The sequence below is a fragment of the Lissotriton vulgaris genome, chromosome 5 (assembly GCF_964263255.1).
Source record: "Lissotriton vulgaris chromosome 5, aLisVul1.2, whole genome shotgun sequence".
NCBI classification, from domain to species: Eukaryota; Metazoa; Chordata; class Amphibia; order Caudata; family Salamandridae; genus Lissotriton; species Lissotriton vulgaris.
In genome coordinates, this window is record NC_141693.1 from 1023614765 (window position 1) to 1023686853 (window position 72089).

The window sequence follows — 72089 nt, forward strand, 5'->3', positions numbered from 1 at the left end:
TTGTATATATGAAATTTCTCCCCACTGTACATTTTTTCACTCATTGAGCACTACTCACTAATGTCACGGAATTGCACCTTCACACTAATTCTGATGGTCTTGCCATGCATTGTATGCTATCATTGAATGAAAGAATTCTGATATAAACTGCATAGTATAATCACTTGATCTCATGACCTTTTATTTGAGCATTTATTTCTCAATTAATGTGTGTATTAGAGAGTGCTTACTCTTGATTGCATTAATAGCAGCTTCAAAGTAATGTGTCTTACCACACAGAACCAACTTTTGTGTTTAACCATTAATTACCCAGGTTCTGAGGGACACAGGGTTACTTACCCCTTTTCTTTAATTGTTGTTCACAATGGTTCGTTCAAATGCGACCTCGTGCCAAAAGTTGACATGAGAACACATTTAATGCTAAAAAGTAGTGCATAATGATGGATTTGCATTCCGCATAACTTTGCATAATTTAGCTCAAAATTCTTGTAATTAGTCAACGGCAAATTACTCAAATTTCGCACACCCCTTTAGTCGTTTTCTTACTTAAGACATGTTATTTGTGGCTCAAATTCCTAAATTGTTAGTGGCACAGCTATTGGAACTTGGTGATGCATTCAATTGTCATTTCAACATGAGTACAAAGGATAAGAAAGGAAAGGACACATTAATTCTGTAAATAAAACACATTGTTTTGCTAGAAAAGGAAGAAACGTGGAACTCATGTTTTTGCCATGCATCTGCTATGAATAAAAAATGAGTTTTCTGCCATCTCCACAGAACTGCAAAAGGACATTTTGCTGCGCCATGAGATCAGGTTTGAGATTAGCTGCCTGCTGAGGAAGCGGAATAGACAGTCAACTTTGCCACTCAGTGAAGGGCACGCAAACGCTGAATCTGCAGTGACAGTATGTATCTAGTATAAGCATTGACAGAGTCAATAATTCATTTCTCTGACCCCCAAACTAAACTATCCTGCCATTTTTTTGGCATCTTAGCCAGCCACAATGAGCCTAGAAGAGGTTGTCTAAGTGAATCAATTTTATTTGCAAGCAGAGTATGGTCAGGTATTGCTGAAGGCCAGCCCCAGTAATGACAACCTCCCTTCCAACCCCTCCCCCCTCCTTGTTAAGGCACGAACGAACACTTCTATACATTTTTGGGTTAGGGGACGTAAACCCTGGCTGTATTTATTAGGTAAGACTTAAAAGCAAAATTGGGCAACTACATAACAAACGGTTATATGCAGAAGCCCATAAACAATTTTGTATATAATTATTTACATATTGTTTGACGCCTCACTTTAACATATATGCTAATACATTGCAATTCCTAACCTATATCTAGTATGAATTCCTCTGTATTTAACATTGGTCCTTCGAGTGAGATCATGACTGGTCCCGGCAGCATCCCTCTCCACTTAAAATTTCCTTCACTGTCAAAGGAACCTGAGTAGGTCCTTCCTTATCAGAGGATCCTTACCAACCTACAACCCCCACCCCCAGGGATAAGCTTGTGGAGGAGGCTCATCTGCCCACCAGGATACCGACCTCGGGCACCTCATATACCCTTCATTATCCCCCACAAGTGCCAGCTTGGTGCCCTTTGCACCCATGCAGGGTTTGACCAGAAGGGCCTGTTGGAAGCGAGCAATCCCACATCCCCGCACCCTGCACTACCTGAAGCCTCCAGCTGACTAGCTGCAAGAACCCCCTGAAGGGCCCTGCGTATCACAATGAAAAAGGATGCATTCTACGGACCCAAACTGACCCACCATCATGACCTCACCTGCAAAAACCATTGAAAATAATAAATCCGATGTTGCACCCCATGTGCAAGAGAAAGTTACTAGACAAAGCAGAGAATAGAACATCACAAAGAGTTGCTTTCGACGGGTATGGTTGTTCGGAAAATAAACTCCGTGTTCCCCGACGGGGTAGTGACTGCGGTGTTCTTCCAGGGATGTCAGAGCGGAGAGCAGGGAATAGCGACCCACTCCCCACACCGCAGCCTGTTTAATGGGCAGGGCTAAGGTGCAAATTCTGAGTCCCAACCATGAAGGCAATACAACCGCTTCTGGGTCGTGCACCTATCATATCCAACAGCTGCACATCATATTGGGAGGTAGCGGTGGCAACGACACACACCGCTTTCCCCTCCCAACCCCCACGTTGTCCCCGGGTAGATCACCATACGTACGGCTCCCCCGAGTTGGGAGAGTCTTTGGCACATGGCCATGTATCGCTGAGGGCCAGTCCCAGTAATGCCAGCCTCCCTTCTAACATCCCCCCTTTGTTAGAGCACAAGCAAACAATTCTATCCATTTGTGGCTAAGGGGTTGTGAATCCCCAGCCGTATTTATTCAGAAAGACAAACAACACTTGAAAGTAAAATTACACAACTACATATTAAAAAATTATATGCAGAAACCCATAAACAATTTTTTATATAATTAATTACATATTGTTTGATGCCTCACCTTAACATAGATGCTAATACATTGAAATTCCTAACCTATATCTAGTTTTCATTCCTCTGTATTTAATAATTAGGCCTTTGAGTGACTTCATGATTGGTCCCGGCAGCATCCCTCTCCACTCTCCTTCACTGTCAAAGGAACCTGAGTGGGTCCTTTCTTATCAGAGGATCCTTACCAGTCTGCAACACAGGATAAGCTTGTGCAGAGGGCCAGTAGGGCCTATTGGCAGTGAGCAGTGAGAACTCCCACATCCCCTGCTCCCTTCACTACCTGCAGCCTCCAGCTGACTAGCTGCAAGCCCCCTGTTAGAACTGGCTATTTCTGGTAGGCTAAGGCTGACGCCAAAGCCAGGCAGAAACCACCAATCTAGTCAGGGCAAGGAAGTCACACGCCAAGATAACCCCTGCTCACCCCCTTGGTAGCTTGGCACGAGCAGTCTAGGCTAAACTCGGAGGCAATGTGTAAAGCATTTGCGTCAGCGCACAACAGCAACAACATACTAGGCACACCACAAAAGAGACTCCACACAAGGTTATTATAAAAATACCTTTTGTATTGTAAAAGCACATCAGATAAGATCACACATATACATGGTGCCAATTGGCACGGGCAATATTCACATGGGATTATTCACAAGACAGGGCCACAAGGGCCACTGTCACAATCAGCACTTTAGTAGTAATGAAATACTATCAGAACTTAGACTAAAAGAGTATAAAATCACTGTAGCACAAAATAACAGTTATGAATCACATCCAGTAACTACTGGGAACAGGTAAGTACACCCTACGCAACCCTAAACACCTTAGGAGCATGTCACGCAGGGAACCAGGACCTCACTAGGACCCCCTGTATTAGAAAGGACCACCACCCAAGGATAAAATCCACTTAGGGGTATAAATCAGAACACATTACCCATGATGCATGAATATACATTCAGAGGAGTAGCAAAGAAAGAAAACACATGATGTATAGACCTACACATTCAGCGGTGTTTAAGAACAGAGCACATGATGTAATCATAATACATTCAGGGGTGCAGCGCAAGAAGACACATGATGACTAAACATTCAGAGGTGCAGCGCATGAAAAGAAAGACACATAATGCATCAAACATTCAGAGGTGTCAAGAGTAAAGCAATAGCGCAAAAATCACATGAGGCCTAAAAACCTTCAGAGGTGCAGGAATAACACATGATGCAAAAGATCACATTCAGAGGTGCAATAACCATACCATTGCGCAAACTCACATAAGCCACCACCTGTGGCAGTCCCTAGGCCAATGGCCTTGTTGGGGCTCAGACGCCCTGAGTCTCAGTGTCAGGGTGCCAGTCTCAAAGTTCAAAAAGCCTAAACGTGGCAGATGCCCACTAAGTGCTGGGCACCTGGAGAACAATACAATAAACTGCGACAGGGTCCTCACTGACCCTTGGGCGCAAACTGCGCCATGCTGGAGCCACACCGGCTCTAAAACAGACACTGTGGCCAAACGTTGGAGCCCTCAGGCTCTGCAAACCTGCCCCCTCGAGCCTTCTCCTGGCTCTGGACAACGTTGGGGCGACCCGCTGCCAACTGGGGCCGCCCTTGAAGCCCTCGTGGCTTCGGACACAACTGGGCCCCTTTAGCGACGGGCAACGACAATATGCCCCGATATGCCCCCTTTGTTGGAGTCCCACTCGGGGAACTCAAAGACATAAAATGCCCCCTGCCCCTCTTGGGGCTCTCAACCGTTGGGGCGACCTTCTGCCAATCGGGGCCGCCCTGACTCTGTGCCTCAATCGGCAGCATCAGAGGCTGGACGGAGCCCCCCCAGCCCTTCCTACTCACCGGGCTCTGGGGCGGGGCTCCTCCGGGCGGCAGCTCACTCTCGCCGGCTGCGGTAGGGGCAGGCACCAGCCAGGGCCTCGCGCCCCCTCCGCTCTGCACTGACCGGCTTTCCTGTGCGACGGGGGCGGGCTCGGCAGCCACGGAGGAGCTCCGGCTCCTCCCAGACTCTCCTCGCTTGGCCCGGTCCCCCGTCTCGGGACCGGGACGCAGATTGGAGCCAGCCAGGCTCCCGGGGCAATCTCTTCTCGCGCTGCAGGGCTCCCTCGGCACACGGGAGCCCTGTTAACCGGCCGCCATGCGTCTAGGCGCCTTCTTCTTCCTCTCGCTGCCGGTCACGAGCGATGGGCCAATCCCATTGCGGCTCCTTCGGCGAGCCCCCAATGACGCCAGAGCCTCTGCAGGCGTCTCGACCAACCGGAGCGCGACTCTCCGGGCCAGCGGCCAATCAGGGCGCTCCTCTCCTCGGGTCTCGGCCAATCCGGTCGCGGCCCCTTCGTGGTTGGTTTCTCTCCGCGGCAGATCGAGGTGGGCACTCGGAAATAATTACATAAATCCAGGCAGGAATCCTCAGCGCATCCAGCGCTCTAAATGAACATGAAAAGCGCTCCTAAGCGCTAGAAAGTCCTGAGAAAGCGCTCTCAAGCGCTTGGGGAAAATGAAGCGCTCCAAAGCGCTAGACAGCAGGCAGAGCGCTCCCAGGCACTCAGAGGGAAGCACAGCGCCTCCAGGCGCTAGAAATCACTCCAGCGCTCTCCCCAGGAAAAGGCAGCTTCTCCATGCTGCCAAGGTCCCAGAGCTTCCCCAGGGGCAAAGCCAAGTCCCCCCTTCAGCCCAGGCAGGGCAGAAGGGTCCCCCAGGAGTCCAGGAATCCAGGCACCCAGGGGCTGGGCAGCGCCCACCCCTGGTAGATCCAAGTCAGCCACAAGAGCTAGAACAAGAACAACTTGGAAGGAGACTCATCCCCTTCTTATAGCCAGAAATGCCTTTGAAGTACTTCGTGCAAGGGACCCTGAGTGCTGGAATGTTTCTGGTTTTCGTCTTCCTGACAGCTTCAGGGCCAGAGGTGACAGTGGGCCGTCAGGAAGTAGAGCTAGCAGGGTGGGTGACAGGCACGGCCCGGCACCACCAGACGCTCTTTCCTCCCATCCCTGACAGCCGAGGGGCCTTTCATCCACGGCTGACTCAGACCCCCTCCTTTGGGGCCTTGCAGACCCTGCAGACCCTGTCCTACTCAAACCGGACAGTCCATCCACCAGCAGGTCCAGGCACTCCTGGGCAGACTCACCAGCCAATCACACGCTAGCACCAACTTACACAATTATGCCAACTTCCAAAAGTGGTACTTCTAGACTAGACACAGTCATGCTGCATACATCATTTTGCAGCATTCATTCTCACGAGTTCACACATATCAAACTCGACCCCTGCACTCCCCACACAACAGGAACTACCATGGGCATACATATTCCCCATTCATTCCTATGGGAGGGCAGGTCACTCACTCTTCATACAGAGAGCTCAAGCACTTTACACTGTACCACAGTGAAAAAAGTGCGCAGAGGCCTAGAATCACCAACACCAGGTTCCAGAAACAGGCTAGGAAAAAGCAAAAAGTCTAGGGGTGAACCTGCCCAAAGGGCCGGGTCCAACACAGCCCCCTTCCAGCCAAAACGCAGGGTAGACCAATCACTCCACTGATGGGCTTCACTGCTTTGGGCGACAAAAACCACGGACACGGACCTGCACGGCAGGGACACCCTCCGGTTTTTCGCCACTCTGAACCTACCTGGTTATCTCTAAACAATAACTCTCTGACACAACTAGGATACCCCACTGGTACTCCCTAGTCATCCACAGCCAAGACCATCCAAATCACAGGTCCTAACCAATCCACAGAGCGGGGGGCAATAACCCCTGGCACACAATAGCCATTCTCCACTCTCTCTCTCAGTGTAGCTACAACTACCACTGATCCAACAACCTAGGGTCCACACCCCCAAGCTGACCAGAGGTCTCGGGCGAGAAAGCCCCACCCTACCTCTACTTCTGGGTTTCCGCACCCTCACAGAGAAGCATTCACCAGAACACAAGTCTCCTACCAGATCAGGACCTCACTCCATCACTGGTCTACCACCTGGAAACTATTTCACTTCTGAGGTACAAAGCACACAGCACAGTTCCTCTCCAAGCAGGTGGGGGGACACAGCACACCGCAAAGCCCCCTTTCCTCTACCTTAGTGGAAACAACAAACTGCAGGTGAGCCCCAGGACACACAGCAAGGGCAGCCCACTCAGTCTCTTCAGCTGATCCACTTCGGCAGAGATTCCTCTTGACCTAGAAGTTTCCTAATCTCCCAACCTAAGATCTAAACCCTCAGGTTGCACCGGGGTCAGAAGTAAGGACACAGTCCCTCTGCGCCCCCTTCCAGTTCCATTACTACAGGCCCAGTATGTCTCAGGCTAGACAGAGCACACGCCAGCGGCGTATCAGCGACACACCCTCCTCTAGTACTCCCTATCACAGGGTAATTCTCAGTATGTCCCAGGCTAGACAGAGCACACGCCAGCGGCGTATCAGTGACACACTTTCCTTCAGTACTCCCTATCACAGGGTGATTCTCAGTATGTCCAAGGCTAGACAGAGCACACGCCAGCGGCGTATCAGTGACACACTTTCCTCCAGTACTCCTCCCAGGTCAGGCCACAACCCCAACCCGGCTTTCACCCCTCCTCGGGGAACAACCTCCAGAGGCCCCACAAAGGGTCAAGCACTCTAGATGGTCAAATGCTCAGCGAGCCAGGACTTCTGCACCCTCCACTTAGGAGCGGTACTGCCCAACACTAGGACCGCCGGAGTTCTGGTTACAGACACTCCCCGTCCTCTAGACACAGGAAGATCCTCCTCAACTGACCTGTATGTACAGCCTAGGCCCCTGACCTGGCGCTCCCTTAGGGAACCCTCCGGGCCCTGAGATAAGGTTTCAGGCCAACGTGGGACACACCGTCCCACACTCACTCCGCCTCCACTGAGACAGGACGTGAGCCCCTACACCCCTACCATGCTACTGGGATCTAGCTGGGCTACAAATGAACCTCTTCACCTACACAGGATCATCAGATGCACAAGCCACTGCTTTTGAAATCACTTCCTAATGCCTCAGCCAGACATCTAGCACACCACCAGACATCCACCTTCTTGTCCAGTTCCTTTGCAGGACCTCGTGCACACCACCAGAGGTACACCTCTCATGCAAGCTCTTTAACAAAAAGAAAACTCACACCAACTCCTCCAGTTAAGCACATCACTCCTTCGCACACTCCCCCCCCTCGGACTGGTAAGGCAGTCTCTACCACCCCTGATTCCTCAACCTGACCACACGTGACACAGGTACCAAACTCTGGGAGCGGGGCATGGGATTTCACACGCACTGGACAAATTTAAGCTGCCACCACTGGATCCTACCACACTGGGGAATCCAGAAACACACACTACACTCAGGGAACAACCACCCCCTGAGCTAGTCTTTTCTCCTCACACTCCCTCTCTCTCCTATCTACCCACACATGGGGATAGGATTTGGGATTGGACACTGGACCCAGCAAGGGATTCCTAATCTATGGGAACCTCCCCCTCTACTGGCGTCCCGCCCTGTCACTTTCTCTCATCTGCCACTAAACATAAAGCGCAGGAACACATTTGAAAATGCCACTCTTGAGGAAAAAAGTAATCAAAAACAAAAATCCCATACATGTGACTATCTGAAAAAACAATTGCAGAGTTTTGTAATGTAGCCAGTTGTCGCTATGGCACTTCGCAAACACAAGTCCAAATCCGCACCGCTGACCCACCAATGTTAGAACTGGCTATTTCTGGTAGGCTAAGGCTGACGCCAAAGCCAGGCAGAAACCACCAATCTAGTCAGGGCAAGGAAGTCACACGCCAAGATAACCCCTGCTCACCCCCTTGGTAGCTTGGCACGAGCAGTCTAGGCTAAACTCGGAGGCAATGTGTAAAGCATTTGCGTCAGCGCACAACAGCAACAACATACTAGGCACACCACAAAAGAGACTTCACACAAGGTTATTATAAAAATACCTTTTGTATTGTAAAAGCACATCAGATAAGATCACACATATACATGGTGCCAATTGGCACGGGCAATATTCACATGGGATTATTCACAAGACAGGGCCACAAGGGCCACTGTCACAATCAGCACTTTAGTAGTAATGAAATACTATCAGAACTTAGACTAAAAGAGTATAAAATCACTGTAGCACAAAATAACAGTTATGAATCACATCCAGTAACTACTGGGAACAGGTAAGTACACCCTACGCAACCCTAAACACCTTAGGAGCATGTCATGCAGGGAACCAGGACCTCACTAGGACCCCCTGTATTAGAAAGGACCACCACCCAAGGATAAAATCCACTTAGGGGTATAAATCAGAACACATTACCCATGATGCATGAATATACATTCAGAGGAGTAGCAAAGAAAGAAAACACATGATGTATAGACCTACACATTTAGCGGTGTTTAAGAACAGAGCACATGATGTAATCATAATACATTCAGGGGTGCAGCGCAAGAAGACACATGATGACTAAACATTCAGAGGTGCAGCGCATGAAAAGAAAGACACATAATGCATCAAACATTCAGAGGTGTCAAGAGTAAAGCAATAGCGCAAAAATCACATGAGGCCTAAAAACCTTCAGAGGTGCAGGAATAACACATGATGCAAAAGATCACATTCAGAGGTGCAATAACCATACCATTGCGCAAACTCACATAAGCCACCACCTGTGGCAGTCCCTAGGCCAATGGCCTTGTTGGGGCTCAGACGCCCTGAGTCTCAGTGTCAGGGTGCCAGTCTCAAAGTTCAAAAAGCCTAAACGTGGCAGATGCCCACTAAGTGCTGGGCACCTGGAGAACAATACAATAAACTGCGACAGGGTCCTCACTGACCCTTGGGCGCAAACTGCGCCATGCTGGAGCCACACCGGCTCTAAAACAGACACTGTGGCCAAACGTTGGAGCCCTCGGGCTCTGCAAACCTGCCCCCTCGAGCCTTCTCCTGGCTCTGGACAACGTTGGGGCGACCCGCTGCCAACTGGGGCCGCCCTTGAAGCCCTCGTGGCTTCGGACACAACTGGGCCCCTTTAGCGACGGGCAACGACAATATGCCCCGATATGCCCCCTTCGTTGGAGTCCCACTCGGGGAACTCAAAGACATAAAATGCCCCCTGCCCCTCTTGGGGCTCTCAACCGTTGGGGCGACCCGCTGCCAATCGGGGCCGCCCTGACTCTGTGCCTCAATCGGCAGCATCAGAGGCTGGACGGAGCCCCCCCAGCCCTTCCTACTCACCGGGCTCTGGGGCGGGGCTCCTCCGGGCGGCGGCTCACTCTCGCCGGCTGCGGTAGGGGCAGGCACCAGCCAGGGCCTCGCGCCCCCTCCGCTTTGCACTCACCGGCTTTCCTGTGCGACGGGGGCGGGCTCGGCGGCCACGGAGGAGCTCCGGCTCCTCCCAGACTCTCCTCGCTTGGCCCGGTCCCCCGTCTCGGGACCGGGACGCAGATTGGAGCCAGCCAGGCTCCCGGGGCAATCTCTTCTCGCGCTGCAGGGCTCCCTCGGCACACGGGAGCCCTGTTAACCGGCCGCCATGCGTCTCGGCGCCTTCTTCTTCCTCTCGCTGCCGGTCACGAGCGATGGGCCAATCCCATTGCGGCTCCTTCGGCGAGCCCCCAATGACGCCAGAGCCTCTGCAGGCGTCTCGACCAACCGGAGCGCGACTCTCCGGGCCAGCGGCCAATCAGGGCGCTCCTCTCCTCGGGTCTCGGCCAATCCGGTCGCGGCCCCTTCGTGGTTGGTTTCTCTCCGCGGCAGATCGAGGTGGGCACTCGGAAATAATTACATAAATCCAGGCAGGAATCCTCAGCGCATCCAGCGCTCTAAATGAACATGAAAAGCGCTCCTAAGCGCTAGAAAGTCCTGAGAAAGCGCTCTCAAGCGCTTGGGGAAAATGAAGCGCTCCAAAGCGCTAGACAGCAGGCAGAGCGCTCCCAGGCGCTCAGGGGGAAGCACAGCGCCTCCAGGCGCTAGAAATCACTCCAGCGCTCTCCCCAGGAAAAGGCAGCTTCTCCATGCTGCCAAGGTCCCAGAGCTTCCCCAGGGGCAAAGCCAAGTCCCCCCTTCAGCCCAGGCAGGGCAGAAGGGTCCCCCAGGAGTCCAGGAATCCAGGCACCCAGGGGCTGGGCAGCGCCCACCCCTGGTAGATCCAAGTCAGCCACAAGAGCTAGAACAAGAACAACTTGGAAGGAGACTCATCCCCTTATTATAGCCAGAAATGCCTTTGAAGTACTTCGTGCAAGGGACCCTGAGTGCTGGAATGTTTCTGGTTTTCGTCTTCCTGACAGCTTCAGGGCCAGAGGTGACAGTGGGCCGTCAGGAAGGAGAGCTAGCAGGGTGGGTGACAGGCACGGCCCGGCACCACCAGACGCTCTTTCCTCCCATCCCTGACAGCCGAGGGGCCTTTCATCCACGGCTGACTCAGACCCCCTCCTCTGGGGCCTTGCAGACCCTGCAGACCCTGTCCTACTCAAACCGGACAGTCCATCCACCAGCAGGTCCAGGCACTCCTTGGCAGACTCACCAGCCAATCACACGCTAGCACCAACTTACACAATTATGCCAACTTCCAAAAGTGGTACTTCTAGACTAGACACAGTCATGCTGCATACATCATTTTGCAGCATTCATTCTCACGAGTTCACACATATCAAACTCGACCCCTGCACTCCCCACACAACAGGAACTACCATGGGCATACATATTCCCCATTCATTCCTATGGGAGGGCAGGTCACTCACTCTTCATACAGAGAGCTCAAGCACTTTACACTGTACCACAGTGAAAAAAGTGCGCAGAGGCCTAGAATCACCAACACCAGGTTCCAGAAACAGGCTAGGAAAAAGCAAAAAGTCTAGGGGTGAACCTGCCCAAAGGGCCGGGTCCAACACCCCCCCTTAGAGGGCCCTTTGGGACCACTGTCCCGCTTATCGCAAGGAAAAAGGATGCCTTCTACAGACTTAAACTGACTCACAAATCATGACCTCACCCGCCACAGGCCAGCATAGTCCATCTACTATCTGGCCTCCCCCCAAAACGGTCACGTCAACACGATCAATGCATTATCCACACCAGATATTTTTCCAATAGATCTCATTGCAAAGTTTGGACATGTGAATGCATGAAAGAAACCTTCCCCTTTGATGCAGCCATGCAGGATGACTTGCAGCTTCGGTGACCTGAACAGCTTATTCCCCTTATTGTTTATCCACTAGACGGAGTGATTGAGGGTCCTGACCGACTCATTCTCTCACCATTGAAACCTCGGGATGATGTGAGACCAAGCTATGACCGCCTGAGGGAGCCTCTTTGCCAAGCAGACTATCTCAGTCATCAACAGCTCGAAGAGCTCCGTCCTGGCACTGTGCATCAGATCATTGTGATTCACTCTTCGCTTTTGAGCTGAGTGGTCGCTCCGCAGCGGTATCGTTCAGCAGCGCTTTGCTTGCATTTAAAAGTGCCTCGTTTTGCTTGAATATTGTTTGCCTTTGCTGACGCTTTATTTACATGCTCTTAGGAATTGCCTGTGTCAATTTCAGGCTGGTCGTTCAGCAGCGCTTTGCTTGCATTTAAAAGTGCCTCGTTTTGCTTGAATATTGTGTGCCTTTGCTGACGCTTTATTTACATGCTCTTAGGATTAACCTGTGTCAGTTTCAGGCTGTTTGCACGCTTTCCCCCTAGCGCTCCGCTCTGCTCACCCCCCCGCCTCCATTTTGTGTGTTGTTGTGCTCCTCTGCAGCCCGCCCCGCCTCCCAGCTGAGACGCCCTCCCACTGATTACTAACAGCGCTCCACTCCGTGGAAACGCTGTGATTCACTCTTCGCTTTTGAGCTGAGTGGTCGCTTCCCAGCGGTATCGTTCAGCAGCGCTTTGCTTGCATTTAAAAGTGCCTCGTTTTGCTTGAATATTGTTTGCCTTTGCTGACGCTTTATTTACATGCTCTTAGGAATTGCCTGTGTCAATTTCAGGCTGGTCGTTCAGCAGCGCTTTGCTTGCATTTAAAAGTGCCTCGTTTTGCTTGAATATTGTGTGCCTTTGCTGACGCTTTATTTACATGCTCTTAGGATTAACCTGTGTCAGTTTCAGGCTGTTTGCACGCTTTCCCCCTAGCGCTCCGCTATGCTCACCCCCCCGCCTCCATTTTGTGTGTTGTTGTGCTCCTCTGCAGCCCGCCCCGCCTCCCAGCTGAGACGCCCTCCCACTGATTACTAACAGCGCTCCACTCCGTGGAAACGCTGTGATTCACTCTTCGCTTTTGAGCTGAGTGGTCGCTCCCCAGCGGTATCGTTCAGCAGCGCTTTGCTTGCATTTAAAAGTGCCTCGTTTTGCTTGAATATTGTTTGCCTTTGCTGACGCTTTATTTACATGCTCTTAGGAATTGCCTGTGTCAATTTCAGGCTGGTCGTTCAGCAGCGCTTTGCTTGCATTTAAAAGTGCCTCGTTTTGCTTGAATATTGTGTGCCTTTGCTGACGCTTTATTTACATGCTCTTAGGATTAACCTGTGTCAGTTTCAGGCTGTTTGCACGCTTTCCCCCTAGCGCTCCGCTCTGCTCAACCCCCCGCCTCCATTTTGTGTGTTGTTGTGCTCCTCTGCAGCTCGCCCCGCCTCCCAGCTGAGACGCCCTCGCCCCTCCCCCTCTACTATCCATATATGACAGTTCTTCCCGCGTGCAGCGTTCACGCGCAGCGACCGTGCCCCATCCGCGCCGAAGGTGCGCCAAAGGTAAGCCCGTCTACGCCCGTCCGCGCCTGGACCGCGCCCAGCGCCAGACCCCCTGCCCCTCTCGTTGCCCAGCCCTCCCGCATTACCTACGATGCCTCCACCCTCCTAGCCCTTAACCCCGGCCGTTCCCCCAACTGCGTCCAAGCCGCTCCTGGGCACACCCATGGACCTTTCTCTTGCTACTCCTGCAAATTCGGCGGCACCGACAACATCTCCGCTACCACCACAGCACAGATCCCCGATCCCAATCACCTTCAGTGCATCCTTCTCAACACCCGCTCCGTCCACAGACATGCCATTGACCTTTGGCATCTACTAGACACCATTTCCCCGGACATCGCCTTCCTGACAGAAACATGGATGAATGCTTCCTCCGCACCCGACATCACCATTGCCATCCCTGAAGACTATAAGATCACTCGCAAAGACCGTACCAGCCACACAGGAGGAGGAATCGCGATCGTCCATAAGAAATCAATCCGCATCTCTACCAGCTCTGACGCCAACCTCGCCAACTCCGAACACCTCCACTTCCAGATCCACATCGACCCCAAGACAACACTTAGAGGCACCCTCCTCTACAGACCACCAGGACCCCGCGCAAAATTCAGTGAAGACATCACAGACTTCATCACCCCACACGCGCTCCCCTCCAAAGAATACATCCTTTTGGGAGACCTCAACTTCCACCTTGAAAAGATTAACGACCGCAACACCACCACCCTCTTGGACAACCTCGCCAACCTCGGACTTAAACAACTAGTCACTTCCCCAACCCACATTGCAGGTCACACTCTCGACCCCATCTTCACCTCCAGCAATCATGTCTCCTTCAGCCACACTACGGAGCTCCTCTGGACTGACCACAGCTGCGTTCACTTCACCTACAACAAACCAAAACCCAGCATCCACCTCCAACCTACCCTGCAAAGAAACTGGAACAAAATCACCACGGACCAAATCTCTGCATCGCTCCTTCAAAACACCCCAGCCCTCTCCTCTAACGCTAACGAAGCCGCCGCCAACCTCACCCTATGGTTATCCAACACCGCCGACACCTTAGCTCCACTGAAAAAACGTCAAAGTAAACCTGGCAGCAAGAAAGCCTCATGGTTCAACGAGGATCTCAAGAAGTCCAAGAAACTCTGCCGTTCCCTTGAAAAGGCCTGGAAAAAAGACCCTACCACCAGCACTAAGGACGCCTTCAAAAGCGCCACCCGCACTCACCACCAATTGATCCGAAAAGCCAAGAAAACAGCATTCAAGGATCGACTTGACAACAACGCCCACAACAGCAAGGAACTGTTCAACATCATCAAGGAATTTTCCAATCCCTCGGCCAATTCCAACGACATCACCCCCTCTCAAACCCTCTGCGACTCCCTAGCCTCTTTTTTCCACAACAAGATTGCAGACATCCACAACAGCTTTGACAACCAATCCGGAAACCAACCCGCCCCACCATCTGCTGACCATCTTCCCCCCGTGAACACCCTTAACGCCTGGAACCCAATCTCCACTGAGGACGGTAGACAGTCAAAATATCGAGTTGTTAATGTCGATGTGACATAATATCGAGTCCAAAATATCGATGGTACGAAATTTCGAAAACAAAAATATCGTCGTTGAAAATATCGATTTATGTGTGTGTCAAAAATATCGAAGACATGAATTTCGAAATCAGTAATATCGATGCTGAAAATATCGATTGTCAAAAATATCGATATGTAAAAGTGATGTTTTAAAGTATGTTAAGTAATTATTTATTTAAATGTTGTTTATATATAAGATAATTTTTATATTAAATTTTATTATTTTTAGTTAGAAGTCTAGGAGCGGGATGTAGAGTTTATAGGGGATAAGGGTGGGTAGTGTATTAAAAAAGTATAGTGCAAATATGGAATAATAAATTTCGCATTTGAAGTAAATTTATAAATTAGCGAAATTTTAATCCAAAAATTTATAAATGCGAAATTTTATATAAAATTATTGATTATTGTTAAATGATTAGTTCTTTGATTTTGGATAATTATTATTAAATTGTGTCAATATATCAAAATAATAATATTTTAAATAAATTATTGTATATTAATGTTAGGAGCGGGATGTAGAGTTTATAGGGGATAAGGGTGGGTAGTGTTTTAAAAAAGTATATTGAAATTCTAAAATTTTAAATTTCGCATTTCCTTCAGATTTCAAAATTTCGAAATTTAAAATTTTTTTTAGGGAGTAGTCGAAATTAGATTGAAATTTAGGGAGTACATTAAACATTAAGATTACATTTTTTGTATGTACAAAAAAATATTATAAATATTAAAATATTAAATTACATTTTTATAATATTTGTACTATAAATTTAGGAGCGGGATGTAGAGTTTATAGGGGATAAGGGTGGGTAGTGTTTCAAAATTTTATAGGGTAATTATAAAAATTAAATTTTCGCAATTTAATAAAAATTTGCGAAATTTATAAAATTAAAATTAATATTTCGATTTTAGCGAAATTATATCGATTTATTCGAATATAGTACTTATTTTTTAAGTTTGCAGTTGTTAATGTACTAAAATATATTTGAAATTATACTATTTTCATATCATTTCAAAACATCTTTGACTATTTATGATATGAGTGGGATGTATATTTTCAAGGGGATAAGGGTGGGTAGTGTATAAACAAAGTATACTCTAATCATACAAGTACAAATTTCGCCTTTTATTTCATTTTATTTTTTAACCCAAATATTTGATAAATATTATTAAAATACCAAATTATGAACAATATTAGGTTGTTGTTATACATTGAGGTATTTTGTGTATGTAGTAAAATGATTCACAAATATATAATGTAGTAGATATTAAATAAAATAATGTATCATATTTTTAGGAGTGGGATGTAGAGTTTATAGTAGATCAGGGTGGGTAGTTTTATCAAAGGTACATTTTGTGCGTTCAGGGTCAGTTTTTCGTTTGTGGGTAAAGGTGTTTTGTGATTTTTTAGAGTCAGTTTTCAGTTTGTGGGTAAAGGGGTATTTGTAGGTTTCTGGGTCAGTTTTTAGTTTGTGGGTAAAGGAGTTTTGTGAGGTTTCAGAGTCAGTTTTCAGTTTGAGAGTAAAGGGGTATTTTTAGGTTTCAGGGTCAGTTTTTAGTTTGTGGGTAAAGGTGTTTTGTTAGGTTTCAGGGTCAGTTTTTAGTTTGTCGGTAAAGGGGTATTTTTAGGTTTCAGGGTCAGTTTTTAGTTTGTGGGTAAAGGTGTTTTGTAAGGTTTCAGGGTCAGTTTTTAGTTTGGGGTAAAGGGGTATTTTTAGGTTTCTGGGTCAGTTTTTAGTTTGTTGGTGAAGGGGTTTTGTCAGGTTTCAGGGTCAGTTTTTAGTTTGTGGGTAAAGGAGTTTTGTGAGGTTTCAGAGTCAGTTTTCAGTTTGTGGGTAAAGGGGTATTTGTAGGTTCCTGGGTCAGTTTTTAGTTTGTGGGTAAAGGAGTTTTGTGAGGTTTCAGAGTCAGTTTTCAGTTTGTGAGTAAAGGGGTATTTTTAGGTTTCTGGGTCAGTTTTTAGTTTGTTGGTGAAGGGGTTTTGTCAGGTTTCAGGGTCAGTTTTTAGTTTGTTGGTGAAGGGGTTTTGTCAGGTTTCAGGGTCAGTTTTTAGTTTGTCGGTAAAGGTGTTTTGTTAGGTTTCAGGGTCAGTTTTTAGTTTGTCGGTAAAGGGGTATTTTTAGGTTTCAGGGTCAGTTTTTAGTTTGTCGGTAAAGGTGTTTTGTTAGGTTTCAGGGTCAGTTTTTAGTTTGTCGGTAAAGGGGTATTTTTAGGTTTCAGGGTCAGTTTTTAGTTTGTGGGTAAAGGTGTTTTGTAAGGTTTCAGGGTCAGTTTTTAGTTTGTGGGTAAAGGGGTATTTTTAGGTTTCTGGGTCAGTTTTTAGTTTGTTGGTGAAGGGGTTTTGTCAGGTTTCAGGGTCAGTTTTTAGTTTGTGGGTAAAGGAGTTTTGTGAGGTTTCAGAGTCAGTTTTCAGTTTGTGGGTTAAGGGGTATTTTTAGGTTTCAGGGTTAGTTTTTTATTATAGGGGTACAGGGAAAACATAAATTAAGATTCTATTTACATTACAATTATTATAATAAATTAAATTTAATGATATTACATTATTCATTTTTTGACATTTGATTTTTTATAGTAATTTATTATTATTTTATGTCCTGCAGTTATTTAAATTAATTGTTAATTGGAGTTGGAAGAGTAAATTTAATATGTTCTGTGTACTGCACTTACTCTAATTAAATGGTGATTGCATTTCGAATTGTAAATTAATCACGGTTTTTGAGAAGCAATTACCTAAAGTAAATGGTTATTGGCGTCGGAATATTTAAAAAATTCATTATGTGTTTTTCAAATATTGATATTATATGTATATGGGTGTATGAATAATAATTTTTATCACTTCAGTCTATAGTATGTTATTTATTTACATGTGGTATATAGAAATAGATAGAACATTACAGTTATAATACACTTGCAAAAATACATTAACATGATTTTGTTATAGGTAATACAAAATAATCACACCAGTTTTATTTCATGTTAATTTTTTTATTCAACACTTGAAATATACGAACAGATATACATTTTATTACGCTATCTTTGGTATACATATAAACACAAATGGAGGATAATGTCCTTTTTATAATCACATTTTACAAGAAATTTCGTGACAAGTACTTTTAATTTGTAGAGAAAAAATGGTTAGTTCACATAATGCAATGTATGATATTATACATACATTATACTATTATTGTTTCTTAATAAAACATCAAAATGTGTAATGAAAAACATAATTCACAAATTTTTAATACATATAGTGATATACTGATGATGATATTAACATATGAACACTTTTAAAATTATAATATAATATAAATATCCTAATTAGAACATGTACATCATCATCAATGATTCTTTTAACATTACAATATTGTTATGTATGATGATTATTATTAATAAATATGTTTTAATAATAACAATTTTCACATATTAGTCATATTGTAAACAATTAAATCTGATAAACAAATACAATATTACACATTTTGTTATATAATAATTTTAATAAATATTACATTAAATATTTTTATATTTTCATACTTAATGTAATAAATATTAAAAGTATGTAATATATAATTAATATACAGGCAAAAACAATTTCTATTCACAATATAATATACAATTTTTGTAACATTACACATAATTTCGAGCCATATATATAACAATAATCGACATTTATAGTAGTACTTTTCACAGTTACATATAATTTGGATCGTTAATTTTGTAACCACTCTTTGTCTTTTTGCGTTATTTTGGTAAAGGGAAAGTCGCGGTTGGAAGCAGATTCACTTTTGAGTAGGTACCAATCTACTTTTATATTGTTAAAGTATTGTAAATTATAATTAAAGGTTATATTTTGTTATTTTGGGGTTGGAAATTAAAGTATGACTATTTACATATAATGGAGTAGAATTAATACATATTTTCGGTCACGAATTTTTGAGCCATTTAAAATCATTGGAGTTAATGAGTATGTGATATAATGTAATTAAATTATAAATAAATAGGAATGTTATGTTTATATATTCTGGAATACTCGTTAGTGTTATGTCGGTGGGATTGTTTAGCTGTTTTTTTTTCTCGTATTTTGAAACAGCTATTTCCGTTTCCGATATTTTTTTTTTAAGGGAAAGGAAGTGTGTTTCAGTTGTTAGAACGGAGATGATTTACATTCTTCCTTTAAATTTTGAGTTCTGTGAAATATTTATCACACTTTAAGATAACAGTCGTTATTTTAAATGGCATTTACATAGTCGTTTACTTTGGATGATGGATAGTGTTTGCAGAGTTAAAGAAAACATAATTAATGATTTGTTGGATTAAGTCTTTGATATTTACATATTGTATTGTCGGTAAAGGATTATTTTTATGATGTTCTATTTAAAGGTAAGTTAGAAATTTTTTTATTTTATTTGGATGGAAGCAGTTTTTAAAAACAAATATTGTGATATAATAATATATTTATTTAGTCTTTTTAGAATAGTGTTAAAAAATAAATTAGACTAAATAAATATTTTTTTATTATATTAAAATATGTGTTTTTTTACATTAAGGATATTGTTTGATCTCTATCAATTAATTTAGTTATAGCAATTAGTTCAATGTTTTGGCTATCATTTTTAAATATTCCAGTCCTCTTGTTGTAGGATATAGTTGGACTTGCTGTTGAAGATATATATACATTTGAGCAGTTTGTCTAGAGAGTTTTGGTTTCAGTTGTATGACTGATTGCTGCATACGTAGTTCCTGAAAGCTTTGCTCTTTTTGTATAGCTGAGACTAGCTTGTGTAATGTGGGTGTTGTACGTCCAGTAGAAGAGAGGAAGGCATTGTGCCAACCTTCAACAGCATTGTTCGTTTTTGCTTCTTGGTTGAGTGTTGGTAGATAGACATTCCACCAGGGAATTGCAAATTTTGGCTGGCGTCTGTGGCCTGACCTATGTAGTCTTCCTACCCAGTTGTCCTCAAAGTAATCTAAAAGTGGGGCGAGTCTTTGCTCATTTTGGGTGTAGAAAGGACTTTCAATTAACAAATTGTAATGTTCGGCCACATCAGTTACTGGTACATATGCCAGAGCAATGAGATGTTTTATTTGGTATGCAAAAGTTATATTTGTTGCATACTCAACACTAAGGGCAGATTTTTGTAAATGTCTCCAGAGACATTGATTGAAATGAAAATAACATCCTTGAATGGATGTGTGTGGGTAAGTTTTCAAAATAGAATTAATCATAGCTTGCTCGAAGTCTATGATGATTTTCATTGGGAAGTAGTCAGAACTTTGTTCCTTTATTTTTTGTAAGATTTCTGAGTAAGTAGTGGCTTGTTTGTTTGGTAATAAACAATATATGAAGGGGATACAGGTATTATGATATTGCCCATGAATTGTGTATAACTGGTAGAAAGGTTTTGGGCATATAGAAAAAGTACCATCCATCATCCAAGTAGTACTTTCTGTTAATTTTTTAATATTGTTATTAGTTGCAAACATTATTATTCTTTTGTCCTTGCTATGATTATCATAAAATATAAATGGCTCGTCATTATGAGTAATTACAAGCTCTGGCGGTATTATGACTTCTTCAAAAGTTTTAGGCGTTGGTATATTGGGTCTACTTGCTTTTTTTGTTCTTGCTATTGTTCTTTTAATGGTAGCAATAGATGGTAGCTGACCTCTTGCTTCTCTGGGAACTTTAGGTAGTAATTCTTTCAGAATTACGTTGGTAGGTAGTTCTGATCTGGTACTTAATTCCTTGATATTTTCAAGAGTGGATCTCACTTCTATTTCCGAGATGTTTGGTGGGTGATTATGTTCAGTGGTATTTATAACACTAGTTTCCCTTGTTGTAGCACGGCCATAGCATTTATTGGAGTAATATTTTGTACACTTCCAATTCACTTTAAGGTCTTTTTGTTTCTCCTGAGTATAAATGTAGCCCATATAGCATAACAAAAATTTGCCTTTCTGAGATGTAATAAATCTTGCATTATCAGTCATTCTTGATTTCTGGTATCTAGAAAAGTTAATATACAAATATTAATATAATCTGACATGTATAAAAGATTTTAAATAAAGCTAGTATTCTTCTAGTAATTTACTTACCACCACTAATGTTCTATTTATCGAAAGTAGATGCTTGTTCAGTTAGATGTTGTTCTTCTATTGCCACGGTCTGTTGAGAAATAATTAAGTATGTTATAGGAAAAGTTACAATTTTTTTCTTGGTAACTTTTGTTTTACGTTATAACGTCTCTAAAAATTGTTTTGTTTATTTGAATTTAAAAAGAGACATTTCCAATATTATACTAACAGATGCATAAAAAGAGTCATTTTCATTTCTAGTACATTCTATAGAGTTTATAAAGACTAGTTATGTTTTATTTATGATCTTACCAAGAGTATTATAGTAGTAGCATAATGTGTGTTCTTTGATGTGAATTATCTGTTTTCTGTACCTTTGAGTTCTGTGTAGAGAGAAAGTTGATGAAAATTACTAATGCGTTTATATGTAATGTAAATAATACACATTTGTTATAAAGCATTGTTACTTAATTGCTAAAAAGAACCGGGGATGATACATGTATTATGAGTAAAAGCACTAAAAAACATATTTAAGAACAGGAAGATTATAGTAACAGATGCATAACAAGAGGCATTTTATTTTTATTACTTTTCATAGAGGTTATAAAGGCTAGTTATGTTTTATTTATGATCTTACCAAGAGAATTATAGTAGTAGCAGAATGTTTGTTCTTTGATGTGAATTATGTCTTTTCTGTACCTTTGAGTTCTGTTTAGAGAGAAAGTTGATGAAAATTACTAATGCGTTTATATGTTATATAAAAAAATACATTTCTTATACAGCATTGTTACTTAATTGCTAAAAAGAACCGAGGATGACACATGTATTATGAGTAAAAGCACATTAAAACATATTTAAGAACAGGAAGAATATATTTTTTACAGAGCATTGTAACGTTTATTCCTTAAAAAAATTTAGGCTTCACACTATGTATTAAGATTTACAGGCTAAGAAAGAAAGTATAGAGTTTTAAATTAGGCCAATAATTGGCAAAGAACGTTAAGTAAATGTTAAACATATGTAGATACCTTTTTTAAATTTAAAGTGTCCTGTATCTTGAAGTTGAAGTATAACTTGATTTGTTTGTAGAGTCTGTTTAAAGGTAAAGTACATAAAGAAACAACAAATTAGGTTATAAATCTTCGTCTATAATTAATAGACAAAAAAATTAGAGTTTATTAACAGGGCTATATGATTACTTACTTGTAGTTTTAGGACGAATTTTCTTGAAGAGAAGAATATAGATGGTGCTCCCAAAATTGGCAGTATGTGGTCACGAAGAATATTTCCTGCAACTTGTATGGCTGTTTGTGATTGGTTTATATAGTCTATGTGTAATTAAGTTTGCCATCTGATTGGTCAGATATGTAAAGACGAGTTACAATTGGTTAGTTTGAATTTTTTTTAAGTAAAACATTGAAGATATATCTTCTTAAATAGTTTATGTTGAGGAATAGAAATGATATATTTATGTAAAATAAAAGTCTTGTAATAAATAAAGATTATGTAAAATGAGTACTAAGTATTAAATAAGTATGTTTACAAAGAGTTTATATACAAATTTCGTTAGTTTGCGAAAACACAATATTGTACACTAAATGTGACTTAATAATTTCTAAAAACATTAGTGAAGTAATTAGAAATGTGTGTATTACTTAGACAATAGATTTATTGGTGTTATATATAAAAAAAAGAGTATAATTTAGCTATCGATATTTTGATATTGACGAAAATAGTGCTATCGAAATTTTTGTATTCAATATTATTGTAGTGTGGTATATGTAGTATTGAGTGTCGATATTATGGTATTCGAAAATAATGCTAACGATATTTCTGTAGACGATATTTTTGTGCATCGATATAGATTGCTCGATATTATTGTAGTTTTCATGTTAAGTATAGGGTGTCGATATTAGTGCTATCGATATTAGAGACTCGATGTTATAGTAGGTCGATTTTTTAGAAATCGATAATCTGTCAGTGATTCACTGAGGACACCATCCGCCTGATGAACTCCATCCACTCAGGATCCCCCACAGACCCATGCCCCCACCACATCTTCAACAAAGCGGACTCCGTCATAGCACCGCACCTCCGAGACGTCATCAACTGCTCCTTCAACTCCGCTACCTTCCCAGAAGACTGGAAACACGCTGAACTCACCGCCCTTCTGAAGAAACCAACAGCGGACCCCACCGAACTTAAAAATTACCGCCCCATCTCGCTTCTTCCATTCCCGGCCAAAGTCATCGAGAAAGCCGTTAACAACCAGCTCGCCGCCTTCCTCGAAGCCAACAAATCCCTCGACCCCTCACAATCTGGCTTCCGAGCAAAACACAGCACTGAGACCGCCCTCATCGCAGCAACAGACGACATTCGGACTCTACTGGACAATGGAGACACAGTCGCCCTCATTCTCCTCGACCTCTCCGCAGCCTTCGACACAGTCTGCCACAGCACCCTTCTACAACGCCTCAATAACATCGGTATCCAAGGAAAAGCACTTGAATGGATCACCTCGTTCCTCACCGGAAGAACCCAGAGAGTCCGCCTTCCTCCATTCAAGTCCGAAGCCTCTGAAGTCATCTGCGGCGTACCTCAAGGATCCTCACTCAGTCCCACCCTATTCAACGTCTACATGAGCCCCCTCGCGGCCATCGCACGCCAACACAACCTCAACATCATCTCTTACGCGGACGACACTCAATTGATCCTTTCGCTCACCAATGACCCCAGCACCGCCAAAACCAACCTACACGAAGGAATGAAAGAAGTCGCCGAATGGATGAAACAAAGCCGTCTGAAACTGAACTCAGACAAAACAGAAGTTCTCATCTTAGGCACATCCCCCTCTGCTTGGGACGACTCCTGGTGGCCGGAAGCCCTCGGAAAAGCACCCATCCCGACAGACCACGCACGGAACCTAGGTGTCATCCTGGATTCCTCACTCTCAATGAACAGACAAGCCAGCGCCGTATCCTCTTCCTGCTTCAACATTCTTCGCATGCTCAGAAAAACATTTCGCTGGATCCCCTCCGAAACAAGGTAAACAGTCACCCATGCTCTGGTCACGAGCCGACTGGACTACGGAAACACCCTCTACGCAGGAACCACCGCTAAACTCCAGAAGAAACTCCAACGAATCCAAAACACCTCAGCCAGACTCATATTAGACATCCCACGCAACGAACACATCACTGGTCACCTTAAAGACCTCCACTGGCTACCCGTCAACAAAAGAATCACTTTCCGACTGCTCACCCACGCACACAAATCACTCTACGACATCGGACCAGATTGCCTCAACTCTCGACTGTCCTTCTACACCCCCTCCCGCCAACTACGTTCTTCCAGCCAAGCCCTCGCCACTATACCTCGTATCAACAAGACCACCATGGGAGGCAGATCCTTTTCATACCTGGCTGCTAAAACATGGAACTCACTCCCCGCTTACCTTCGCCTCACCCAGAACCACCTAGAGTTCAGAAAGCAGCTTAAAACGTGGATATTTGACAAATAATCCCCCTCCCCTTCCTAAGCGCCTTGAAACCCTCTGGGTATGTAGTGCGCTATACAAATCTTTTTGACTTGACTTGACTTGACTTGACATTGTGACCAAGATGCACTACCCAAATCCCAGGGCGCAGATAACCCCTGAGCAACCATGTGTCCACTGTAAGCCTCCAGTGTGTAAAACACAGCCTTCCTTGCCCGTGAAGGTACACGCAGCAGGCCACTTGGTGGGCTCTGTCAATGAAATTACCTACCAAATAAACGTCTTTAGCATGCCTCACATATGAATGGCAATTACCCACACATCTGTCATTTCTGCCACCTCCGTGTGCACAAGGGGTCGCACAGAAATTCTGCTGCTGCCTCCCCTCTTCGCCTAACAACACACATGCCAGTACTGATACTCACTAAATGAATTACTTCATCAAATCACATGTGACACTCATAGTGAACGAAAAAAAATGATTTTTAATTCTTTTTTTAAAGATTTTGAAATTCAATTTCATTAAAAAAAAAACCTTATGCTAGTACACACAGTAGTCCATTAATCAATTTTGCATAGACCACACTAATTCCATCACATATATAACACATATAACATGAAATTGTCACATATATTAGACGACACTTGACATAACTTTTGAAAGAAAAATCCTACAATAATAACTGAGCAAGCTCAGGTTCCAAACTTCACAAAAAAAAGCCCAAAAAGGGTTGTAAGATTTTTTTTTAAGTACAACATTTATTTTTGAAATAACAACACAACCCCAATGAGGACACTGGCCAAATAGTGTATTGTTTAGGTAACCAGGGCAATTATCCCCATAGTGATTCATAGGGTTAGTCTCAATCATGCAAAAAAGAAAGGGGTTAGCCTGATCATAAGTTCATGTTACTTGTTTGGTCAGGGTTTATGTCATGTCTTCTGGCATTCCACCTGCATCCACAGGAAAGAAAATAGGGGAGTGAAGGAAACGGTGCACAAAATGCAACCCTATAGCATGCGCAACCTCACATAATGCTTATAACAATCAGAGGACAATCTGCTGATCCTCTGCACTGCCAGGCCAGAGAGCCCCATTGCCGTCGCCTCGGTGGCCACCCCAATTCAAAAAGAGTGCGAACCAAAATTCCGCATGGTCGAATCCCGCCGCCCTCTGCACCATCCAGCACCTTGGAGAACTGATACCTCGTCAAAGGCAACTCGTCAGCCTGCACTAGGAAGAGAGTCCCACCATACGCGGCCTATGTGCTATAAACACTTTCAGGTTGCTCTAAGGACAGAAGGAATTTCCCAGAACCCTATGCATTCGAATGTCATTGCCCCTGTCTCCCTGATCAGTCTCAGAGTGAGGGATAGTAATTGCTAGGGAACCCTCCAGTCATTGCACATGTGCCAGCTGCACCCCCCTCAATATCCTTTTTATCCTTGGCACCAATTCACCCACCCTGAAGGCTCCACAGAAGGCCAAGGCAAAGGCCACCCTGAACAAGTGGACTTCTTTGGTGACTTGCATAATGCAATTATGCTGCTCCTGGGTGGTTGGACCTAAAAACCTGCACCTTGAAACTAGAGAGTATCAGCCGAATTGTTCAATGCACCTGGGACAAGTTTGGCCCTAAACAACACATTAAGCTTCTAGTACTGCAATCCTATCTCTTTCAACAATCTTTGAATCATCTTACACTTAGCCCCCTGCTGATTAATGCAATCCACTACCGTCTTATTATCCAACCAAAATATGACCAACTGGTTGCAGAACCGGTCTGGCCAAATGCACAGGGGCACCAAGATGGGAAAGAGCTCAAGGAAACCAATGTGGGTAACCTGCCCAGACTCCACCCAGGCAGTGTACCAGCATTGCACACACCAGGCTGGGCCCAGTATGGCACCAAAGCCCTCACTGCCCACAACATCCATGAAAAGACCAAGTTCTTCACTAAAGCTGATGGGCTGGGTCACACCACAGTACCTTTCAAATCCCACAGAAATGCCTCCCAAATGCACATATCCTACTGAACCTCACTCGACAATCTGGTGTGTTGGTGCATCTCCCTCAAGCCCGACATCACCTGAGCAATGGATCTCCAGAAAGGGCAGCCCATGGGGATGACCCTCAGGGTGAAATGTAGCTGCCTAACGACCTTCTGCAACTGATCCAATGTGACCTTTTTTGTTCCCATACAGTCATGCAAGACCTGGGAGAAGGTGCAGACCTTCTCAATGGGGAACCGCGACACACCGGCCCTGGAATCTTACTCAATACCAATGACAATTGAAGGGCCAATAGTCTTCCCTTGTGTTAGCAGTACCCCAAACTCACTCATCATTGTGCAGAAGGACTGCAATGCGTTGCTGCATTCTTGCTAACCAGGTGGACCCAAGAAAAGAAAATCTTGACCTGGTCCAAGGAGGCATACTTGGCGAAGCATAGGGACCTGCCAGTGTCTCATTCACCGAATAACTCCTGGGAGCAGATAAGTTGTGAATCAATCTGAATTTCTCAGGGTCCTCCTTAAGGAAAACCCCAAGGGGGGAGTAGATGACACCCTTAAGGGAGACTGAATCAAACAAACAGGCTATCCTCCCCAGGCCCACCTCCTTGATAATCTTTGCCTGTGGAACCCCAGGATTGGACCTGTTTGGACTGATGGTTTCTACAATAGGACACACCTATGCACCCTTTGGCTGGGATTCGGAAACCATCCCATAAACCTTCAAACACAACCTGGGCTACTGCAGGACTGTTGTACGTGTTAAACCATGGGACCATTGCCATCTAGTTAACCTTCGAGGGGGCTATGACTAGGAGGTTATCAGTCTTGTTTCCTGCCCCCTTTTTCTTTGGACTTCCTGAAACATTTAGGCGTGAGGACAAGCTGCAGAAAGAGCAAATGTTTTTCTGCTTCCAAGTCTCCGGGGACCTGGAGCAGGATTGTTTGTTGAAGTCCCAACAGGAACCCCTGTACCTTCCCACCCCCAGGGCTGCTAAAGGCCCTGCACCTGCTCGAAATGGTTGACTGGGAGTAGTGTCTGAGCTCTGCGGCTTCCTGTAAAGCAGCCATAAGATAACATTGATAAAGGCTCCGCAATACCTGCATTCAGGGAATCTTGGTAGAGTGGAGCCATCACCACAGCTGCCGAGTTGCCCAGCACGCCTTCCAGTAGTATTTTGGTAGTAGCCGGAGGCCCTTGTGCCATTGCCTGAAGATCCCAGTCACTCCCTGCCGAAGGAGTGGCCCCATGAAGCACAACCAATTTACCTGCTGGGGTGCTTGGCATACCAATGGGACACCCCACCACAACCTGCTCCTCCCATCATCGTAGCCATGAGAGGTCCCACCTGACTCACTGCTGGAGTCACTGGGCTATGGGGAGCCCCCCCGCCAGTCACTCCTGCCATTGCAGCATGATTTGCCTGCACTTGTGACCCTGAATCCTCAAGGTGAACCACCAACCGCCTGATCCTCTAAATCGTCACCATCACCAACACTGTCAAGAGCCCCTCCCGAGAGTGTGGGAAGACAACATCCCAAACTTTGACAGCCAAAGCAAGAAACTGGCAAATTAGCCACTAGATCCGACTGGTTAGTTCCCACAGTGGTGTAACCCCAACCATCATGCTACTATTGCCACTTTGCACAATTCCCCCACCTGCCGCCGGTCTCATCACAGCAAACAGTACTTTGAGCCAAGGATGGGCCTGAGGTGCTTGGCACAGAGGGCAACCCCATTGGAGCTGCCTCAGACACAGCACCCTGAGACAACACCGGGCCTGAAAGGCTGGACACTGAAGGCAACACTACTGCCGCAGCCTCAGCCGGTACCCCCCTCCAAAGGGGACCTGAAGACTGTACCTCAAGACCATTCCAAGGAGGACACTCCACACATTTCTTTGCAGCCTGACCCTTACTTCTCTTCAGGACCAGGGGTAATGCTGCCTTAGGGGCTACCTCCGATCGCCTAGGCCTTTCCCTTGGCAACCCTGCCCGTCTTATTTTTCATCTTCCCAAAACTCACCATATCACCCCTGTCCTCAAATCACTTCACTGGCTACCTGTTTTGCAGAGATCCCTATTTAAACTAGGGTGCCTAGTTTTCCGGGCTGTTGATCGCTCTGCTCCGGCGTTCATCAATACCCTGATCTCCACTCACACCCCTGCCCGTACCCTCCGCTCTTCTACTTCTGCCCTCCTTACTGTTCCCCGCTATCGCAAATCCCGCACTGGTGGTACTAGATTCTCTGTTCTTGCCCCCCGGTTCTGGATCTCCCTTCCTCTATCCATGCGTTCTATCCCCATTTTCTCACACTTCCGCAAAGCGCTTAAAACTTTTTTATTTGCCCAGGCCTACTCCTGCTAACCCCCTCAGCCCCGTTCTGTTCTGTCCAGTAGAGCTCTCAGCGCCAGGAAGCCGCTCGGCCACCGTGCGCTCAACAAATACCTTATTCATTCATTCATTCATTCATTCATTCATTCATTCATTCATTCAACTCTATCCCCACGGCTTCTTGGTAGGGAGCCGCTCTCTGAATGATTCCAGGGTTTCATTGATAGCATCCATCCAACGCATCTAAGACTCCAAAAGCACCTCAGTCAGTGCGCAGGTGCTTGGTGCCCCACTGTGCCCAAACAGGCATCCCTAAGAGAGAAAAAGTAGTACTATCAAACAAAAAGACCAATAATGCCCACTACACTTCAGGACAAGAAACTCTCCTATCTATATGGCTGCCTACTCCCAAGAAGCCAGTTTAAAAAAAACAAGATTCAATGAAAAATTGCTACACCTTGAACCCTGGCCTGCAAGAAGTAAATTGAGAAAAACAAGCTGATGGTTGGAAATGCCAATAAGATCTTATATTAATCACATGATATTCTGGGTAGCAGAACTATACAGTAAGTTGGCCAGAACACAAACAAAGAACCCTTCAAAATACAGGCACAGAAGCAGCCTGATGATTATTTAACAGAATGAAGGAGCAAAGGAGCACAGACAACCACTGAAGCTAATGAGCACAGGCAACCACTGAAAAGCACAAAGGATTGACACTCAAACCTTCCAATAAAGGCTACTACTCTGAACCCTGACCTGATACCCCAATTCAGCTTCACTAGCATGCTGGAAAACCCAAAGAATGAAGTTCTTCAAATAAAAAAATGCCCTCTCACCTTGCCCCCCCCAGCCAGAGTGCTATCTAACACCGGATCAGGCGAGAAAATCTCAAGCCCATGCGGGCCCCAGCCAGGAGATGGGCTGTGCAGCAACAAGGGAGTTATGTCTGGAAAGCAGAGCGCAGAGCGAGCATGCTGCAAACAACCATATCTGCAGGGAAAACAACCGAATCCATGTCCCGTCGGGGGCAGCGTCTTCCCGGGATGTCGGAGTGGCGAGCGGGAAATAGAGACCTGCTCCCCACTCCGTGGACTCTTTTATGGGTGGGACCAGAGCACAAATTCTCAGTCGCAATGCACTAAAACCGCTTCCAGGGTTGCGTGCCTGACATGCCCAATCGCTGCATGCCGTATTGGGAGGTGGCGGCGGCGATGACACATGCTTTCAACCCCCTCCCAAGCAGCACACTGTTCCCAGACAGACCATAAATACATGCAGCTCCCTCGAGTTCAAGGATACTTTGGCTTAATACAAACAGCATAGAATCCCAAAGACGTAAATGCGGCAAATAAAGGGAGTCAATAATTTAAAAAAAAAATTGGTTTTAACCTGATGTTATACAGCATTAAGGGCATAAAGGATATTTTAATATTTTCTTATTGTATAAAATATTCTAATGTTTTGTATTTGGAGGTTTTTAAATGTTGGCTTTCGCTTATGATCACAGAAACTATGCTGCACAAAATTATTTATATGTTGTTGGTCTTTCAATTTATGTGGATCTCTTTGGAGTTCCAAGATCATAAAATAAATAAACTTGAACTTATTAAAAATAATAACTTAAACTTACCTTTCCGCCGTGCCGGGTCCTGCGTCTTCACTGCTCCTGCTGTCCTTGCTCTGACAGTAACAGGGGCTGTAGGGGATAGCATGTTCTCAATGTAGGCTGCAATTCAGTCTGCATGAAGAAGTGCAGAGTGCACATGACTGCTTTGGGCTGCCCAAGAGGGCCAACCAAACAGTCTTCGCACACACAGGAGAGGGCAAACAACGTCTGCCCTGCCTGGGCAGCTCTGCCGACCCACCCGCCCACAATGCGCAAAGAAAGATATAATGTTAATAACAACAAGTTTTACCATTTTATGTTTTGGCTTTCTCCCACTACGAGAAAGCAGTGGGACGACTGACCTCCACCCTAGTGGAGGAGCCGCCCCTAGATGTTCCTCTAGGTAAGCTATTAAAGTCTTAGACTCTAATCTTTGAATGTCCCTTTACATCTCCCTTCTCTCCTTTTCTCTTTTAGTTAATTCTTTGTTAAAACATAATTTTCTCTAGGCCTATACCCAGTGCATGCGTTTTCAAAATGTGGTTAGATTATATAATTTTGCAAAACATTGATGTTTATTTGTATATATAATTTTGATAATTTGTTCTTTTTAAACATATATTGATAACACTTATTTATCTAACATGTTATTAAATAAATTGGAAAACTGATGTGGTGTTATTCAAGTTGTTAATTTGTTATTTTACAGCTCTGAAAAGGTGGTGCTCTTACTGAAACTATGAACTATGCATTTCACGATTAATATTGTCTAAAGTTTCTTATGGAGTTGGAAGTTCTGTTAATGATTTGATGTCTGTTATGAAATTGGGATTGTTGGTTGACTGGGGTGTTAGCCCTGGTGACCAGTCCAAGTCAGGTTAATGACAGGCAAACCCTTAATTCACCTGTGCTCACCCTTTGGTAGCTTGGCACAGAGCAATCAGGCTTAATTTAAAGACAGTATGCAAAGTATTTGTGCAACACTTCAGTTAGTAAAACAGTGAAAGCACAACACAAAATGATTCCACTGCAGGTTTGGAAAAATAGTACTGATAAGAAGAACAAGACCAAAATGACAAATATCCAATGAGTAGAATTAGAGTTATTGAATTTTAAAGTTTATAGTGAAAAATAGAACCTAAAAGCACAAAGCACTGTTGGGAAAATGTGGTCGCACTGAACTGGCACAAAGTCACAAATTCAGGCCAACTGTGAATGAGCGTGGGTCAGCTACAGGGGTCCAGTTAGGCCTGCTGAACAAAGTACCTTAGACCGTGGATGTGGAGCATTGCATGCATCCGCTTCGAAGTTGTGTCGCTGAGCTGAAGTAATGTGTCAGTCCCGAGATGCGGCGATGCGAAGTCCAGTGTCTAGAATGCAAGGTGCAGCCAAGGTGATACGTCAGTTTTGATGCGCAGTGGAGTTTTGTCGTCATCGTCAAGGCTACCGTCTACAACAGATGCGAAGATCTTGTGCCGGTAGAATGCATCGCATAGTGGCGGCTTTGAAGGTGATGCATTCGCCCCAAGATGGGGCTGGCAACAGTAATGTGAGTCTTTAGCGATGGGTCTAGTCCTCGCAGCAGAGTCGATTCTGCTCGGGGATGTGCTGCTCAGCCAAGGAGATGCACCGGTTCTGCTTAGAGATGTGTCGCAGGGAAAATTTGCTGGTTCTGCTGGTAAGCACCTTAGGCCCATCTCCAAGGGTCCAGGACTGGGGTGGCACCACTTGGCAGTGTAGACTCACAGATGGCAGAGTTCAGGTGCAGGGGCTGGAAGCCTGTTATGTCCCTGAGGCTTCAGATCAGGAGGCCAGCAAACAAACCCTTGGAGTCACTCTGGGGGCCAAGAGATGCTTGTCCAGTACTTCTTATCCAGTCAGGAGGGCAGCAAGCAACAGATCAGCACAGCAAAGCAGGAGTCCAGCAGAGTAGCAGTCCTTCGGGAGCACAGCGGTGCTTTTTCCTGGCAGAGAATCCACAAGTCCAGAAGTTTACTGAAGTGATGGCGTCTGAGGTCCAGTAGTTATACCCACTGCTGCCTTTGAAGTCAGGGAGCCTTCCTTCAAAGACATGCCTTTGAAGTGCACAGAGGCCCTCCTTTCCAGCCATGGCTCCAGACTCACTACAGGGGGTATGCACCCCTGTGTGAGGACAGGACCAGCCTGATTACTTGATTACTTTCTAACACGCTCATTTTCAACATAATTATAGATTTTTCTTTCTGACCACATGTATTGCATAATTTTGAGACATCAACAAAAAGATCCTACAGGAAATGGATCGAAAGTCTTTCAGATATTTATTTAGGTCATGTGGACAACATATTCCTATTCCTATACCAAAATACTATCAAAATGGGTTAGTGACTTGAACTCGCTCTAAATCAAGGCACAAACAACTCAACCTTCTCCCCTTCTGTGATTGGTGAAATGAGAGTCATTAAATGGTTGCATGACACAACCATGCCTTCCTTTCGCACTCCTTCCTTAACAAGGCCGACTGAATAACAAATGTGTCTGAGCCACGCATAACAATCACAATGCAAGTCGTTACAATGCCTTGGGGGGGCTGGTGGACTTTGGAATAGTAAAATATATAATTCCAACTCCAGTTCTGCACCAGTAGGAAAAGTATTGGAATTTACAGTCCAACGCCGCTTTACCTAACGCATGTCATTGTAATGACTTGCTTCGTAAATGGAATGAGTGGTTCAGACGCATTCGGTATTCTGCCCGCATGGCAAAGGCAATGGGTTGTTCAGCGGTCGTGGTATTTGCTGTTTGTTTAGTGAGTTGAACTCTTGCTAAATCAAGGCAGGGGCAACTCAACCTTCCGCCCTTCTGAGATTGGTGAATTAAGTGTCAATAAATTGGAATATAGTCTACATTGTCGGTAATGGTATGTCTGATGCTTCTTGAATTGACCCTGATTTTTGTTCTGAGTGAATGCACCCTGACAATAGCACTGGTGCTTTATGGCCGCCATTGCTATCAGTAGTACAGAAGGAGCAGCACAAACGTCTTTGGCCCCTTCTGCAATACTAAAAGTGCCCCGGGCGAGTGCAAAGTGGGCGCAAACGCCTGTTGCGCTTCCGGGACAGTTTGCATAATAGGTGAGCACAGGAGCTGCCTGCAGCAGTTGTCTTCCAACATGGGTCCAAAGAAAAGTGTAGTTAAACACTGTTTCTGGTGGATGATGGTGAAAGTGACTGCATTTTTACTTTTCTTCGCATGGCTCTCCATTGTCTTGCCCCCCACACACACGCCACCGATTCTGTATTGTCTGCCTCTGCTCACTGGTGCTGTTTGAAGACATGCTATCCTACTTTGTCTACCAGGCATGTTGTCTCACATGCTACATGTAGGAAAGACAGTTGTTATAGAGGGGCACCTACAAAGAACAACATACCAGGACATGATGTATTAATGTGGGTTTTTTTTTACATAAAGCATGTATTTTGCAAAATCAGTGGCTTTGTGACACTAAATCCACAGTCACAAAATATCAAGACCCATTGTGATTTGCAAATGTCTTTGCAAGTAGCAATGTACACTTTGAAACCAATTACAAATTGTTAGAAAAGGACAAGTAAAATGAGTGTCTTCCCTTCCTAACGATTCGGAATGGAAGGAAACAATAGTTTACGACCCCAACTGAGGTTGTAGGCTATCGGATTCTGACATGCGAAAGGGGCTGGTATCAATTTACAAAAGTGGAAGCTGTCGCAGATAGACAGCTTTCACTTTGTGAATGTGGGTTTTGGACATTCGGGGAGCACACATGAGTCCTGGGGACCGCTGCATGCTCTCCTAATCTTCTGTGCATTAGATCAACATTCATTTTTTACTAAATGCAAACCCATTCCCGTTGAGGGACAAGGTCAAAAATGAAAATGTCATTTCATTTTTCGATTTGGAACAGGGGCGGCTACTCCAGTAGGGTGGAGGAGCGTCTCTCCACTGCTTTCTCGCAATGCAAGAAAGATAACTAAAAGTTATTATCATTTTATGTTTCCTTTGCGAATTGCGGGTGGGCGGCGCTGCTGTGCTCTTTGAGCAGGACAGGGGAGGAGTGGTTTACCTACTCCTAAGTGCACGAAGACTGTTTGGGACCAGTCATGTGCACTTTGCCCTTCTCCATGCAGCCTACATGGAGAACATGGCCATCCTATTAGCCCTTGGCTGGGCGGCGTCCCGTCTGATCACAATGCTGCTTGCAGCGTTGTGATTGGCTTGGTGTAGGGAGCCTGGCTGCCTGCTTCCTGTTCCTGTCAGAGGTAGGAGAGCAGGAGCCGAGAAGACGTGAGACCTAGCGGAAAGGTAAATTTAATTTAAATGTTTTTTTTTAAATTCCCCACGCAGCCCCTCACACCCAAACCTCCACCCATGAGCAATGTCCGCCACTACTGATTTTGAATGCAGGGACCGAGGTCAAGACTCTCTCACAGTCCTCTATCTCTGCAGTTCTCAGTCATTTGGGTAGAACACAGTGGTGCTAGGTTGTGGTGGGGAGACTTCAGCTCCCTCCTATATCTTAGATAAAGTTCAGCAGATGAATTAACAATAAAGAGATCTTTGTTTGTTTTTCTGAACTATTTACTGTGCATTCAAGCACAAACTGTTTACTGTTTCGTGACCGGCAACTTCATTTGACAAAGTGCTGCTGATTTTTGCTTACTTGAACAACTTTGTTAACTGTTTTTACTCTGACTACAGATTTAGGGTATTTTGTCATTTTAACCATGCTATTCCAGAGGTTTTCTAACATGTGCATAAAGTTTTTTGCAAACTCAAGTACACATAAACATATATAGCACCAGCACGGAAAGTACAACTGAGGCACTGAAGTCAGGTGATGTCACCGGTCAGTTCACTCACTCTGAAAATTGTTCCTGCGCCACAGGTAGGATGTGCAAACACAATGCTGTCTCATTATTATTAATGTACTACACAAACAAATGATGTATGGAATGCTGAATAAAACAAACATTCACCCCATGTCAAGAGATCTGGATTAAATCTGTTGTTCTTTTGCTCACCCCGCCACCTCAGTTTAGACCCAGCCATAAGCAAGTCAGTCTTGACCCTGGGAACAGTACAGCCCGAACTTCCAAGGCAGGTCCTCCCTGGACCGGAAACAGGCATCCTGGGACTGATTTCCTGCTATCAGCCAGGCTACCTTGAATTCAGTGGCATAGCGAGCAAGGGACTCACGTCTGGGCATACCCATCCCACTTAGGGAAAAAAATGCTAGGTAAACGAATGATGGACGGAATGCTAAATAAATCAAAGATTCCCCCCCCCACCAGTCGGTTAAAACCATTGTTCTTTTGCTTACAATGATACCCCAGTTTAGACCTAGCCATAGGCAAACCAGTCTTGATAAATCATTATCATTAATAGTGGGGGTTTTTTGAATCCCAGTGAAAGTTCATTTTGTGCAGCAAAGAGATGAACAACATCAGTTTGAGTGCCAATGAAAGCAGCAGGGAGGTCGAAGTATTCAAACAGCGACTCTTTGAGGCTTCAGGCTTCGTACAACAGCGGCAAAGTGGTTCCTCCAGTAAGCATAGTCTTTTTATAATATATGCCATAATCTACAGCCACTGCAAAGATAAACTGGTGCCAGGCGTTTGTTCTTTTGCTTCCTTTACCATCAACATTGGCCCACATGCCATGCATATTTTTCACAAAAGTTACAAATTAAAAAACAAAATAATTGGAGAAAACTCAGGACCGGTCCAGATGCAGACACACGAACACAATGGGCTGTTTTTTGGATCACAAGACTAGGGGATATTAAAGCTCTGCAAAATTAGGCAAAGTTGGCAAAACGTTGGGTTTGGTATGAATGGGCAAAAGGGTCCTAGCTGGAGATCACGATTCCCAGAAGGTATTTAGTGGATCCCATTAACAAGTGCAGCTTAAATCGAGGAATGGGGAAAGGCTGTGGTTTTTTGGGAAGGCAGTCCAGAATGCTTAGTTGGTTTTCTTGTCCTTTGGTGGTGAGTGTCCATGCTGGGAAGGCTGTGATGCAGGTAGTGTTGGGTTGACCACCATGCACACGTTTAGCTGATAATTGTTCAGCTACCACCTTTCTGTCCACCGTCTCTGCTCTTTTCCTGGTTTAGGCTGTCCTCTTCTTATGGCTTTGATTTTAGACTTCCAGTTTGTGATCTAGGAGTTTATTTCCTGCCTAAAACGTGTCTCCTGTCACCTGTCGAATATTTTATAAGCATCTCCTTTTGGGTGACACGCAATGATGCTGATTCAAATGGTACATTAGATTTGACGCAGGTGGATACATTTTTTAGTCCTTCAATCTGTCTCGGTGTTTTAACCCTTTAGTGAGCAAGCAGTGCCAATTGCAACATTAAGATGCAATTTCTGTGAGAAATGACATGCAAATGCCCAGAATCTAGCACAATACAGGCAGGTGTGGGCCATTAATACACGTCCAATGCATTGTGCGACTGCTTTGTGGGATGTTTGCGTACATACAAGCACAAGTGTCTCACGTTTTTTATGTTGGCAGGAATGATGCTGGCAGGGCAAGTAGTGACTTGTTAAGACAGGGGGTCTCAAAGGGTTTTTCAGTACCAATTGGGGGGTTATGTACAGAGAAGTGGTGAAGAGAGGCATTAGCGTTCCTGGCTGAACATCTCTCTCTGCCACTTCTGAAACGCAAGGCTGCACCATATTTACAAGACTGTGGTGCAGCCTTGCATTTCCCCCTGCAATGGCGCTAAGTTTAGCAACATAGCGGCAACACAGGCAGTTCCTGCACATAAACAATCCTAAAATGCCATTGTGTCACTGTCAAGTGTGCTGCTTTATTAGTTTTCCCATGTGTGCTGCCATGTGACAGCTGTCCATTTGTTGACCCTTCCGTCCCAGCAAGTCTAGCGTCATATCCTCCAGGATCTGGAATCCCATGTCCCCCATGGTAGGTCTCAAAACTCCCCTCCAGAATATCTGGTTATGTGCACAGTGCATCTACAGATGGATAAATCACCCTACCTTTGTGTTGCACCCACATCATCAGACTGGTCATTCTTAGCTCTCTGACCACGAGGACGAACCAGTGAATGTTTTTTTTTGGTGGGGTATAACAATATAGGGTGATTATCTATAGGAGATACATTTATGTGTTAAAGGAACTGCACACCTTTACCCCCACTGGGAAATTTAGGATAGTGTACGATGTGTTTTGATATGACCATTTGACATCCAGGGTGCTTAACCAATTATACTTTCTGATATGTGTCTCAAATTGCGTGAGAAGTCTAGTTGGATCTTTTCCATTTGGTAGTAAGAGACTACAGTGATTTAACTGTAGATATTCAATTCTATCAAATTCTGTTACCACAAAGTCTACAATTCTCAAAGGATCTTGTTTGTCCTCACAGACAGAGATCTGAGAGTACTGTGCATTGTCCCTTCTTTCAACTTTTGAAGGCTTCTCTCGTCAATGCAGGGATGAGTGCAAGATTGTTGTGGATAGGTGTGTCGAGTTAAGAGAATGATGTCGGGCCATCCTTTGCTGATACTCCGTCCTATATTTACAGAACAGTTTATACCGAGTATATCACCTACAAATAAAATTATTTTGCAAGGTTCCCACCAAAGTCTAGTCTGTTGATCTTTGGGTGTGCCCCTATTGCTTTTGCCAATGGTTCCACTGCCAGAGCAAAGAGGAGAGGGGACAATGGCCACCCCTGTCTCATTCCATTCCCGATAGGGAAACTCTCCGACCATCCACTGTTGACCTGGACACTGGCTCTCGGGGACTTGTAACTTGCTAAAATACAGTTTGGCATTTTGGGACGTATACCCACAGCTTTCAAGGTGGTCTCTAAGTAAGTTCAGCCTTTTCAGCAGCAACATTGAAGGGCTTCTTTTGTAGTTGTTTGTTCTATTGTCCATTTATTTATTATTTATTTATTGAGAGTTTTATATAATTCATACATGACCCCGGGGTATCAGATCACTGTACATTATAAAATGTAATAACAGGTTACAGTGAGAACCTGTTAAGAGGTTATTAATGATGAGGGATAATATTTACTTGGGTTAGACACAGGGAACAGAGAGAGGTGGTAACAGTTCATCTTCCTGGAGGGTTTCTTGTGGCTATCTTCAGTACATAATAACAGGTCAGTTCATTAGATAGTGTTCAAACATGAGGGATTTAACACTCTTCTTGAAAGAAGGCAGGGAGGGGTTTGTGCGTATCTCTGGAGGTAGTGAGGTACAATCCTTGGAACGTTTCCAGTGAAGGAGCGTGAGTGTGACCTCTGGTTCTTGAATCTAGACGGCTTACATAGAAGCAAGGCTGGTTGTGCAGAGAGGAGATGCCTTCAGGACGGGTGAGTTTGTGGGACAAGCATTTAGGAGTCCAAAGATGAAGGTCTTAGTGAAAGATGCAAGTCAGTTTGAGAATGCAGCGGGATTTGATTGGGAACCAGTGTTGAGAGTGATCAGTGAAGAAGTAACATGGTCAAAGCATCTGGCTCCCGAGACATACCCGGCAGCCACATTGAGCGTGACTTTCATTGGTGCAAGTGAGATTTTGGTATGCCAGCTAAAATCGCATTACCATAGTCAAGCCAACAGATTACAAGCACTTAAACAACATTTTGAAAGTCATGTAGCCGGACGACAAGTTTGATCATTTTGAGAAGCCTGGGTTGGAATAAGACTCCAAGGTCATGCGTTGATATGAGTAAACATGTTTGGATTTTGGGTCCAGTGTTACTATCAGAGATGTGATCCAGTCAATGAGCTTTGGAGGGCAATTGAGAGTATCTATGTGTCTGCCCAGTCTTAGATCTGAGGAGCATTGTGCAGGGGAGAAAAGAGGAGGACATCTGTTTCCAGAGGGTTTAGCTTTAAGTGGTTGACCATTAGCCACGGTTGAATATGTTTTAGAGTCCATTTTAAGTGAAGTACATCAACAAGAGATGAGATTTTTAGGTAAAGGTGTGTCATCCGCACACAGATGATATGCAATATTATCTTGCTTTAGGAGTAGGGTTAGAGGCTCCATATAGAGACTCAAGAGTAAAGGGGCAAGAACAGCGCACTGAGGAACCCCCGGTAGACATGGGCACGGTACAAGAGGGAGTCTTTTATTTTGATTTGGCGGCAGCGTTTGCTGAGCTATAAAACAGAACAAAACAGTCCAGATCTGTAACACCAATTCCCATCCGTGACTTTAAGGTGTTGAGAAGAATGTTGGGGTCTGATTGTGTAGAAGGCTGAGGAGACATCAAGAAAAGGAAGTAGACATGGGGCGTGGCCGACGACATGGCCGGGTAAGATGTGCTCCTGTGCAGCTCCTGACGAGCTGATCCTAATCCCACGTCCGAACAATGTCCTGAAGCCCCGTTTCCACAATAACAGGACAACAGGAGACCCGACTTGCACCCAGGTCAGCAACCGACTCAAAATCACCGGGAAAGGGGAGACACAAGATGCTGGAGGAGGGTTGGGTCTGGACGCGAGACCCAAGATGTGGCCCCCGGGGGAAGCGAAGGTCGCAGACCAGTCTTCCCCCGGGGTTTTCGCGCAATGCGGAAGGACAAGGTGGAGGGCGGGACTACAGGGGTTAAAGGAAGGGGTGGGATTGGGGAGGGCATATAAGGTGTCAGGAGAGGAAGATCCGGCCTCTTCCTGACACCTGAGCACCACCGGGAGGGTGTAGTTAATTTCGTGGTTGAGCAGCGGGGGTTTTGAGGGGGGGCCGATTTGTCGATCGGCTGCCCTGATAGTGTTACCATCCCGTTGTGTAGTACTTAGGGATGCCCTGGGGAGTCTTGCAGCACGGCCGGGGTTTCGCCCCGAGGAGACGGCGGAGCTCGGACTGGCCGGGTGGAGAGGCCTCGGCGGGCGTGTCCAGCAGGCGCGGCCCCTGGCCTGGAGGGGGGTTTTTCCCCGAGGAGTAAGTGTAGCGCGTTTGGACCGGCCGGGTGCGGCAGCGGGGTCTTGCCTGGAATGTGGCTCCTGCGGTGCCCGTCGGGGCTGGCTGTGGGTGAGGGGACACCCTGTCGGGAGCGGGAGGGGCTCTGCGCCGCGCGCGCCTGGTTGTCCTTCATCTGAGGCTTTCCCTCGTTCTGGGTGCGCTGCCGGTATCCCGCGAGGGGGAGGGGGGGGGCGGGCATGTGGCCGGTGGGGGGCTGATGGGTGGGCCCCGCAGCGAGGGGGGGGGCGGGTGTCCTGGCTTTGCCTGCGGTCCTGAGGGGGGGCTTCCTGGGGTGCTTTGGGGGGGGGGCGGGCATAGCTGCTTCTGGCCTTTCAAGGGCTCCCCTTCCTTATGGCAGACAAGCGGGCCTCAGTTGGCGGGCATTTCAGAACAGGGGTAGGGCAGTGGGGCGGGGCGTCGCATGTTACGACGTCGCCCGGAGCTGGCTGCGGTCTAGCTGGCACTCTCTCCCTCCCCCCCCTGTTTATCTGCAGCGAGGTGGGGGGCGTGGGCCTGCCCCTACGGGGAGCCTGCGCTATTCGGGTTGGGTCACTGGGCACTGCTGATGGCTGGGGGGGGAGGGGGGCCGGGACCGGGCCCCTGGGGAGTTGGTAGGCGGCAGTGTGTAGGGTATCGGGGTCACGTGTGAGGGACGGCCATGACGGCATGAGGCCCGGTGGTGTTTGGGCTCACCTGGTTCTGGCGACCAGGTGGAGGAGGCGAACTGAGGATGGCGGTCCGGCTCGGCAGCAGGTGTGACACCAGTGGGGCGCACTACGGCCTCCTAACGCTGGTCCGAAGCAGTAGGGGGGTCCGCGGCGGCCTGCCCTCCGTCGGGGGATTCGCGCAGCGTCCAATGCAACGTTTTTTATCCATGCAATTTTTACTTATGTATGGTGTGACCTGTTCGGTTGTGCGGTGTGAGAGTCGGTGTGTTTGTGATAGCAGTGCTGGGGGTCGGTGGGTGGGATGGTGAAGAGAGTTGTGGGTGTTGTGGGCTCTGTGGGTGTTATTGTGGTGGGGATGTTGGGTCGCTTGGAAGTTTGTGTGGGCGGGGCTGGGGGCCATTTGGTGGTTTCAGGGAGGTAAATGGTGGCTGGGGCGGTTTCTTTATGGTTGCGGGGGTCAAGGGCGGCCGTGGTAGGATCCGCGGGCGCAGCCGAGATGGGCATGGCGCCCAGGAGCGGAGGGGCGTTGTGCTGGAGCACCTTTAGGTACACGTTTGTGGCTGGGGCCTGGGGATAAGGTATGATCCGCGGGGACCATGGCGCTTCTGCTGCGGGGCGCTGCAGGAGTGGGGGTGTCCTGGGGGATACCAGTACTGCTGTGGCTGGGGTAATGACGGGACCCAGGTGGGTGGCGAGTTTCACAGTGGATATTGCAACAGCAGGGTTGACAGGGATGGCCGGTCGGCTTCCATATGGTCCTTTGGTGACATGGCATTTGGTTGTTCGGGTTGGTAGTGGCTCTGGGGTGGATGTTTATACCCCGGGGAGTCCTCCGCGGGATACAACGCTGCCCTCCCCTAGACGGGCGGGCTGGCGTGGCGGCGTCACGTGGGCGCCAGGGTGGAGTGGAGAAGGTAGAGGCGGGGGCTGGATGCTCCTGGGGTGTTGGCCAGGTTTGGGTGTACCATGTAGGTGGAGGACTGCCGCCCATCTTGACTTGGCGGATGCGCATAAGGGGGGGGTGGTCGGGGGGCTGCTCACGCACGGGCAGGGGGATGATTGTACAGGGCTATGCCGGCGGTTCAGAGGTTTTCGTTTTCATGACTTGGTGGGTTGGCAGTTGTGCTTTCTTGACTGCTACCGTGTTCTGAAATATTTCTGTAGTTCCTTTTGTGGTTGAGATAAAATCTGACGTCCCACGACTTTCCTTTCAACTCAGTGCAGTCTAGTAAGATGATGTGTGTCTTACCTTTTTGAACAGTCTCTACCTTTGCAGTGAGATACTGAAAAGTGAACGCAAGGGTACTTGTTAGCAGGATGAGAACCAAACTGCGAGAATTTTGACCTCTATAATAGCCTGGCATTTCACCTTTGTCTTTCAAAACACAGCAACTGGGATATGATAAGGCCGACATATACTGGCATCTTTATTGACAGATTCTGCTCTCCAACATGTTTCTTTTGGGGTTACTGCCCAACTTCCGGTGGCAATACATCCATGTAAGTTTCACAAATGGAATAGCGTGCATTCGGATTCCAAGTGAGTCTATATTCTGAGTCATGGGTTGTGTGAGAGTACTGGACCTGAATGAGGTGCGGTGTGAATAGGGTCCAGAAATCCCAGAGATAAGGGAGGTTAAGGCCAGGCGTAACCTTACTCTCTGAGCTGTAGCTTGGTCAAGCAGTAGGGCAGTACCAGAGGACAGTGTAAGCGTGTGTTGTGCACACTCAGTCAGCAGACTGTTTCGCATAAAGTCTGTACTCCAGGCCAATGGTTTGTTTATCGGAAATAGAGTTGTTTTCTTTCTGGACCCAGCTGGTAGCAAAATATACTGTTCGCACTCTGGGAGGTCTCAGAAGAGTTATTTGCAGTAAGCCAATACACTTTGTAAAGACAGTAGGTACAGGGGTTGGAGTAGGCAACACAATTCTGTACACACTTTAGCATTGGGCTCCGTGGATTTCCTTATATGACCACAGTTGATTACTTTGTAGATTATTTTGGTAATTCCAGGACTGGCTCCAGGGTTGCATATCTCAGGACTGTACGAAGTAGTCTGTACGGATTGTAAGAGTGTCTTGTACATGATTCTGGGAGTCTTGCCGGGTCTGCTCTCTGTTGGCGCTGGCAGCAATTTTCATACCTGCTTACTTATGCTATGTGAATAAGCCGTAAGGGGGCTGGGGGATCACCATGTCTTTCTTGTGGGTCTACTTTTTCTTTCTACCAAGGGGTCAGGAGGTAAGACGGGAACCAGGTGTGTCGCCTGGAGGGGATGGGGGGGGGTGTTTCTCCCAGCAGGTGATCTACACAAGAGGTGCGCTAGCGGGGGTGTGGATGTTTTTGGGGCAGGTTCCCCGATGATTGGGTGGTGGACGGTAGGAGACTGGGGCGAAGGACATTGGAAGGTGTTGGTGCCATTATGTTTGCCATACGGCGCAAGGGATGTACGGTTGCCTTGATTTGGGGACACATGCAGGGGAATGGTTGCTGGGATGTGTCAAGCTGGCAATATAATGAGGTGCTTGGCAGGGGAGAAGTTTCTAAGGAACGGAACATGGGGCGTCCTGGTCGGGCGCAGGGTTTGTGCTTGGGGGAGACAGTTTGGCGGCTGAGGGTTTGGAGGTCCAAGACATGACGTTTTGGATGATGGGGACGGTCCGGTGTTACTTGATGGTGGGGGCCTTTGGTCAAAGGGAGCCGCCTGTCATGGTCCAGGAATGGTGGGGATTGTTGCTCATGTACATGGGGGTGATGGTACAGGCAGTGGATGGTCGTCCACGGGGGGGGGGGGCGCCTAGCATGGCCAGGATTGGCCGGAGACCATTTCGGGTACGGACTGCAGGCACGGATTGGTGAATGGTTGTTCACTGAGTGTGGTGGGTGCCACGGTGCATTATCCGACGCAGGGGGAGATAAGTGATGAGGTGTGCATGACCGTGCAGGATTTCAGTTATTAACAAGGTCAATGTGGTTTGATGGGGGATTCCTTTTTGGCCCGTGAGCGGTCTACGGATGCTATTGTTTGCCGAGGGAGGCAAAGGATGGGGTGGATGGTCGTTCACCTCGGAAACAGTGAGGGGGCACCTTGGGTGCCTGAGGTATGGCCCGGACCGGTGGTGGTCTTTGTGAGCCGGGGACGCGTGGTGGACGGTCGTTCACCGCGAGGGGGGGAAATGTATGACTCGCGTAGATATCCAGGATGACGTGAGGGAAACGGGGGGGGGGGGTTCTGATTACCTACGTGCACAGTTGTTTTCATTGGCATCACTTGTGCATTTGATGTTCGTGTCACACTCTTGGATGCTTCTTTGTCTTCATGAGCTTTTCGGGCTACTCCTTCTGTATGGAAGGGATGCACTTACATATGGGGGGGAACATATGATGGCATGTGCCTCGGCTTTTGGGGGGGGCTCCCTTTATGGGCCAGGGGCGGTCAGAATAGTTCATTGGTTGCCGGTGGGGTAATGGATGGTGGCGCCAGGGGTGGAAGGTCGTTCACCTCAGGATGGGGGCACATTGGATGGACGATGAGTGGTCCGGAGCGGTCGCTTGTCCTGCTGGACATGAGTACGGGTGGTGGAAGCAGGCCTGGTGGTGGATGGCCGTTCGCCACGGGGGGGGGAGTACGTTTTCGGTTCACCGGATTGGGACCAGACATGTGGCTGGTCTATTTGGGGGTTGGTCCAGGTGGTGGATGGCTGTTCACTGAGTTGTGGGGGGGGTGCCGTTTCCTCCGGCTGGGGAAGGCCCTAGGCGGGGTTTGCTTGCCCGACTCACAGACGCAGGTGGGAGTGATGGAATCTCACTGAATTGCGACCAACATTCGTGGTGGGGTTTTTGTCCTGGGGACGTTCCTGCCTTGCAGGGGACGCGTGTTGGGTGGACGGTCGTTCACCGGGTGCTGCTGTGGGAGGCTGCCTTTCGGCACGGGAGGGACGGGCGCGTGGGCCCCTTCTGGTAAGGGCACCTTTCGCGATTCACGTTGGCAACGAGAGTGGGGCTTTGCTGCAGGACGCAGGGGGAGGTGGTGGATTGTCATCCGCTGGGAGGCTGTAGGGTCGCAGGCAGGAGGCGAAAGGTGCGCAGGACAGGGGGGGTGGGGCAGGTAACCGCCCTCCGGGGGTTCCCTGGGTGGCGGTACTTTGGAGGGGTGGGAAGTCACATACGGGCAGACCCACCCCTCGGGTGGGGGGAAAACGGTACACAGGTGACTGATAGTGGGGCATGGGAGGCAATGAGCAATAAAGGCAAAGTCAACAGAGGATGCTTGGAGGGCAAGTGAAGGTGAGAATGGGGAAAGGAAGGAGGTTATCGAGTGAATGGGTGAAGAGTCAAACAGGTGAGATGGTTTTGGAAAGGCAGAAAGGAGAATGCGTGGGTATGGGATGGAAATGTATATTTCATGCATTGAGGTACTGTTAATAAGTCTAAATGATTATGGAAATGTATATTTCATGCATTGATGTACTGTTAATAAGTCTAAAATGATTGCAACCTTGTCCTAATAAATGGCCTTTTACGCTTCAAGTAACAGCGTGGAGTGTAGTTATTGCGCGATGTGGCCCCCGGGGGAAGCGAAGGTCGCAGACCAGTCTTCCCCCGGGGTTTTCGCGCAATGCGGAAGGACAAGGTGGAGGGCGGGACTACAGGGGTTAAAGGAAGGGGTGGGATTGGGGAGGGCATATAAGGTGTCAGGAGAGGAAGATCCGGCCTCTTCCTGACACCTGAGCACCACCGGGAGGGTGTAGTTAATTTCGTCCACCCGCCCACCCTGCAGGTTTTAGGGAAGGACCGGGGGTGTTTCAAGGGTTGGGGTGCCAGTTTAGGGCAGGTTGCAGAGCAGAGGCGGTACGGTACTTTGGAGGGGTGGGAAGTCACATACGGGCAGACCCACCCCTCGGGTGGGGGGAAAACGGTACACAGGTGACTGATAGTGGGGCATGGGAGGCAATGAGCAATAAAGGCAAAGTCAACAGAGGATGCTTGGAGGGCAAGTGAAGGTGAGAATGGGGAAAGGAAGGAGGTTATCGAGTGAATGGGTGAAGAGTCAAACAGGTGAGATGGTTTTGGAAAGGCAGAAAGGAGAATGCGTGGGTATGGGATGGAAATTTATATTTCATGCATTGAGGTACTGTTAATAAGTCTAAATGATTATGGAAATGTATATTTCATGCATTGATGTACTGTTAATAAGTCTAAAATGATTTCAACCTTGTCCTAATAAATGGCCTTTTACGCTTCAAGTAACAGCGTGGAGTGTAGTTATTGCGCGATGGTGGGGAGGCCCTGAGTGCTGGGAACGGGCCTGAGGCGAAAGAGGCTGCCGCGTAGAACTCCGGGGAGCAGAAGAAAGGGCCACCCAGGCCCGAGACACAGTGCTACACCTGGAGACCTGCGGGGGGACCGGGCATGGGCCATGCCATCGGAGGTGGAGCACTTACTGGGGCCGCCCCGGCACCGGGCGCAGAGACGCAGCATGAGGTGCCTTAAACCCGCAGGCGACAGGGCTGCGGCGCTCGCGGGCACAAGACTCCGTCCGTGGATTGAAACGGGGCGGAGCAGCATACACGGGCCGGAATCTGGCTCCGACACCAGGCAGAGGAGATGCCCTCTCTGTGCAGACACCCGGCCCTGCGGGTGGACACAGAGGGTGCTTTGGCTCCCCCCCCCCCCCCCCCCCCCCGCCGCACGGACCGCGAAGGGGAGAAGACACGGAGGGGATCACCTGCCTAGCTGGAGAGCTCTACCACGGAGGTGACGAGCAGCCCACCCCGCCAGCTACAGGGCCCAAACATGGTCCCACCCCTCAGAGGCCTGGAGGTGAGCTGCGGAGGGAGCCGGGGCAGGCCTGGGGACTGATTGGTGCAGGCCGAAAGGGGGCAAAGATCCGGAGACGGAGGCGGCTGGAGCGGGCCTGAGGTCTGTGCCTGGAGTCCCAGGAACGGGGGTGAGTGATAACAGACCGGGGCCAAGTGGTGGAGGATAAGGGAGGACTGCGATTGAGGTCCCCCGCCCACCCCCACCCCTCCGTGGGGAAGATTGGAGACCTGGGCCCAGAGAGGCGTCTTGGAGGCTAGAGGACCCCCCCAGGGTCGATGGGGCTAGTGCAGGCTAAGGCAAATTCAGAGGCCTTGATGGCCCAGGAGTTCGCAAGAGCCGGAAGCAAGACATTCCCTGCGACATACCCCCCACTGTCTAAGGCCTGTGGATTTGGGCCCCTCTAGCCACGCGTGGGGCCGGAGATACTTTGACCTGCTCTGGGAGATGGAGAGGACGCGCCAAAGGGGCCCGGGGGTGTGCTGGACGTCCCGGGGCTCAGAGCCAGCTACCAGGAAGGTGTGAGCAAGGGGAAAGAGGTTCATGGCCTAGCCCCAAGCTGCTAGCCCATCACTTTACAGGACCGGAGAGGTGTTCCAGTGCCGACGCCGGCGATTCAGTGCGTCGCAACTTTGTAGAGTGAGAAGCGGCAGGCCCCCCGAGAGGTTCGAGAAGAGCTGCCAGAGGCCAGCGGCGGTAGCGGGCGGAAAAACCAGCTGATCACACCGATAGCCACCCCGGGCAGATAGAATGGGGAAGAAAGACACGGTCCCCAAGACTCCCAGACAAGGGACCATGGATCGATATGCCACAGCCCACACTCAGACAGAGGCCCCAGCGCTGGCCCCCGCTCGGACACCGAGTTACTAATGGAAGCGATTCAGGCATCCAGGACCGATATACAAGAGTCCCGCGCAGCACTGGAAGTCAAGATCGGAGAGGTGGGGTCAGAGGTAACGCTACTACGACAAGATTTCCGAAATCTGACGGAGAGAGTGACTACAGCATAAACGTTAATAGGTGAGGCAGAAGACTCGCTCAACACCCTTCGGAAGGGGGAAACATCCTTTACAACGCAACTTTTACCACGCAGTGCCTTTAAGCGCAACTTTTACAACGCAAACCATTACAACGCATTGCGCTGGCGGGCGCTCTACGATAGGGAAGAGGTTTAATTTACTATCCAACACCTTCCCTACTATCCACGGGGACTGGAGTTGGACTAATAAATTAAACTATTCACTATCCAGCGCCCCAAAGCACTAGGCGTTGTAAAGGCATGCGTTGTAAAAACCAAGTTGTAAAGGCATGCGTGGTAAAAGCATGCGTTGTAATGTCATACATCCTTCGGAAGGATATGGCGGAACTTCAGGCCTCTCACCGCCAACTACTGTGGAAGGTGGACGATGCGGAAAATAGGGCCTGACGCAACAACCTCCGCTTCGTAGGTTTTAAGGAAGGAATCGAAGGGACCGATATGGTGACATTTCTATATAACTGGATACGGAAGACCTTCCCAAAGGCTCAATTCTCAAACTTCTTTGTGATTGAGCATGCACACAGAGCGCTGCTGGTAAAACCGCCGGAGGGGGCGTGACCACGGCCCGTCATAGCCCGCTTCCTCAATTTTGCAGACAGAGACCTCATCTTGAGAGAGGCCAGGAAGATAGGGGAGATCCGACTGGAGAACATCAACATCATGATCTTCCCGGACTACAGCCAGGAGATACAAAAGAAGCAGCGCTCCTTTGATACGGTGAAAAGAAAATTGAGAGACCGAAATATCCAGTATATGTTGTTGTTTCCAGCGAAATTGAAAGTAATATACAAAGACCGGACAAACTTCTTCACCCATCCAGACGATGAATGGCAATGGCTGGAGGAACGCCCTCCAACTCGGAGATCGGAGGCAGAGGACCCGGGTGTCGGGGCTCAGAGGACTGCAACTGGATTTCAATGGAACGGGCCGAAGATACAGAGAACGAGGAGACCAAGGAACAGGAGAGGTATGCAGACGACGCCATATCCGGAACCCTCTGTGGCAGGTCGTCGGAGGAGGAACTCGGACTCACCCGGAGGGAGGGGTACGGCGGGGTCCAGGTTCAGATGCCTGGGGAGAAATGCCCGCTCGGAAGGGGAGGAAGAAGCGGGGGGCCGCTCCTCTGGAGGAGAAAGGAGAAGAGGAAGGGGCACGATCCTTACACTCCCTTGTGGCAGCTATCCAAGATGTGGAACAAGGTGCATCTGGCCAAGCGGAAGACCCAAGAACTCACTCCCAGGACTCCCATTCATGAACGGTGGCAGTTTCGGACGCATGAGATCTCAGCTCATCGCCATGGAGCACGCAAGTTGAATCATCCCACCACCCTTTTCCCCTTTGTCACCTTGTTGTATTGTTTTTCTTTTTGGGACAGAATATTGCACTGACTTTACTGGGTTGCCCTGACAGGGAGGCGTTACATGTCCCCTGATTAGTTTGAGAGCCTAGGTTAAGGGGGGTTACGAGGAAGGGCGACAGACCTTCTCTGCCGACGGTCCTTTTTCACTGGAAGATGGGATTGAAGGGAGGGAGAGGTAGGGTGGAGGATGGAGTTGCAAAAGTTCTAAGTTTTGGGACATTGAGGGTAGGGGCAGGGAATGGGTAGAGAAGAGAGGGGGGAAGTTGGGGGGTAGGGATCGGGGCAGGCCATCATGGTCACATATACCGAACTACAGGTCTCTTCACCAGCAAAACACCAGCTCGCTAACACATTCAGTCCATGGCAAGATGTCGGGTAGGCATATAGAAACACAACAAAATCTAGAGGAATTTTCAGTATTAACATGGAATGTAAATGGCCTGGGTAGCAAACTCAAGCGGGGCCTAGTGAATGCCTATGTGAAAAGGGTGGGCCCGTACCTTATTCTGTTACAGGAAACTCACCTCCTGGGCACCAAGTGCGGCTTTCTGGCGAGGGGACACTATAAAGTTTTGGCACATGCGGGCTTCACAAAGGGCTCGAGAGAGGTGGCCGTACTGATACGGAAGAGTCAACCATTCCGGGTGGCACAAATTTGGGCAGACCCACAGGTGACATACGTAGGGGTCCGAGGTACCTGGAGAAGAAAGGACTACCCAATAATATCGACCTAGGCCCCTCCTAAATTGCAGTCAGCCACATTACGCAAGGTCACGGACGTCCTTCTTAGCACATCGGATACTATACAGATATTGGGGCGGAGACTTTAATGATGTGATGTTCCCGCCCCTAGATAGAACAGGAGATAGGCCAAGAGATCAAGCCCAGACCCCCCTCTCTAATATGATCTGTACTGTGGGACTGACAGATGTGTGGAGGTGGCTACACCCGGAGGATAGGACGTATTCCTTCTTTTCTGGAGCTCATATGGTCTATTCCAGACTAGACTATATCTTTATGGCCCGGCATATAGTTTCAAGAGATGATGCAGCGGAATACAAGGCCAGGGGGATATCAGACCACTCCCCGCTACTAGTGAAGGTAGGACGAAGGGCACAGCAGAGAAAGGGGCTGTGGAGACTGGCGGCATGGGACCTGCAAGACCTGGCAGTATTGAAGGGCCTGAGGGCGGATGTCAAGGTATACATAGCTGAAGATTTAGGCTCAGTATCGTCCAAGGTAGTCTTCTGGGAAGCCTTTAAGGCGGTCATGAGAGATAGAGCCCAAAATAGGCTAGCGGAAAGGAATCCGGAGACCCAGAGAGAGCTTGAGACGCTGGAAGCCCAAATATTGGAATTGGAAAGGGAATACCAGGGTACCAGAGACACGACAGCTCTCCGTAAATTGACAGACATACAAAGTCAATATAGGGATATGGTTCTGGGAGAGGCTAAGAAGCAGGCAATGGCGACATTACATCGCCTATATGATGTGGGAGACAAGTCAGGCAAATTATTGGCGTGGTTAAGTAGGAAAGAGAGAGACGCATGGTGGATAGACCGAGTTGGGGACGTCCAAGGAAACCTCACAGTGTGAGATGGCCAGATTGCGGAGGCATTTGCTACACACTACCGACAATTTTATGAGGCGAGAGATCTGGGAATGCAAGATGCTGCTATGCGCTATTTGGAACACTTAGAGCTTCCGAGACTGGTAGACACAGACCTAGAAGATTTAGAGGCCCCAATTACACTCGAGGAAGTTAAGGAGGCCATAGCTAAGCTACGTGCGGGAAAATCCCCTGGCCCGAATGGGTTTCCGGCAGAGTTCTTCATGAAAACGAAGGACCTCCTGGCTCATCACCTTCTAGGTCTGTTTGAAATGGCGGCCCAAGAAGGTGAACTCCCTCCAGATCTGCGCATGGCTACGATCATCCCGATATTTAAGGAAGGCAAGTCGCCGGATGATTGCTCCTCCTACCGTCCTATATCTCTTTTGAATATCGAGGTAAAGTTACTGGCAACTGTACTAGCACTCAGGCTACGAAGGGTGATGCCGGACTTGGTCCATTTGGACCAGACAGGGTTCCTACCGGGTAGGGCCACTAGGTTTAACCTAAGACGGGCTCACAACAGGCTGCAGGAGGTGGGCGGTAGACAGGACCCGCACTGGTTCCTTTCGCTTGACGCAGAGAAAGCATTCGATGCGGTGCACCGGCCGTTCACAGAGGGGGTCCTGGTCCGGCTAGGTTTTGGTCCCCAGGCAAGGGTCAAAGTGAACGGGGTCCTGTCATCGGATTTCCCAGTGCGGCGGGGAACAAGACAGGGGTGCCCTCTGTCCCCATTGCTCTTCACGTTGACAATCGAGGTGCTCGACAGCATCCGGAGATAAGAGGCTTTAGGGTAGGGCCCCTAGAGGAAACAGAGGAAAAAATATCACTATACGCGGACGATGTCCTTCTATATGTGACGCAACCGGAGACGACGGTACCGGTGCTCTTCTCAGAGCTAGAGCGTTACGGAGCGCATTCAGGATATAAAATTAACTGGCATAAATCTGTCATTTACGACCCTAGCGGTAGACTACAATGGACAAACCTCCCAGAAAGGCTACAAAAGACAGTGGAGGGGATAGTCTATCTTGGAGAGTTTGTGACAACGGATAGGAAAAGTTCAAACGATAAAAATGCCAGACGGATAGTGAGCAACTTTATAGAGGACGCGGCCAGGTGGAAGCTACTGCCCCTAACGCTGCTGGGTCGTGCGGCCATGTTGAAAATGGTGACACTACCTAAACTCCTCTATGCGTTCCAAAATTAATATTACCCCCTCCCACGAAGAGTGTTCCAGGAAATAAACTCGGATGTCCGGACCTATCTGTGGTTAGGTAAACAGCCTAGAGCAGCACTGTCGACCCTGCAGAGACACCAATACAGCGGGGAGATCTCCCTTCCCAATGTCGAGGCTTATTACTAGGCAGAGCACCTGATAACGATTAACGACTGGGTCCACGCCCCGGCTATTCACCTCACATACGCCTTGGAAAGAAGTACTATGGGTCCCCGCCCATATACCTACTATTTGTATGGGGGTAAAGGGAAGGGACGATTACTGCCAGCTACCAGACTGACGCTGACGATATGGAATAGAGTGACTAGGATCATAGGGTGGGAGAAAAAGCTTACAAGACAAAAGCCACTGTGGCATTGCACCTGGCTACGAGAACTGAATACACTAAGGGGGTTCAAGAAATGGGACGATATAGGGATATCAACGATAGGGGACGTGACGGTAAGGGGAGTTTTAAAATCATTCCCAACCTTGAGGACAGAATACTGTCTGCTCCCCACTGGCTACGAGAACTGAATACACTGAGGGGGTTCAAGAAATGGGACGATATAGGGATATCAACGATAGGGGACGTGACGGTAAGGGGAGTTTTGAAATCATTCCCAACCTTGAGGACAGAATACGGACTGCTCCCCACGCAATACCTTAAATATGCTCAATTGAGTCATGCGTGGAGGGCGGAGGGGATACCAGAAGACACGCTACCTGAATATGCCCCCTTAGAAGGTAGGTTATAACAGGAACAAATAACTGAAAGAGCAGTATCACTCACGTATAGGACCCTCATGAATAACATGCCAGACGGCTTGGCTACCCTTAAAACCAAATGGGAGAGGGATGTAGGAGAGATGGACTTGGTAGACTGGGACACAGTTCTCATGCACCCAAGAGAGGTAGCCATTAAGTTTCGGCTACGACTTATACAATTTAATGTCCTTCACAGAACCTATTTTGATAGGGTACGCTTACACAAAATGGGGCAGATAGGAGATACGAATTGCCTCCGATGCGGCCAGGAAGGGCGGGACCTTTACCATATAATCTGGTCCTGTCCAATGATCCAAGTATACTGGGGGGAGATACTGAAGGAACTGGGAGCGGTACTGGAAGCCCTTTTGCCCATTAACCCCAAGTTAGTCCTGCTGGGTATGACTAATGATATAGATATTTCGCGCCCACTGCTAATCTTCTTAGTCCTGGCCCTGGTGGTGGCGGAGAGAGATGTTGCGAAACACTGGGGGGTGGCCACGACACCGCAGATTGAGGAGTGGAGGAGATGTATGGACCTATACATGGCAGCAAAGAGGGTCACATATAAAGGCTAGAGGCTGCCCCAAGAAATTTGGTAGAGTTTGGAATAAATGGAGAAAATACCATGGCCTTGATGAGGGACTGTAAGGGGGTGAGCAGAGAAAGGTCACGTCCAGGGAAAAGAAGGCTCAGAGGGAATCAAGACATGGCGATACGGACAATGATATGGACAGCGCCAATGAGCTGGGCTGAAAAACAGAATGAAGTATTATTTTTAAGCATGTGGTGGTGGGGGTGGAGGACTAGAGGGCGGGAGATGTTGACCGATGATGACGTGATTGTATTTTTATTACTGGATAAAATGCAAATAAAAATATTTTTAAAAAAAGAAAGAAATGGAAGTAGACATGAGCCGCCTTTGTCTAGAAATATTTAGAGAGTCATCCAGTATAATAAGTATATCCATAAGATGGGTGGTCTTTCTAATATTATCTCTACCTTGCGCTTCATGAAACCTGCATGCATTTTTGTATGGATATGTGAGAAATTGTGGGAAACGAATCCCCATTTTGCCAGATGGAGAATATTGCATAGAGTGGAAATTAATGTTATGTCACTTTCAGCATGACTCCGATTATGGTCATACAGTCTGCTGGTGCATTTCCCACCTTTGTGTGTTATCCACAGTGCAGTTCTTCCATTGGTCATGTCAGCAGCATCCTCGTTAGGATCCTAATTCACTGGCTGCCACAGCACATGCATAGTCTGCATTTGTGGCATGACTGGGATGCTCTTTGATGGCGAAACCTAGAACAGGCTGTTATTGGCTGTCAGTAAGAGCACTTATGACGTGTTATAGCCATTGTTGGGGTCTCCAAGATTGCCTGTGATTTTCACTGCTGGAGGGGGGGGGGGGGAGAGAGAGCAGGGCCCACAGGAAGAGAAGCATATTTGCAACTTTTACTTGGACTAGATTTGAAGCAGTGTAGCGCCAAGAAGCTAATCGTTCTGAAAACAGTGAGGTATTGATGAAAGAATCCTCGGGTAATGTGTGTATTTGAGCTACTTAACCTAAAAGAAAAACTACTTGAGGATACCTGGGGTAAGTTGGTTTATGTTCGTCGTCATACACACTGCAAACTGTGAGTTAATAAATGACAAAAGTCGTTTTCGTGTGTGGATAGATCTTGGAAATGGACAGTTTCTTTGCATTAAACTTTGCTTTGACATTTTTCCAGATCTCTCTCTATATATCCCAGCCATTTATAGTGTCTGTAATTCTTTCGAACACAGAAGCAGGTGATTTGTTTTCCCCTCTCTTTATGCCAAACAGGTTCTAATATTATCTCACAACCTCGCGGGGCTAAAGGGTTAGAAATGTAAATATTAATAGCAAAGGGTTTTGTAGCGCGAAGTAAACAAGTTCTGGCAGAACTATTTATCAAGCACATGAACCACATCACCATACACAAATGTGTTCCTGCACAAGATTCTTGCTTCAGGAGCCGGAGAGCAGCCTGTGGCATGGGTACCCTCGCCGACAGCCGCGCGGGAGGATAAATGCTCAAATCATAAATTACTTAGTGCTTTCTGCCTCAGTACAAACAGTCAATGTGCTTGACAAAAACATTTGCAATGTATTTATTTCAGAATCTCATTAGAGGCTCAGAGCCCATGAATATTCTAGTGTAATGATTTTTGTAAACAGTATCTGATCTTAGTTTAGCAGAATCCACTAGTTACAGAAACAATTAAGAAACATCCATTGTCGTTTGTTTTTTGTCTAATTAAATCACTCCCTAGGACAGGCCTATATTTAATGTACATTTAATTCATAAATAAATAAAGGCATTCCGGCCTTGGGCATGAAGGAATAAGTCAGCACAGTCGCCAAAACAACAGCTTTGGGTGTGTTCGCCAAAGGGTGCTGGTTACTTGTTCTTCATCATGAATCTTTTACTCAGGGCAAGAGACAGAAAAGCTGAAAATGTAGGAGCGGGGATTGGAGGAGAGGGGAGGGGAGGGGAAGGGAGGTGACGGGAAGGAAGGGGGAGGAGTGAGGAGAGGTGAGGAGAGGTAAGGAGAGAAGATGAGAGGAGAGGAGGGGAGGGAAGGGAACGGGAAGAGAAGAGAAGGAAAGGAAAGGCAAGGAAACGGGAGGGGACGGAAAGGGAGGGCAGGCGAGGAGAGGGAACGGGAAGGAAAGGAGGGGAGAGGAGAGGAGAGGAGAGGGGAGGTGAGGGGAGGGGGTGGGGGAGGGGAGGGGAAGGTAGGGGAGGGGAAGGGAAGAGGACGAAAGAGGAGGAAGGAGGAGAGGAGGGGATGGGATGGGAAGGGAAGGGGAGGAGTGAGGAGAGATAAGGAGAGAAGATGAGAGGAGGGGAGGGGAGGGAACGGGAAGGAAAGGAAAGAAAGGAAAGGAAAGGAGAGGGGAGGGGAAGGGTAGGGAAGAGGAGGAAAGAGGAGAGGAGGGGACGGGAAAGGAAGGAAAGGGGAAGCGAAGGGGAAGAAGAGAGTACAGGGCAGGAAGGGAAGGAAAGGGAAGGGGAGGGGAGAGGGGAACGGAAGAGGAAGGGATGGGGAAAGGATGGGTGGAGAGGGGATGGGACAGGAGGGGACGGATGGGAGGGAAAGAGGAAGGGACGGGAGGGGAGGGGTGTGAAAGAGGTGGGGTGGGGAAGGGGAGGGGAGACGAGAGAGATGAGAGGGGGAAGGGGAAGGGGAAGAAGAAAAGGGAAGGGGAAAGCAAAGAGGAAGAGGAAGGAGAAAGGGAAGACAGTGACAAAGGGAGAAAGTAGGGATGAAAAAGAACCTGCAAGAGTCAAACAAAGAGAAAGAAAATGTAGGGCGGTGGAAGAAAGAGCCATGAGATCGAATCAAGGCTAGGCTGCCTGTGTATTTGGAATCCCTGGCACTGAGCGGTGCTGGCGGCTGGCTCCTAAGAAAAACCTTGGTACCCTGCAGATATTTTGGGGTTTCACAAATTAAGCATTGGGTGGAGGGCCATCTTATCACATGCTCACCCATGACTGTCAGATGTCACTGCATGCCTCTGCTCCTTTGACATTTGGCAGAGGAGCAGGTCTTCGGATTCAGACCAGTAACAGGATACATTGCTGGAAAAAAATACCAGAGTATGTCATCCAAATTACTCTGCAGGTGATGAACCAAGTGCTCCCTTGCTGTGGAGGCAGTCATACAGGTCTTAAAGGAGACATTTGATGCAGCGTACCTACCAGCTTGGGTTACTCCTAAACTATTATACTCACCTTGGCCCATAAACATTCACACATAAAGCTGGTAATTACTACTGCGATCAATTTTGATATTCTTGTGTGATGATTTTACCTTTACCAACCCTATCACCTTAGCATTTAATTTCCTCTGGTCAATAGATCAGGTTGTTAGTTGAATAGGTAAAATGTCATTAAACTTTATTCTTCAAATGACCAGAGACCCAAGAGAGAGTGTTACAATTTTTAACTTATCAATAATTTTGTGAGTCAAATACCAATACACGTCATACACCTTTATCTTGAAGGTAATAAACAATAATAGAACAAATAAGTCTCAGTTAAGATCTCATGATGACGGAACCTGGAAAGGGGGAAACAGAGAGCAGTACAAGGACATACTACACAGAATTATATTTACCTAGAATGGTGTGAGGACCAACCCCTGGCCAAGGAGCTGTATAGTGATCCCTGAGTTGGTCAGGAGCCAAAGGATCAGGACAGGTTCAGGTTAGGATAGGTGACCTCTTCTATATGCAACACCAGCGTCGCACCCCTCTCTGGCACTATGAATGAATTGAATGAATGAATGAATGAATTCTTTTTCTTGTGTGGTTTCTCAAAACCATTACATTAAAAACAGAATACAAGATTACAAAATTACAAAAATTAAAACCAAGGGAGTTTGTGCCGCCCTGGGGGCTGGGGTTACAATGAGTAGGGTTCGTATTGAGGCATGGGTCTGCAAAGTCACTATGAGGGGAGGCCCTCCGGGGCCATCAGCAAGGATCGTGTCTGGTGAATGAACTTTCCGAGGGAGGCCATGTGCTTTACCGTTGTCAAAGTGTAAAGATGGATGGTCGCCTCCTTTGCGGTGCGGGTTCTTGATTGTCTTAGAATTGGCCTAAGATAGAGACTGCGGGCCACGTACAGGGCCGGGCAGCAGAATAGTAGATGAGCTAGTGACTCACGTTTGTACCTGCAGAGCCTACATTCCCGGACTCCTGAGCCGACCGTGCCGAAGGCGTATAGTTCTTTGAGAGGCAGCGGATGTAGTCTGTAGGCTAAGATCTTATGAAGGGCTGCGCGGCCTTAAGATGGTGTTTGGGATTGTGCAGGATGTGCGGTAAGCACAAGGACTCATGAAGGTCTTTTTTTGCCCACGACTCCAGGTCCAGTTCCCGTGACCGCGCGCGCACTTGTCTTTTGATGGAATGTTTGATGGCGGAGTAGCTGACATAATCGGGATTCCGGGACTCTATGGCGAGATTGAGATGGTCCTTCGCCACCTTGAAAGTGGCCGACCAGGGATTCCCTGGTTCTCTGAAGATACAATTCAGGGCTGCCTTAAGTGTGCTCTCCTTAGCCGTCGTTGTTAGAAAGTAGTATTTGCTTAGGGCGGCCATCTCTTCCAAATATTGCTGGTTGAGTGAAAACTCCAGGCGGACAAGAGTGTTTCTGGTACACCTCGGAAGATGAAATAGGCTCTTGTAGGCTCTGCAGTGCATTTTTTCTAGATCTTTATGCAGTTTGCCCGGGAATGCCTGGAGAGCGTAGTTTAGGGCCGGCATTAATTTGGCTTTGAGTACTCGTTGGATGGCCATTGTAAACGGGCTATATAAGGAGGCATGCAGCTTGCAAATAGCGTAAGTTATAGTTTTGCCTTTGCCTTGGATGATCTTTAGGTGTGCGCTTGAGAGCCCCGACTCCTGGAAGCAAATGCCCAAGTAAATGTACCGCTGAGTACTTTCCAGCAAAAGGTGGCTAAGCCTCCATTTTAATGATTTTTTCTTTGGGTACTTTCCAAAGATGATAACTTTGGACTTGGATGGATTTGCTACAAGCTTATTTTTATCGTTATATACGGCAAGTACCGTCAGCCCCTTTTGTAGCCCAATTCTCGTGTGGTCCAAGAGCACCAGGTCATCGGCGTATTGCATGAAGTGAATTTTTGTTCCGCCGATCTTAGGGATGAGCAATGCTGACCCAGTCAAGGCTCTCTCCATGTCCGCTGTGTATAAATTGAATAGCAGTGGGGCTAGCACGCACCCTTGTTTTAGACCTCGGTCCGTATTGATCTTTGCGGGTGCATGGTCCCTCGAGAGTTTGATTCTTACCCACGTTTTGTGGTACAAGGATTGGATCGCCCTCAACAAAGATGGATTGATGTTCCATTGGACCAGCTTTCTCCACAGGATTGCACGATCTACCCCGTTGAACGCCGCCGAATAGTCAATGAAGCAGGCGAATAAGGGAGGGCTTTTGCGTGTCCGCGCGTGGTGGACCAGATAAGAAAGTGCAGTGATGTTATCGACTGTGGCGGACCCTGGTCTAAATCCGGTTTGGCAGAATGGGAGGAGGCCTTCAGCGTTCGTCCAGTCTGTAAGCTCCCTCAAGATGGCACTGGCGTAAGCTTTTCCCTTGATGTCCAGAAGGGCGATCAGGCGATAGTTTGATGGTTCAGATTTGGGGCCCTTTTTGTGGATTGGCTGTAGGAGCGAACCTCTCCATGAATCTGGGACATCCCCCAGGAGCCAGCATTCAGTGTACAGGTGGGTCAGGGTTTTGGACCAGAAGTCGATGTTTGCCTTGAATAAGTGTCCAGGAAGGCCGTTGGGGCCCGGGGCACCATTTTGTCTGATATTTTTTAGAATTTTGGACACCAACAGTTTTCCCGGCGGGGCAATCATCTTCTGGTTGGGTCTAAGTCAGCTCCAGCGTTAGATGTTTCATTTTGCTTGGTGGCGGGCCGTTTTTGATGTAAAGGGCTTTTACGTGGGCGGCCCAGATGGGAGCCTCGAGGAGTTTTCTCTGTGGTTTGTGCCTCGTCCCAGGGTGCTTAAGTAGTGCCAAAACTCCTGCGATTTTCCTTGTCTCAGCAAATCAAATATTTTCAGCCATTGTGCTTCGCAGTGGTCTCGTTTTGCCTCCCAAACCTTCTTAGAGTGACTTTTGCTGGCCTCTTGAAGTTGTTTCTTCAATGGGCTTGTGCCATTTTTTCGGAAAAGTTTGCGTTTCTTGCTCAGTTGTTTGGCGCTGATTTTGATTTCCGCCTTGTGTCCATATGTAGGTGGGGAGTCCCTGTTAAATGTGTTGTTTGAGGTTCCACGAAGGATCGTAGCCAGGGCCTCTCTGACACTACTCTCCTCGATTCTTCCCCTTCTTCAGATGCGCCTCCTCGAATTTCTTCTGCGTTCCCCCTCTAGATGATCGGATTCTTCTTCAGCAATGTCTCTGTCTTTTTTTCTCTCTCTCTCTCTTGTGTCTTCTATCAGAGTGCTCAGACAGTGTCTCTGACCACTGTGGAATCCCCCGTCATCTGCGTCAGTGAGGGGTCTCTGTGACTTCTAACTGACTAAACCTACCTGAGTTATACTATTCGATGTGTATGTACCACCCCTAATGTTTCAATGTTCGTGAAAACCCCTACTTCTGATTGGACAAGGAGATGGGTAGAGGTCATCACACCATACTAATGTAATGCTTTTTCTTTAGTTCTTTGTTCATTATTCCCACCCCTTTAATTTACTTTCGCAAGCTTTATTCCCACCCGCATTTCACATTATGATCAATACATTGTATACGAATTCTGACTTCTTTCCTTCCCTCTTCGGGTCGAGGGGTGAGATTCCCAAGTGCTTCTTGCTAGAGCGACCTTGGCTGAGTTTCAACTTGTCTCATCATAGTTCCGGGCGGGATTTGGGTGCGCTTGCACACAAGTCAGGTAAGATAGGGATTTCAGTCACCCTCCAGGCCCAAATACGAACTAATAATAAAGTTAGAAAAAGACATGTTAGAATACAAAAATAAATGAATACACTGTATACCACTTATTCCTACTCTAATTCCATTAAATTATTTAACCTTTCGCATTAGCAATTTTAAATAAATGTGCAAGGTTTAGTTTAAGCATAGCAGGTGCATTAACATGTGAGTTTCAAGCGGCCATCTTAGTAGCTATTGCGCAGCTGCAAAGTTTTCTCACCAAAGCAAAGGACGTCATACTACGTAAACGCAGTAGACGCATCCGCAGACAATTCCAGCGTTTTCGGCAGCCATTTTAAGTCACTTAGGTTCCTTATTAGTAATACACATATGCAAGCTTCCACTAGATTCTGTATAAAGACGGTAATGCAATATTAGTATTTACGAACATGTTGATTACAGTATTACATGTTATTCGAGAGGATTGCATTTGAGCAAGTCTCTTTCATACGAAACCTTGTTCCATCACGTTTATCTGAATAACTCCACACAAAGCCCTTTACAACAGCTTTTACCTACCAACCATCCTACTGCCAAACAAACAGTAGGTGTCTTATCGTTAAATCTTCTGATACCAACAGGAACACAAGCCACCCAGGGCTTGGTATCTGCTTGTATCATCATCAAGTCAAAGAACAAGGATATATGGAAATATGGACTTGCCCTTACCCCAAAAGTCAGGACTCCTTAAGTCATTTTCTGAGCCATCCTCCAGTGTATCACCCCTTGCTGTACTGTTAACAGTGCTGCACAAACATGCTCTTAGTGCCACATATTACTTACACTAGGGAACACCTCATTAGGAGCCAGATGTAGGACACCATATACTGGTCGGTAACGGACGATTTCGGCCGTTACCGACCGGTATTTGGTGTTTGACATGTAGGGAGCCTAAATTTGACAGAATCAGTAAATTTACCGAATCGGTAAATTTACAGATTCTGTAAATCAAGATGTAAGTGGCACTTAAAACAGTGCCACAGGCCCTTAAGAATTCGTTATTTACCACCAAATACTATTTGGTGGTAAATAACAAATTCCTGTGTACATGCACATCTGTGCATGTACACCTGTGCCATGTGGCACACATACATGCCCTAAGGGCATGTATGTGTGTCACATGGCACCCAAGCCAGATCAGGGGTGCAACAGGGTGTCAAAGTGACACCCTGTCCCCCTTGACAATTCGGTAATTTTACCAAATCGGTATTTACCGATTCGGTAATTGGCATTGATTCCTATGGGCCTCAAGGCCCATAGGAATCAATGGCAATTACCGAAGCGGTAAATACTGATTCGGTAATTACCAAATCATTCCGATTCGGAAAAAATTACCGAATAATTACCTACATCTTATTTACCGAATCTAAAGTACCGAATCAGTAAATTTACAGATTCTGTAAATCAAGATGTAAGTGGCACTTAAAACAGTGCCACAGGCCCTTAAGAATTCGTTATTTACCACCAAATACTATTTGATGGTAAATAACAAATTCCTGTGTACATGCACATCTGTGCATGTACACCTGTGCCATGTGGCACACATACATGCCCTAAGGGCATGTATGTGTGTCACATGGCACCCAAGCCAGATCAGGGGTGCAACAGGGTGTCAAAGTGACACCCTGTCCCCCTTGACAATTCGGTAATTTTACCAAATCGGTATTTACCGATTCGGTAATTGGCATTGATTCCTATGGGCCTCAAGGCCCATAGGAATCAATGGCAATTACCGAAGCAGTAAATACCGATTCGGTAATTACCAAATCATTCCGATTCGGTAAAAATTACCGAACAATTACCTACATCTTATTTACCGAATCTAAAGTACCGTATCGGTAAAATTCTGTATTTTAGAGTCGGTAAATAAGATTTACCTACATCTGGCCCTTAATCTATATGCGTAACGTGTTATAATGCATTCTTGGCCGCAGACTAAACCTCCACTCGGTCATTGCATCCTCCAAAGTGACCCCGTTATATGCAAGCGACATAACATCCACTCTGCCATCTATCATAGTCCCTTCAACTGTGACCTAGCCTGGTGATTGGACTGATCATGGTGAAACCGTGGTCCACATCAGACTGTAGCTGCAAGCAATGCCACGTGTCCCTTCATGCAGGCTCCATAGGGCATATCAATACACTGTTGAACCGATGTGGTGGATATGTTGTACACATTCACAGTTGCCTCAGAACTGCCTTTTACACCTTATCACAAACATTAAAGCCATCATTCTCAGCAACTCCCAGGGCAGGAGAGCTTTTCTTAACTCTTTATTGGTATTTTAGACTCGAGTGTTTAATGTCCACACAAAAACAAAGTTTTAAAATTTCAAGCTTTTGCTGGGTGTCTCTAGCACTCAGCATGTTTCCCATTTCGTGAAATCCCCACCAAATTTGACCCCACAATCATCTCCTTCTCCCGACCCCATGCCAAGGTAAAGATGTGAATTAAAGTTTACAAAACAAGTGAAAAAAAACATTGACGCCAACTACTTTGTTAATCGTAACATGTGTTTTTTAACGTAGTGGGAGGGCCCTTTCTGTGCCCAGGAGATATCGCTCTCATGTTGTGTTTGGTTCATGCCACAATGCGGTCTACTTAATTTGCATTATTGTTGAGCTGTTGGCAACATGGTATAATTGACATCATGTGAATCGTGTCCAAGGATGACAGGGTCATCTATTCTCATGCAGACATCAGTCTGGACCATTGGAGACCTTCAGGGTATGGCACTGCCTTTGCAATTATCTGTCAAAAAGGATGTACTACATTGGGCCTCATTTATGAGGCTGTGCATCACTTTTACTCCGCCGGTGCGTCACTTTTTGTCACGCACCAGTGGCGTCAAAAATGCGCCTTGTTGCGCCATATTTACAAAGTGACGCATCTAGGTAGATGCGTCACTTTGTAAACCCCTGCGCCACATTATACCTGCGCCAGGTATAATGTATGCAAGGGGGGCGTATTGACGCAAGAAAGGGTCATGGAAGTGACGCAGTGAAACCTATGAGATTTCACTGCGCCACTTCTAGGACTCAAATGCGTCAAAATCTTATGCCTGCCTCACAGCAGGCGTAAGACTGTCTCAGGCCCTTTCACATGGGGCAAGCCCCATGTGAAAGTGCACATTGCTGGAGTTGCGTCACTTTTGTGACACACTCCAGCAATGCGTCACTTTTGCGCCATACAGATACGTCAGAAATACTGACGTATCTGTAACTCCTTGCGCAATGATGCGTTATACTGTAAGTATGACGCATCATTGGTGTCACAAGGAGGGCGCAATGAAAAGTGACGCATTGCTGTTTTCACGCAGCAATACGTCACTTTTCATGAATGAGGCCCATTGTGTTTATGGATGTCAGTGAGAGGCAGGGAGGCATGATTTCTGCCTGCCTTGTTTGTACAGGTCAGGATCTCATTCTGTGCCCTTCTGCCTTGCATCCTTTGCTCATGTCCTCCAAACAGATCTCGTTATTGGCTTCATAGCAGTCCAGAAATCATGTTCTTTGGGACTTCCAGCCTGAGAGAGGTTTGGAATACAAAAAATGCTTTAATGTGTATGGAATAGAAAGATACTATGACTTGTTTACTTCAATATTGTAAAACTGTGGTGGCTTGATTTTGTCCAGATTATCCCCCCAACAGACCAGTTCCACTGGAGCAGTGAACTATTCATAGCATAGGGTGCTATGAGGAGAGAGGTTGGCTGCAAGACGCTTCACAAGTCAGCACAGGGGTTAGTGTTATAATGGTGAATAAGTGCAGCGGGTGGTGACGTCTCCAGATCCTTCCTCTGGTTCATCAATGACTCGGAACCAAGGACAGGGTAAACCACAAGGAGGTCAGCCTCTGATGCTTGTTTTGTCGTTTCCCCCCAAAACACGAATGCTCATAGGAACATGACATTCTTGATGGGAAAATTATTTCTATTTCTTGTCAGGAAAATTCTTGTCTCAAGAAGAAATGCAGACGCATTCAGAAACCTCCTCTGTACCCGAGGCACTGCAGCAACCAATTCAGTCAACAAACGATAGGTTAGAAAGTGTTCCTCCTCACCCCTAAATCAGTACGGGTGCGGAGATTAGAATAATGTTTCCGCAGTCGTGGTGGATGAGAGATTTTTGGCAGTACCAGCAAATAAACTGTCAATCCGAGACATTAAAAAGGTAAAGCTTGAGATTTTTACATGTTATGGCATTGCTGGGAGAGGAAGCAGCTGCCAGCCTTGGACCTGGGATCCTGGGAGTCTAGGCGTCCATTCAACATCCGGTGACTCTGGCCAGATCACTTCATCTCCCCAGTTCCAGATTACCGGATACCCAAAGTAGGCACCGGCCTATAGGCCCCACTCCTTTAAGGGGCCTGTGACACTTAAAGTACATAAAACAGAGACATCAGATTCACATAACAGTTTGCCTCTTAAAAGCTCATCTTCTGGCAGCTGTCAGTTTGTAAAAAATATCTGGTGCATTGGATATTACGTGATTATTTGCGAGGGGGTTGAAATTACGACTCCCTATGGGCCTCCACAGGGCTGGATACAGCACAGAATCTCACTACGCCTAACAAAAAGTGGAAATACAATGAAGCGACCTTATGCAATATAACTTGTGCACATGTAGAGCTGTTCGATACCTTGGGGTGGAGTTTGTGCTATATAAAACTACAAAAAAAATGCTTGAAGATATGATGTCTGCTTTTGCTGTTCCTGTGGCTTCCTTCAATTAATTATTACTATTTTTTTTAAAGCTTTATTTTTTCCCAGTTTACATACAGGAATAAAATAATCATTACATTGCAGAGTATAGCATCAGCAGCAGTAAAAAAAAACCATGTATATCAAATCAAGCGTTAAATGCTTGCAGTTATTGATGGAAATGGACAGTGCATTGCAGGCAGAAACCAATGACATACATCAAAAGAGATCGATAAAGAGATTTGCAATACTAGAAGACAACAACTTCCACATAAACGGAAACATCATAGATAACAACACAAAACAGCGGCAGCTATCAATTGTTGATTGATCATAAAGACATATGTTCCAAAACTCGCGTCTAGCCGACCCCCTCAGGAACAATACCGCGTGCTGTCTGTGAGTGTTGATCGGATTGCTTCTTGGCAATGTAATCCCTATATGGGCCCCAATGTCCACTGGTCGGGACAAGCTAGGGAGCAGAATGGAGTATTCTTTTCAATTTACGTTACAAAATGCCAAACTTCTAAGCCATGCCTGCAGTGTTGGGAATCTCTTGCTACCCCATAATAGAGCAATCTCTCGTTTAGCTAACAGGAAGCCCAACGCTGCCAGTTTCCTGACTGTCTGAGGGAAATTGGCCACGTAACCCAGCAGTGCGATCTCAGGGGTGGGTACTAGCTGCATGGAAAGTATGTCACCTAGTATGGTGTGGACCAAGGACCAGTATTGGTGTATTTTAGGACATGTCCAGGAAAGGTGAGCAAAATCTGCAAAAGGAGCCCTACATTTCAGTGGTGGGGCCTGCTGTGGTCAAGTCTATGTGAACGTGCAGGTGTGTGATACATTCTGCGGAGAAACTGAAAATGAAGTAGTTTATGCCTGCTGTTTAAAGAGATCTCCTTGGTTGCCCTACAGCACTGCTCCCATTGGTCGTCAGTAATGGGCCTACCCAAATCCACCTCCCAAGCTGCACGTACCTTAACGTCAGAAACAGGCGTGGAGGCCCTACATTGTTTGTATAGTTTAGAGACCAAATGTGCGCCAGTAGGATTCTGGATAAGCAGCGTCAATGGTGGGGTCGGTTCGGGGGCCGTTGGGAATGAAGGGAATGTGGCCCGAAGCATGGAGTGCATACGAGTCAAAACAAAGGTGTCCATAAAGGAGCGTTCGGTGAATCGGGCATCCTCTAGCACCGAGAAGGCGTGACCTTCAGGGACCAGGCCGCCTATAGTGCGAATGTGAAATTTCCCCAGTGTGCGTTGGATCAAGATCAAGATCTCACCTGTTATTGGAAGCAGTGAAGGATTAGGTAGGGGTAATGCTGGTGAGTACACCAGTTCAAGGCACAGCAGTCTTCCCAGCCTGTCCCATGCCCATCATGAGGTCGATACAGTTTGAATGTCGTGGGGGTCCCGAGGGAATCCCGTAGGTAAGATAGTTGAAAGGTGACGAGGGAGCACCAGGTCTGCCTCTGGCTTCAAATATGGGATGTGTACGTCTGGATGGAACCAGACATGTGCGTAACAACATTGTGCTATCAGGTAATATAGATAAAAGTCTGGGACCCCGAAGCCTCCCCTCTCATATAGTAGGGCCAGAATCTGCCAGTTAACCCAAGGTGTCTTGTCCCCCTAGACGAGGCACAGTAATAGTGTACGTAGTTGTGAAAAAAAGGTTTTGGTAAGTGGCATGGGAATATTATTAAAAAGGTATAAGAACCGCGGGAGAACTACCATTTTAATTATGGCGACTCTCCCAGCCATTGATAATGGCAGTTGCAGCCATTTCACGATCTGAGATTCAAGGGAGCTGATCGCCCTACCGTAATTTAGCCTAATCATAGTAGTGGTATCTAGATGGATATAAACTCCAAGATATTTGACCGCATCTTGGCACCACTCAAGCGGAAATTCACAAGCCCAAGTAGTCGTGCCTGCTGTTATTGGGAAAATAACCGACTTGTGCCAGTTGATGTTGAGCCCGGAAAACTTACCGAATCGAATGATTTCCAAAATTAGGGGCTCGAGATTAAGATGGGGCATCCTAACGTACAGGATAGTATCATCCGCATAAAGCGAGATTAAAAGGGGGCCAGTGCGAAATTGTAGGCAAAGGTGTAGATGTTTTTCTTGAAAATGGCGAACCAGGGGATCCATTGCCAAAATAAAAAGCAGTGGGGATAGGGGGCAGCCCTACCGCGTGCCACGGGACAGAGTGAAAGGGCCAGAAAGTGTGCCCTTCAGACACAATCTAGCAGTTGACTCGGTGTACAGCAGAGCCACTGTGGAGAGGAAGCACTCGGGCATGCCCATACGTCGCATGATGGACAGGAAAAAGGGCCACTCGAGGGAATCAAATGCCTTCTCTGCATCAAGGAGGATGGCGGCAGCAGGTGTGGTGGGGTCGATCCTATGCAACACAGTGAATAAGGTCCGCAGATTGAGTGATGTGGACCTATGAGGCACGAAACCCGACTGTGCCGGTGAAATGATGGATTCTATTATTAAGGACAATCATATCACAATTACCTTGGCCAGTGTTTTATAATCAAGGTTTAATGAAGACAACGGCCTATAGGAGCTACATAGTTTAGGGTCTCTGCCTGGCTTGGGGAGGAGAATAATGACCGCTTCTCTGAATGTTGGGGGAAGGATGCCCACTACCAGAGCCTCAGCATACACCTCCAACAGCCGTGTAACCAAGATATCTTTATATGATTTATAAAAATTGCCGGAAAAGCCATCAAGACCAGGAGCCGAGGAGCCTCGTAATGCATTGATGGCTTCCAATATGCAGTCCTGGGTAATGGGAACGGGCAAAAAGTCCTGCATGTATCATTCTAAGTAGACCATTACAATCTCTGCTAGGTAGTCCCCCTGTTCCCATAAATCCCCAGTGACTCTGGACGTATATAATGCTTTGTAATATGCAAGAAAAGAATCGCATATCTCTGGGGTAGAGTGTAGTAGAGTGTCATTCGGGCCAACTTTTTCCGTGATGTAAGCTGAGTCTCGCGGGGGGCGGAGAGCATGAGCTCATAATCTACCAGGTCGTTCTCCTTCACCATATCGCCGCGCAACGTGTTGTTTATTAAGGAATCGTGGAAAAAGGTTGGGGAGTCTACATTTGGACCATAACCCGATAAATGAAATCCTGTGTCCCAGCAGGGAACCTGTAACAATCAGAGTTCGACCCTCAACATCAGTCAAGGTCTTGTGTAGTGAAAAGGGGACACGCTTGTGTATGAATATGGCAACCCCCCTAGCGTACCGACTATAACTAGAAAAGAATCTGTGGGAACCCCAGCTCTTCGCAATGGGAGTATGGTCGGAATTGGACAGATGCGTCTCCTGCATGAACACAATATCAATGTTATGCCTGACAATATAGTTGAGGACTTGTCTTCTCTTTTTAGTATTGTTTAGACCCCTAACGTTCCATAACATCAAAGAGAGCTCGGAAGGACCGGGCTGGTGCCCTAGCTTATCCATTGGAACACCATAATCACAATGGCACCGCAATGCATGCAAAGCTTCTGCCACAAACTAGCAACCTGAGCAATGACTCTGAAAGAAACAATGAATTTGAGCAAATATCCCACCCACCACCCAGCCTCCTGTTGACCCCAAGGAGGCAAACCCAAACATTCTTAGTCGAATACATGTGCATTGCAAGCAGCCCCATTGCTGTAGGAAACAAATGTGCACACCGCAAAAATAGCATAGAAAACAAAGAAACTTTGGTATTCACCATAGGGCGTGGCAACGCCACACCGGACGGGCATTAAGAAATAAGAACTCAGCAATTAGATTAGAGATGCATGTACGCACTAAACACAGCAGAACACAGTGGTAAATGCAATAATCATTCAACCAGTCACAGGGTTGGAAAAGAGTTCAACGCTGTCCTGCGAACCCCCCTGTGACGGGGAGACTGAGCGTGGCACGCCAGCCGCCTCAGAGTGCTTCTTCTTGTATTCCTGGCAAAATTCCTGTGCCTCGGTGGGAATATCAAATATGCAAAATCTGCCATCCACATCGACCCTCAACCTCCCCGGGTATAGCATACCGTACTTGAGACCCAAGTTCTTTAGGGTTGCTTTGACTCCATTGAATTTACATCTTGCCTCCTGAACCATGATGGTAAAGTCAGGGAAAAAAGCCAACCTGGACGTCCCCCCTGTCACGAGCCAAACGGAGAGCAGCATCTCTGTCCCTAAAGTTCATGAGTCTAGCAATGATGGGACGTGGGAGGAGGCCTGGCCGAGGACGGGGGCCCAGCGATCTATGGGCGCACTCCACCACGAAGCCCTGTGTGAACGTGTCTCTACCAAACAGCTCTGTAAAGCAATTGTTCTACGAAGACGTCCACATGCCCAGTGGAAGACATCTCCGGAACTCCGATGATTCGGATATTATTCCGGCGGCTGCGTGTCTCTAAATCCACATTCTTAATAGCAACGTCCTTGAGGATCTTCTCCACCCCGTCCAGTCGCTTCAGTGAGGACGATGCGCTGTCTTCGATGTCCGATACCCTTGCCTCCACAGCATCAAGCCTTCGATCGTGAGCCTGAATCTTAGTCCCCATATCAGCCAATTTCTTGTTGAGGTCATCAAATCGGCCGTCAAGTGCCTTGAAACCGGCCCTCATTTCGTTTAGCATGGCCGTTGAAAGCGAGGCAGGGTTTTCCGCGTCGTTCGAGCCCATAGCCCCATCAGTTAGGCCAGGAGGGACATCCGAGGTGGGGCCAGAGGCTTTGTCAAATTGTAGCATGCATTGATTGGGGTCTTTCTTCCCCATTCTTCAGGGAGAGGAAGGAGATTGCCAGTTGTCTGGCAAAGCCACAGCTACAGGTAAACTAGAGGGCAGAGAGGCGCAGGCTGAATGTGCGAGGATGTCTCCGCCAATGTGATAGCCAGCGATATCAACACGCGGTGGATCGCACCATGTGGCAGTCGCGGCAACGCCGGTCAGCTGATGGAGGGTTCCCATAAGAAAACGGTGGTGTGGATATACCGACCCAATGGCAGGACCAGGGCAGAGCAACAAGGAGAACGTAGTCTGCCAAAGCAGCGATGCATCAATGACCCACACTGAGCAGAGTGGACCGGAGAATGGAAGCAAGCACAGATCCGAAGGCTCCAGTGGACCGCCAAGACACACAGAGGCGCCAGCGGGATCCACCTGCTCAGGCAGGTAAGTCCCTCAGCGATCGTCAGCCAGCAGGGGAGATCCAAGAATTCAAGGGCAGTCGGTGGTCTCAATTATGCTGCATTGGAGCTTAGATATCTTGTTGCTGCATATTTGCCTGCACGTTTCTTCCCCAAAGCGGTCTGCCTCATTCCATGGCAGATAGTCAGCCAGGGGGGCCTGGAGGGGAGCTGGCATGTCCGATGAGGCCCAGCGCCGCCGCAGCCCCAGGCTGGGAGGTTGGGGCCTCCCCACAAGCCCGCCTCAGCCCCCGCCGCTTCCCACAAGCCAGGCCCCGGTGCGGAAACGCCCACCAGGCCGGGAAGGCCCGAAAGTACCCTGCGCGTAGCGGGACCAAGCCGGAAGCCGCAGCGGGAGGGATGGGGGAAGGAAAGCCCGCAGGAGGAGCTGGGATAGAGTGTAGGGCAGCGCCAAGCACCCACCAGGGCAGCACTCACCACCACCGCAGACTATAGTATCTTCATCGGGAAAGGCAGCCGGACCGCGCCCGCCCTCCGTGCCGGCCCGTCTCACGCCAGACCCACTTATTGCCACTGTCTCAATCAGGCATCAGGTTGTTCCCCCGGTCCCTGGGAGCAGATGGAGCGTGCCTGCTGGAGCCAAAATCTAGCTACATTGGGGAAAAAGAAAGTTTGTTTAGCCCGGCCGGCAGGGCTTCAGGCAAAGGCGGCCATCTTGGTCGCCCCCGTGGCCATGCCCCTCCTTCAATTAATTTTAAACTCTTTCGAATTGTAGTTTTATAATTGTTATTTTTGTACCTCCACCTTTAAAACAAGCATTGGCATAGCCAATAGGTCTCGCTTTTGGGACCTTATAAGTGTTTAGTTATCCAGCACAATATCCTTGGTGCAACAACATCAACTGTTGCATGGCTCATCACTTATAAGGTCCAAAAGGCGAGACCTAATGGCTATGCCAATGCTTGTTTTCTGTAGGCACAGGAAAATTAAGTGACGTGCTTAGAATCACAGTGTTGAGCAGACACAGAGACTCGAACCAGTGCATGTGCACAACCTTAGGTATGTTTTTTTTTACCATGCAGCTTACTATCACAGTTTTGCAGCTTTGTTGCAATATTGTGTCTTTTGCTGAGCACTGTGTGTAAACCTATACACACAGAGCTTACTAACACAGCTCAGTGAGGTTATGTGGTCATTGCATGTGGAACTTGCAGGTCACACTGACCTGCAACATAGCCCGTTTGGTTATGTCCCTGCTGGAAAACATCCCCATGTTAATACTTTGACTTCGCCCAAATCATTGAAGAGGTTTGATAAGCTTTAATACATTGTTAAAATAAATGGTATTGATTTGAATGCAAAAAAATTAACTTGCTCCTTTAGAATGCCATGAAGAGTCCAGTGGAAACAAACACCGTTTTATTGGTAGCTTCCTGTTTTTTGTTTATTTTCGTGTGCAACACAGGTGTGTCCAAAGGCCCAGAACGTCAGCTCTACTGCTCTGATAGTAGCCGTGGCAGTAAATAACTGCACACCACTAAGCATAAATCCACTCTAAAGGGATGCCAGGTTCTCGGGCACGAAGGCTCAGCAACACACATAGGGTCAACATTCTGTGGCTGGTGTGGCTTGCAAAACAGCCTGTTATGGTACCAGGCAGGTCAAAAGTCCTCACGTAGTTAGGCAGTATGCAAGCGGCATCAAGGCGCACAACATCACACATGGCATCACAGGAATTTACATAATAGAAAGTAGCAGGGGTAAAAAAGCATGGGGGTGCGGGGAAGTCCTTGTTGGCAAAGAGCAATCAGTGATGTAAATCATAACCATTCAGATAATGTTAAAAGGTGGAGAGGGGTCATAGCGCCGTCACTCCAGGGTTATTATTTGAAGGACATGTGGTCACCTCATGACAAGTTTCAGAAACCTAAAAGTAACTGGAGGAGAAAAAGGCACACAGTATGGAAACTGGTGGATTA